Source organism: Dermacentor variabilis, chromosome 1, assembly GCF_050947875.1.
Source record: "Dermacentor variabilis isolate Ectoservices chromosome 1, ASM5094787v1, whole genome shotgun sequence".
NCBI lineage: Eukaryota > Metazoa > Arthropoda > Arachnida > Ixodida > Ixodidae > Dermacentor > Dermacentor variabilis.
In genome coordinates this window covers 51,945,390-52,014,453 of record NC_134568.1, presented here as the reverse complement: position 1 = coordinate 52,014,453, position 69,064 = coordinate 51,945,390, and the positions used below count along the sequence as shown (strand labels likewise).

At 45.8% G+C, this 69,064-nt stretch overlaps 1 protein-coding gene across 1 annotated transcript; it reads right to left on the bottom strand.

Annotated features, from left to right (window-relative positions):
• Positions 1-11,804: 11,804 nt before the first annotated feature.
• Gar1 (Gar1 ribonucleoprotein) lies at positions 11,805-41,700 on the bottom strand. Its single transcript, XM_075687333.1, has 6 exons — positions 41,576-41,700; positions 39,515-39,747; positions 30,245-30,393; positions 26,067-26,126; positions 20,621-20,711; positions 11,805-12,203 (listed from the first exon to the last, which is right to left on the bottom strand). Exons 2-6 carry the CDS (start codon positions 39,741-39,743, stop codon positions 11,950-11,952), a joined length of 783 nt encoding a protein of 260 aa, XP_075543448.1. The 5' UTR covers positions 39,744-39,747; positions 41,576-41,700; the 3' UTR covers positions 11,805-11,949.
• Positions 41,701-69,064: the final 27,364 nt, after the last annotated feature.

Below are 69,064 nucleotides of genomic sequence, written 5' to 3'. Positions count from 1 at the left end.
AAAGCGTTTGATTCAGTCGAAACCTCAGCAGTCATGGAGGCATTACGGAATCAGGGTGTAGATGAGCCATATGTAAAAATACTGGAAGATATCTATAGCGGCTCCACAGCCACCGTAGTCCTCCATAAAGCAAGCAACAAAATCTCAATAAAGAAAGGCGTCAGGCAGGGAGATACGATATCTCCAATGCTATTCACAGCGTGTTTACAGGAGGTATTCAGAGACCTGGATTGGGAAGAATTGGGGATAAAAGTTAATGGAGAATACCTTAGTAACTTGCGATTCGCTGATGATATTGCCTTGCTTAGTAACTCAGGGGACCAATTGCAATGCATGCTCACTGACTTGGAGAGGCAAAGCAGAAAAGTGGGTCTAAAGATTAATATGCAGAAAACTAAAGTAATGCTTAACAGTCTCGGGAGAGAACAGCAATTTACAATAGGCAGCGAGGCACTGGAAGTGGTAAGGGAATACATCTACTTAGGGCAGGTAGTGACGGCGGATCCGGATCATGAGACGGAAATAATCAGAAGAATAAGAATGGGCTGGAGTGCATTTGGCAGGCATTCCCAAATCATGAACAGCAGGTTGCCGTTATCCCTCAAGAGAAAAGTATATAATAGCTGTGTCTTACCAGTACTCACTTACGGGGCAGAAACCTGGAGGCTTACGAAAAGGGTTCTACTCAAATTGAGGACGACACAACGAGCTATGGAAAGAAGAATGATAGGTGTAACGTTAAGGGATAAGAAAAGAGCAGATTGGGTGAGGGAACAAACGCGAGTTAATGACATCTTAGTTGAAATCAAGAAAAAGAAATGGGCATGGGCAGGACATGTAATGAGGAGGGAAGATAACCGATGGTCATTAAGGGTTACGGACTGGATCCCAAGGGAAGGGAAGCGTAGCAGGGGGCGGCAGAAAGTCAGGTGGGCGGATGAGATTAAGAAGTTTGCAGGGACGGCATGGCCACAATTAGTACATGACCGGGGTTGTTGAAGTATGGGAGAGGCCTTTGCCCTGCAGTGGGCGTAACCAGGCTGATGATGATGATGATGAAGCTGTATCTTCGCATTTCTAATGTAGTACAAAGGCGAGTCAAGTGAACGTGAGCCAACCCACCCTGCACACTAAGGGTTTGGTTCATTATCTGTGAGGCATGCACGTAGCACATAGGCATTTCGTTTACAAAAGTGACATGCAGGTATGAGGATAAATGTCCTTTAATGCTCTCATACACTGGTATGAACATGGTTGCGTGACATAATGGTCATAACACCGTGGTGTCGTGAGGTTTTTGACTGCTGAAGATGTTTCCCAAAAAGAAATTATTTGCCGTATGGCTGCCGGGTACGTTGAACATTGAATTTCATTGGCCACTGTGACATGTTGGAGGAAACGGTTCAAAGGACGTAGAAGTTGCAAATACGATCCAAGACTGGGCCAAAGCCACCGTGCAATCACCCCAACACAATTGCAAAGGATGATTAGACAAGCACGGAGGATAAGCATCGATGAATTGGCAGGGTGTATGAACATCCGTCACAGTTCGGATCACATCATAATTCATGAACATTTCGGTTATTGGCTCTTGTGTCCTCAATGGATGCCCAAGATTTTGAACCACCGCCAGAAGACAGAGAGGTTCGGCGCTGCCTTGACTGATATGATCCACTATCACAATGAGGGTGACTACTTCTTGTCTGCAATTATCAGTAGGGACGAACCATGGTGCCACTATTAGAGCCTGAAACACGATGGCAATGCTTACAGTGGAAACATTCGAATTCACCACCCCCAAAGAAACCAAAGGCCGTCATTCCTGCCGGAAAGGTGGTGTTGACTTTTTTTTCTTTTTTTTTTTCCGATCGTCAGGGGCTATTACTGATAGAATTTGCTAAACCCGGAGAGAGTACCAGTCGTTTCCTATATTGTGATACGCCGGATCGGCTGCATGTCGCAGTCAAGAACAAACAACGCGGAAAATTGAGGAATGGGGTCATCTTGCTCCACGACAATGCCCATCCTCACATTGCTGATGTGGTTAATACAAAACTGGCAAATGTCAAGTGGGAAACGCTGCAACATCCGCCACACAGCCCAGACCTGTTGCCTTGCGACTTCCACATTTTGGAGCATTTGAAGAAACAGCTCAAAGGAACCAGATTCGTTTTAGACAATGACATGAAAGAGTCGGCAGACTTTTTAAAGCAGCAACCCAAGGAGTTTTATCAGACGGGAATCACGCGACTCATCAGTCAGTGGGACAAATGTCTAAATGCTCATGGAGACTACTTTTAAATAAAGTACCCCATTTGCATGTATTCGCATTGGCTCACTTTCATTTGACTCGCCCTCGTGTATTTTGCAGAACTGCTTTTTATATGTGCTCTCTGTTGCGACTATAATTTCGGTGCAATTACGGTACACGACCAGTGACAGCTGCTCCTGCAGAAAACAATGTAACAAAGCACGGCTTCGTTGAGATTTTTCCCTGGTCGTTGCATATGTACAAAAATGTAAATAAGGTTCTTGAATGACAGAGAGAGAGTGAGAGATGCAAATGAGAAAAAGGCAGGGAGGTTAACAAAGTTGCATTAAAATATTTGTCCTCAACTTGTTCATTTCATGGCCTTCACATTTTTCATATCAGCGGCATGCACTGATTTGCTGGTTTCAAACTGATATAGTTCTAAAGTTCATGTGATAATTTCTTATTAAATAGAAAGAAAACATGTATTGATATCGGTTATTTTGGGCCCAATTTTTGAGACATACTAGTATATTCTTTTATGAAAAAATACATATTTTACTTGTCTTGACAGTGCGTAGCATTCAAGAATTCGTTTGCAGCATCTTTGGCAACGGCAATGCAGTTATTATTAATGTATTTGATTCCTCGACAAATTCTATAAGGAGGAGGCAGAGCTGCAATGTGAGACCCCCCCCCCGAACGAAATTTCTGGCTACGCCACTGAATACTGAGCCTATATAAAAAGAAATTTTCGTACAATTGTGGTTAGAAAACACTGAACTATTTCTAAGTGCAAATACAGCCATTGCAAAAAGTCTCTCCAGCTTCCACAGCATTACACCTGATGTATGAAATGGAGTACTATAGGTAATGGGTTAGCCTTTGTTCATGGAAAACTTGTATTCAAATAAATGTGGTGTGAAGAGAAAGTCTAATGGCTTCATCAATAATCCCTCTCTTTGGAATTAGGCCAGAGTAGATCTTTGTTGATGGATTTCATACTTCTGCCACTTCTCACATTCTCATCACCCTGTTGCCATCACTTCCATTTCTTACATGATGCTTCGTTGTCAGGAAATCCTGAACAAGTTTTTTTGCACTTCTTCACCTCTCTGCTTATTAGGGTATGAAGAAAAATTGGGTTTTAAATAAAAACATACTGTTGGAAAGTAACCCTTGAGTGATGTTGCTCAATCACCTAAGAATTTTTTCGTTGTGATACTGTTGTTTTCATAAGCATAGTGTGGACCGTGGATACATTCCGCAAAAAGCAGTTACTAAGCAGATTGTGGGTCTATTTGGTTCACACACAGTTCGTTGCACAGTAGCCCTAAATTGTCCAAGTAATCCTGCCCCAGTCCTAAATGTTGGTGCGGGTGCAGTGCTGCTGTGGTGAAGAATTCAGAACTCGGTTGTGCAGCCTCGGTGCACTGTATCTTGCAGACAACACTTGCCGAGGCAATCTTTTTCTTCACGGCAGGTGTTTCCAAAGCATGCGAGAAGCTTCCCAAACTCTTCAACGATGTCTCCACATGGCTGAAATCTCCATTGCAAAACTTTGTACTAATTTCATTGTCAGTGTTAAATGCTGGTCTATCTTTCACTATGCCTTGAATTTATTTTATGTTGATATCTTGAAGCTACACAAAGCACTAACTGGAAAGCTGTTGCTGTACCTAAAATGTGGCCACAAGTACCAGGTAACCCAGCAGTTACACGAAGCAGACATGGTCTTCACTTCAATGCTTGATTAAAAGGCACATGCCGCATGCTGTGCTGGCATCCTCGCCACTGCATTTGACTTCAGGCACCAGTGTCCTGAACCATGCGTAAATCGGATATGCTTCTAGAATATAGAAACAGCTGGTAGAGCACATATTATGCAGTTAATATGTGCCCACTTAAGTGATTCTGGTTCAAATACAGTTGCACACCTTGTCGCCATTGAACTTAATGTATTCGCTGTTCACTTAAGCCGTAGTCGCTTACCGCATATCAGGCAGTTAGTGCATAGAATTGGCTTCATTTTTCGGCGCATACAAGTCTGGAATCAAGGGAAATGTTGTGCACGCCATAGTGAAATTGCGGCATACAGACTTTTCATGGACAGCAGTAACCACCAATAATGACGTCAAAACATGATGGTCATGACATGTTTCTCCTGCTCCCATAGCTTTTGGTACTTCCACGTTGTTCCAGATGATGACGTGGAAGTGCCTGATGCCCCTTCCATCTCCGCTGTGGAACATGCATTTACCATCACGAGGGTGTTCACAGAGAAGCGGGGCGTGATGGAGAAACTGGTTTGCGGCCTTGCCGAGTTTAAGGACGTAGTCGTCGTTCCAAGGCCGCCATGGCAGCAAGTGAAAATCGCAGATTTTTTTTCTGCCTGCTTGCAAATAAAAGTTGTTTTCGTGTGTTTGAGTGAGAATTAAGACAGTTCTTTTCTCGCCGTTAAGTCTATAGCAGCTCATCTGCATTAGTCGGTTAATTAATACATTGCTGAATACACCTAATCCACATTCCCCTGCAGACTGTGTATTAACGAGGTTTCACTGTAGTAATAGTTTGGTATATTGTGATGTGCTGCAAGGCCAAGAATTTTGTATACACTGAAGATTTCCAATATACATGTCAAATGGTTTTAATCAAGTGCTTTACACAAGCATTAGGAAATGCATGCAGCCCGTAAAAGTTTACTTCAGAAAACAGCAACCAATCTTTCTTTGCAACTTCAAGCTTTATATGGTCAAGCCTTAGCATTTTTCTGTTTTGTTTCTCATTTAGCTTTTCTGCCCTACAACAAAAATGGAGCTTTGGTCAATAATTAAGCTAGATGGCAGAATTTTCTATTCGCACAACAAATCATATCCAAAAAAAAAAAAAAGTGGAAAGACAGACAGTCACAAAAAGCAAGGACAAGAAAAGCACTGCTTGGATATTTAAGTGTTCAGCTTTGCTCTACTTTTTGTTCACTGAGAGCGTGTCTGCATTGTGTGACGCAGCTTGTATACCTCATGCTTATGGAAGCTTAATATCTTTGTTTTGATGTGCTGTATGATATCAGTGACATGCCTGGTGTGAATTAGGTAGTTGTTCTTTCACAGAATCTAAATCTTGGTCTGGAGTCTGTCCCCAATCTACCCTCACAAGTACATGCAAAATATATGGACTACAGGTGCTACAAATAATAACTGTGTGGTGATGGATAAACAGTGCAAAGCAAGACACATACTTTGAATAGAAATGGGACGTGACAAGTGCCAACTTCGAACCGTAGAATTGCACAGTGCAGGCGCAAATTTTAGATTGAACTTAATTTTGGCACAACACTATGGTTTATTACGTTTCTTTTCTTTTTTTTTTTAGCTTTCATCATTTTTAGTTCTTTTTGCTCACATGAGATCGCTGGAATAAAATGAATATATTACTCGTGTGCTTTCTGAATAAACCTTGGTTTGAAGCCGGCAGGTGTCGCATCCCTTTTTTTTTTTTTTTTTTTTCTATGGCAGCAATTTTTTGGCAATGCCTTCCACTACATTATCCTCCACAATTCATTGCCGACTGATAACATGGGCAACGCATCACTCCAGCAAAAGACAAAATGAATAGACAAAAATGACAAAAATGAATAAGCATTGGAAAAGGCAATGCTACAAAATCGCAGCCCAAGTTTACATCTTGCTTCATGCTGTTTTATCCGTCGCCATGCAACTGGATAACTGTACCATGAAAGAGCGTATGCTTGGGAATGTTGGTAATCCGAATGAAGTAGCAACTTTTTTTTAGCACACAAAAAAAAAGCACAGGACAGGAAAGGAATGACAAGGACACAGCATTCTTCCAGTGTTTGGTTTACTTCTATTGATCATAACTTCAGTAGGAGACGAAATGGACATGTCCTCTAGGTGGACACTTAACAGAATACCCCCGCAGGTATGCTAAACAATGAGAAAGTTGAAAAGTAGCTTTTATTGTTAAGAACTGGCCAAAATTTGCACAACATTAGGCCAAAACTATGAATTGTAAGTGGAGTGCAGGAATGAGAAACAATTTGCTACTAATGTCAAACAAGTGAGATGTGAAATCGGTGCTCACAAGAATTCTTATATAAAGAATTTTTGTTTTAAAGAAAGGGGTCAGGCAAGGAGACAATCTCTCTAGTGCTATTAACTCCATGCTAGGAAGAAGTACTAAAGCTATTAAACTGGGAAGGCTTAGGAGCGAGGAGCAACCGCACATATCTCGGCAACCTTCGGTTTGCAGATGACATTGTCCTGTCCAGCAACACTGGGGACTAATTGCAACAAATGACTGAAGACCTTAAAGGCATAATTTTTGTAGGAAACTCTATGCTTAAAGGGACCCTGAAACGATTTTGTACAAACATACCGAGTCATTAAGGTAGGTCCTTCAGATCATTGACGCATCTAAGTGCTCTGCCTAAAGCCTGCAATTTATTACAAGGTTTTAAGTACATCGCTACCAATCGCAGCACGTCGCTCAGTTGAATTTTCAGCCTCCCTAATGAAGCTAGTAGGGCGCATCATCGATAATTTTTCCAACTTTATAGTGAACAAATGTTTGTGATAGTTGGCATGTTAATTTGTTTCTATAAAAAGTAACAGAAAAAGAATGCACAAGGACAATTTCTCACTACACTTAAGCACTCCCAGCACAAACCAAGTGTCATCTGCTTATGTTACAACATGCTCAGTGTTGACGAGAGCTCCGCGGTCAGTTGATCTCAATCTTTATTTTCACAAGCACCATGGTTCGTTCTTGTTACATTGTGGGCCGCAAATGCAGCAACAGGCAACATGTCATGCTGCGAAATCACATCCCTCTGCAAGGCAGCAGGCAAGGGGAGTGGCTGCAGCGCATCAGACTGTCGTTATCCGATCGGCACCAGAAATTGCGCATTTGCGGCCGTCACTTTACGCCAGAGGATTACTACCACAATGGTGTTTCGTGTGTCCAGTATTGGAGTAAATGCAAGTGAAAGTAGACTGGGCCTGGCTGTTTGACCATGTTTCATGGTATGAGCAGCAGCGCAAACATGAATGGTCTGCATGGTGCAGCGACGTGGTGGCACAGAGCTTCCAAACAGAGTAGCAGTAATAAAGTGTATTCTTTGCTGTTGGTGTAAATTTTTCACAGGGGCATAATCATGATCTCATTGCTGTCGTGTCTCTGTCGCGTCCCTGTCTTTTTGAATTGCTGGAAGCAGACGACACAATCTACCATCATGACGCAGAGCCAGTGAAGGTGGAGCTTAGCCCCGATACTCGGCAAACGAGTAGAGGGGAAAATGCATGGCTATGGAGGAGGGCAACTTGTAGTAATCATTCGTAGCTCTCTTAATATAAGACGCTTCACACAAATTGCGGTGCGAATGATTAACTTTAGCTGTACCCTACGCGTCTACAAAATTTGTCTGAACAATTCCAGGGGCCCTTTAACAGGGAAAGTGGAAGAGTGGTGTTCAAGATTAATATGCAGGAGACAAAGATAATGCTTAATAGCCTGGCCAGGGAACAAGAGTACACAATCGCCAGTCAGCCTCTAGAGTCTGTGAAGGAGTACGTTTACTTAGGTCACTTACTCACAGGGGACCCTGATCACGAGAAGGAAATTTACAGGATAAAAATGAGTTGGAGTGCATACAGCAGAGATTGCCAGATTCTGACTGGAAGCTTACCACTAACATTGAAAATAAAGATGTAAAATCAATGCATTATACCGGTGCTAAATATGGGGCAGAAACTTGTTGACAAAGAAGCTTGAGAACAAGTTAAGAACTGTACAAAGAGCGATTGAATGATTTTAGAATGTTAGGCGTAGCATTAAGAGACAGAAAGAGAGTGGGGTGGATCAGAGAGCAAACAGGGATAGCCGATATTCTAATTGACATTAAGAGAAAAAAATGGAGCTGGGCAGGTCATGTAATGCGTATGTTAGATAACCGGTGGATCATTAGGGTCACAGAAGGGGTGCCAAGAGAAGGGAAGTGCAGTCAAGGAAGGCAGAAAACTAGGTGGGGTGATGAAATTAGGAAATTTGCAGGCTCAAGTTGGAATCAGTTGGCGCAGGACAGGGGTAATTGGAGATCGCAGGGAGAAGCCTTCGTCCTGCAGTGGACATAAAATAGGGTGATGAGGATGATGACAAGAATTCTTGTTTTGAAAAAAAAAAAAAAGCAGTTTTTTAGATGCCATAGAGGAATGTTTTCTGCCAGTTTGAAAACTGCCTCTAACTTTCAGGTAATACATTTCAGTAAAGCACTTCTTTAGTACATGGGTGTACTTCATATGCGAGTAGAAATATTGCAAGTTTTGTCAAACTGAAATTACTGATATGCACGTTCCGTCATATTCTTTACGAACTCCACACAATGACCAATGCTTTCAGTCAGCACTGTCATGCCAGAGCAAAGCAATATTGTAGATTAGTAAAATAGTAGCATGTAGCAGTACTTGTGGGAGAACGAATGATACCTCCAAAGCAAAACCCAACCCCAAACTTAAACAAAAATCCGACAGAATAAAATTAAAGTGATGATACTTCTCAAACTGCGCATAAGGTTGTTGTAGTGGTTTGTGATGTATGGAAAAGGAGCAGAGGATGCCACTTTTATCGACAAATGTAGGCTGCCGTAAGTCGGCTGCTTTGTGGTTTGGTCTGGCACATAACCTTTTCTTTCTTACGCAGAATGTCATAAAGTCAGGAATAAGACACTGTTCTGAAGCCAAGCCTGAAGGCTTAGAAGAGTGAAGTTTGTGTCACAGGGAAAGTATTGACATACAATTGTGTTATTAGTTACACATGCCAGTAGTAAAGTACAGTGAAATCCCAATAATTCGAAATCTCTTAATTCAAAGTGACGGACAATTCGAGCTGCTCTGTTGGTCCTGGCAAAGTCCCATGTATTTGAATAGAGAAAATTCCCGCAAATTCGAACTCCAAAAATCACTCGATGGTTATTTCGAACCAAATTTCTCACTCCCATGCACCGCTTTTCAGACTAACCCGAGCCAAAGGCGAAGGTTTGATGCGTTGCTAGCTACCATGTCGCATGCTGCAACAATGACAAGGAAACACATGCGGGAAGCCAAGAGTGAACTGGAGCAAGCAAAACAATGCACATTTGATCACAATGCCATGCACTCACTGACCCTCTCACTCTTGGCGAGCACTTGATCATATCTCCAATACTGGACACGTGGGAGTACAGCATGCCTCAAGCCACCATCCCTTGGGTCTCCCTCGCATGTTTTCCCTCAGACCCACAGCAAACAGTGCGCAATCTTATTGCACTTGAACTTAATATGGAACTTGGGCGTCTCCCGGCACATGTCATGCGCTGATGGAGGTAAGAAGTTTTCAATGCGAGCCCAAAGACTGTTTTGGTTTGCACGCTGCACCGCACCATTTAACAGGCACTTCATTAAAAGGGGTTCTCCTTTGCTATCACTCCGCTTTATATAAAAAAAATTTCCAGTGTCTTCGGAGTTCAAATTAACAGGATTCTATCGTAATACATGTATTTGTGATGTGATGCAAGATCTCTGGCTCTGATCATATGGCCAGCAGTAGCAGCAGGCTGTTAATGTCCTCCTTGGGTGTTAGTTGTACTTATTAATTGAATTAAAATGCTAAATTAATGGAAATAGAAGTGGATGAAAAGAACCACTGGCCGCAGGTGGCATACGAACCATCTTTGCATTACACATGCGATGCTCTTACCAATTCAGCTACCGCGTCACCATTTTCCCATCCACTTTCTGCAGTTTCAGCCTGCGCCACCACTCACAAGCCTTGGCGATTGATGTGGAACTGCTTTCTGCTGCAGGCATCATGTGTACATGAACTTTTTTTGGGTGAAGGCAACTGGTTAATAAAGCCACACATGCTACCCGATGGCACCAATGCTGCCAGATTCATTCCATTACTTTATAATTTCTTTAATTCAATTAATAAGTACAAGTAATTCCCCTATGCTGTCCTTGGTGTCTTTGTTTACTGGCTTCTTATGATATGACTAACAAAAATCGAACCCCTCGATATCCTTTCTTCTCCTTGGTTGTAGACACACTAGATACCTGTGCCTTTTCAACATTTGCAAATCAACCCCAAGTACAACTACATACTGTGTAACCCCCCCTGTTAATGATTAAGCAGGTCCTGGTTGCTTGTTTCTTGGGGTAACATGGAGCAAATGTCCATGTTCCATGGAGCAGGAGTCGCAGGTCTGTCTTGCCTCCGCCAAGCCCTTTGCAGCTTGGCACTAATAAGGAATACATACTGTCATGTAGTAGTGCAAGTACACATGTCAATACCAAAGCTGGACAAAATGCAATACTAGACTCGAAACCCGCGGTAACGAAATTCTCCTGACAGCAAAATATTTTCTTATCCCAGGCAAACACCCACAGGATTGAATGCATTTTGTACCTCTCGACACAAAAACACAAAATGTCGCTGTACTACAATCCTACATCAACGAAATTGCCAGCAACGTAACCCCGCATATTACCTACTCTCACAAGGCTAGCAGGCTCCAAATTGTGCACAGATGCAATTGCTTTGCACTAAAATTCAATAAAATACCACCCATTTACACTTGCGTGGGCGTCACCATTTTTGCTTGCAAAAACAACCAATTGCCGGAAGCAATTGCATGCCCTGGAAACAGGCCATGGCTGCCATCTTGTTTGTTGATCGCCCGTTTGAAGTGGCACGCATGTTGCTACCAACACGTGACGACGGTTTTCGCACACCTAGTGCAGTGCATAATGTGCGCCTCGGTGAGAAAAATGCAGCAAAAGCAAGGACATGCACGGACAATGCGGAATTGTTTATGAAGCTTGAGACGGCGGTCACAGCATGGAGTGGCATGCATCGAGCCGCGATTGAGCAATCATCCGAGAATACGCATCTCTTGCTTCAAGAACGCTAGTTTTGGCGCCACCCTACAGGCATCACATGCAGATTTGGCACCGAACATTTATTTGCACGAAGCAGCCGTAATCTCGATTGACTGCCTTCGGGTATACGAGATACGATCACTTTCGCGCTCAGCACTGGATGCATTGGCAGCTATGGGCAACAGCGTGCATTGGAGAAATGCTGCTGCATACGTGGAGCACTGTTGCTCTGCGTCTAGTGCAGAGTTAACGCAAAATCTCGCAAAAGTGATCACATCTTCGAAAGCAAATGGCTGAGAATACTGCTCCACGGCAGTGCTGCCACTGCTGATTGACGCATGCGGTGCACTTTGTATTGTCAGCAGTGCGGTTCTATATCCTCGAGCTGAGCTTGCCAAAGTAGGCTGACGTAATTTTAACAGCAAGGTTTCGTTCTGCAACGCAGCATTACCTATCTGTGCTGTCCCATTTCGCAACAACGAAATTCTCACAAAACCGAGTTTTTTCGTGTTCCGCGCCGATTTTGTAGTTGCAAGGTTGAACTGTATTGGGACACTGGGACCATGCCCTTAAAAGCAGGACAGCTGGTCAGACTAAGTAATGACAGAAACAGTTGACAGGAATCCTCGTGATAAAATTTGTGGTTGTGGTGGCGGGTCACCTTTATTCATAGGTGCACTCGTTTGAAAAATAAAATGACACAATTTGGAAAGAAGTGTTCCTATACAATGCCAAGTGTTGCTTTGGCTTGAAGCAACAGTTGTTAGGTTATGACCTGGAGAATCCCCTGCTTCCAAAGCCACCTCTTCCTCTAAATCCACCACCGCCTCCTCTGTCCCCAAATCCACCCCCTCCACGGCCTCTAAATCCACCGCCTCCCCGGCCTCCAAATCCGCCGCCTCCCCGGCCTCCAAATCCGCCACCTCCCCGGCCTCCAAAACCTCCACCTCCCCGGCCTCCAAATCCTCCGCCTCCCCGGCCTCCAAATCCACCACGTCCACGGGGTGCACCACGGCCTCCACCTAGGCAACAGAAGAGCAAAGCATTAGTGGCCTATGAGCACAGGCACACACTTTTATTTAAGGCGAAACTCTCCTCGAAACAATATTTTTTTTATTACTTGTAGGGGTGTGCGAATATTGAAATTTTCGAATACGAATCTAATAGGAATAAGGCAAAAAACTGTCTTCGAATATCGAATATGTACATAGTATTAAAATGTTGCAAAATGTGGTAACAATAGCTTTATAATCCTTGTTAAAAATAATATTACATTTTACAAGGCTGTTGCAGGTTAAAAAGACACTCATTACAGATAATGCGCTCAGGTAATGAGAGGTAATGCTCTCAAGTCAAGTAATGCACTTTTTAGTGATTATCATATAGAAAACTAACTGCTCAACATGTTCAGAAAGTAAACGTGCTGTATGCACTGTGACAACATTTCAAACGGTAGAAAAGACTTTCACTTGGAACTGAGGTGGCAGCGATGGCGAAGTACTTCTGGGCGAGTGTACTTAAAAGCGGGTACGTGAAGCAGCCAATGGACTGCCACCACTCACAAGGATCCTTGCCCCTTTCAAGAAGATGCTTTTCCGTATAGTCTGTAACTTCCCTCTCAGAGGCAGATACCAAATGTGTGTTCTCCTTGTTCATCACTAGACCGTCAAATGCTTTCCTTACAGTGGATACCACCAGCGGACACGAACTCGACGTTGCCATGGCAGTGTCCTCACTGGGTTCTACGCCAGCTGCGTGCAGCTACCTTTTTACAATGTCTTTTAGCCACTTCACTTTGTCTTCACTTTGCAGAGTTAAAGGTATCTAAGCTTGTGTCTGAAAGGGTGAGCTCAAGTCTGATGGACTCTTAGAGTTCAAGGAGCCTTGAGAGGATGAGGTACTGACTGTTCCATCTTGTGTCAACATCCTGCACAACATAGAGCACGTCTTTGTTCAGCTATTTCTGCAGATCGTTCCCTCTTTTGTGTGCACTAGGGCTACGCTTGTAGTGCCCTACAATCACTTTCGCCTTCTTGCAGAGTCTGTTGACTGCCGGAGTACACAAAATTTCATTGCCGATCACTAGGTGCAGAGAGTGCGCAAAGCAGGCTCGCTGGAACCAAGGCAGTCTCTTGGCAGCCGCTCGGATATTGCAGTCGCTCGGATATTGCAGTCGCTCGGATATTGCAGCCGCTCGGATATTGCGGCCGCTGTTCGTCACGATGTACTTCACGCAGTTGATTGGTATCTCCCAGTCAGTGCATAGCTGCTCCAATGACGCAGCTATGTTCACAGCCATGTGACTCTCTGGCACATGTCGCGTGTTCAACGTGAACTTTTTCATGTCGAACTTCACCGCAGGAAAATGACGCGTGAGGCTTACAAAACCCTCGTTGGCACACGACGTCCAGATATCACTCGTAATAGCGAGAGTGCTTGTTCCGTGTTCAAGTACTTTTTGCAGCTCGTGTCGTACCTTTGCTCTTGTGTCGTTGTACATGCGCGGGACGAGCACACGCGACAATTTTGTTCGAGATGCCTGACTGTAGCACGACTGTACGGCTGCTTCGACCAGTGCTTTGAACTGACGTGGCAGAAATGGTGAAGAAATGAATGGCTGCCACATTCTGGTGAAGTGCGTTTTTTTTCTCCTGAGACAATGACTGCTGTCTCTGCTGAAGTATATCATCCGGTGTCAGTTGATTCTTCAACGGAGGGTTTGCGGTGGCCTCTTTTTTGTACTCTTCCATCAACAAAGGGTGTTGTTTCATGTGATTTTGAATAGTAGTGGTCATTCCCGTTGGCATTTTAAGAGCACGTTCGCACGACTTGCACCGAGCTGTCGATGGCAAGAGCTTTGTGTAGTGCCGCCAAAGGAGACTTCTTCCGGCTTTCTTTTCTTGCTTGCACGGTGGCTCGTCATCCGCAGTTTATGCCATTCTTGGAGAACACGCCTGATCGAGGTCTGTATCAGCACCGAGATAGTTGCAAATAGCGCAGTGGCGAAGTTAGCGTGTTTTGAGTTTGTCTCAAGGAGAAGCAGCGCAGCAGGTAGCAAAGAGCCGGCGATTACATGAGAAAAGCGGGAACACAAGGTGGGAGTTGTCGATGGCGATGCAACGTTCTCCTCGACATAATTTTTTCTTTTTAATTTCCAAACATCTAAAGATTGTCCAGGTAACACTTTTGGGATACATATTTCATCGCATATAGTTACAGAGCCCTAAAGGACATCATTTATGGTTCTGAAAGAGCCATAGAATAAAGCTTGGTAAAAAGAAACTGAAACTGATCCTGTCTCACGGGTGTGGATGCAGATAGACTGAAACAGAGCATACAAATAATAAGCAGGTCATGCGAAGTTCTCAGGGAATAACCATGTTCTTAGGAGAATGCGGAGCAAGCATATAATTCGTTACTTTCTCAATTATTCCGTCTGTCAGAATATTCGCCGTTTCTACCGTTATTCGGCCCTCTTCGAATATTCGGGAATTTCCGAATATGCATTTCTCGAATCGAATACGCTTCGAATAAGGAAAATATTCTATCCGTATTCGAAATGTTGAATATTCGCACACCCATAATTACTTGTACTAGAGCTTTCAGAATTCAGCCATTTATAGAGTTTTCTATGCAGATATCAAATATGTGATTACTTTTTGTGTCGCTGTTATAGTTTTTGAGTTATGCGATACACAATGGCAAACTATAGTCATCTTTGTGGGCACCTATTTATGTACTAAATTTTCACAAAAAGCCTCGTGCTGTAGCTTTTAGCTATTTGTAGATCACAAAGTGCTGATATCTAGCCCAACAGTGCGTACAATTGCTGGAACTATGCAAAAAGATTATTAGAGCATTTCAGCTAAATTTTTTTCTCGATTGCCTGAAATATAACCTTGTACTTTTGCAACTACTGCTGGAAGATATTGCAATTTCAAGTAGGTATCAGCACTGTACATATATTATGTACAAGGTTATTTTTATCAAAAAATTAGTTGAACTGTCCTAATTTTTTTTCTTAGTTGCAGTAATTGTAGATGCTGTTTAAATAGATATCGGCACTTAGCGGTCTACAAAGAGCTAAATAAGCTACAACACAATGGTTTTTGCAAAAATTTATTACACAATAAAGTGGCCACAAAATCGCTCTATTTTGCCATTTTTTAGGTCATAACTCGAGAACTATAGTGACTACACAGACACTAATGACATATTTGAAATATGCTTGTAATGCTCCATAAGTGGTTGGATTTTCAAATCTCTAGTACAAATATTTAAAAATGTTTTTTCAAGGAGCGTCTACCCTTAATGTTATGATAACAGAAACATCTTAAGCAGTGTTGTTGATGGTGCACTATCGGTCAAAGTGCTCAGGGGGAACAATGTTCGAATTTCTTACATTAACACGCAGTCTGGAGAGTGGCAAAAGTGGCGTTCAGTAGGATATTTTGCAGTTTGACGACACCATCTACCATCACTAATCTGAAGCCATGAATGCCATAACTGAGAGATGCTTCAGTATGAATGTGCAGTGGGCAAAGGCTAGGTGCATTCATCAAGCTCAGCTAAGCAATGAAACAGACATGCCTCTTCAGAATTATTAACTCACTAATGAAAACATAGTTATCAGCTCTTATAACTGCACAGTAATGAAAAGGTTCCCCCTTTAATGCAGAATTATCACATAAATATCTTTACACTTCTGGTTACATTTGTGGATGTTACTGCGACACTATTTAACAAGGCCAATTAAACTTTACCACAGTTCTGGTGCGAATTGAACCATGCATCATAGGTTAACAGGCTAATACTCAGAGCCACATCCTGAAGTGCTACTTATAGATCAAGAGCAAAACCCTGTGCCCAGCTCGCTCCTCCACCACCCATTCTTTGGAATTAGTTAAACCTCAATATAATGAACTTCAATATAACGAAGTAGTTAGCTTTTAATAACCTCTTGTCCATGGAACACCATGTATCTAGAACTTCAATATAACGAAGTGTGTTTGTATGCAATTTCAACATAATAAAATTTCACTTCCGCTGCAAAGGAATGCAGAGACAATAGACAGTCTCAGTTGGGCGCCCACAGCAGCTCTGCGTACGCAGGAAACTCGCAGAGGTGACACTGCGCATGCAAGTAAGCAGGAGCATACACTGACTCTTGCGTGCACTCACAGCTGGGACGTTCTCGCGTGTTCTTGCGTGTCGAAGAGAGAGCATTTTTCGATATGGCTCTTGTCGAAGATACCTATGACTCCGGCTTGTGGTTTGACTTTGTCGTGGCTGATATTGGCTACACAGTTTCAAAAGCTGGCATATGGCAATGCTGAGTAGCACACTTCCAGCTCCAACGCGTGCAAATCAGCAATCCCCTTCTCAACTTTTTCATCCGACCAACCACTGCTATTTTGTGCGGCCGCACGCTTTGCTACTTACACACGACCTCGTGCTGTGTATGTGGGTGGTTGCGGACATCCAACTAAAACTGTCCAATAAATGGGAAGTTCCGCGGACACAGACAGGCAAATGATTGAATTACAAGCGGCTCCTTGCAAATACACCTCTCAAATCGCACACAGAGCGACAACAGCGACCGCTGAAGTGGAGCCGCATCATGTTCCGTATAAAGTACAAGTGTGATAAGATCCTATCGCACTGTGTGCTTTAGGTGCGAGTGAAAGTGTGCGAGGGTGAGACAAGAAAGATGGTGGCTTCATGAGTGCTGCCTTCCCACACGAGCAAAGGGAAAGGGGAGGGGAGCGAGCTCACAGTAACACGATCAAGCGTGACGCAAGGGGGGTGGAGTTGGGGGTAAGTTGGCGCGGGTCACGGCCGTGGCTGCGCATAGTTGTAAGTGTGGCAGAGTGCATACGCAACCGTGCACCCTGCTTTAGAGGTAATCTGCCGGGTGTGCAAAGAGTGGGTGTGTCAAGACGGCATTGCACCACGTAAGCTGCCTTACCACACATTTCGTATTGGAGGTTGCATGATCTCGAGTTTCGGTGACCTGTTGGAGCAAGAGGCAGACGAAGCATTCACTCTCTGCTGCTGGCACTTTTCCTCACAGCGTCATTCCAGTGCGGGCAATGCTGTCAGCAGTGGGGGCTGAGAGCATGCATTCCTGAATTCGCTGAATTCGTACCGCCGAGAAGATACCATCGACGCGCGTGGCATAAAACCGTATCATTCGTTGCCGACTCCCAAATTTATCAAAATTAATTGTTTTCTCTTTAAATTTGCTTTTTTCGATTGCTCGATAATTCGGAAAATTCTGTGGCCCCTTTGCATGCAAGAAAAATCGATCGGCAACAGCACTTATTTGCATAAAAGGTCGAATTTCAATACAATGAAATTTCGATACAACGAAGCAAATTGCCGACTTTACCGACTTGGTTATACAGAAGTTTGACTGTAGAGAGAGAGAGAGTGTGTGTGTGTGTGCGTGTGTGTGTGCATGTGTGTGTGTGTGCCACATAAGATACCTCACACAGTATGTGTTTAGTCATACTGAACCACTGTGAGGTGTGCCCCCCTGGCGATTTAGGCCCAGCTGCTTCGAGGTGTTATGCGAGCAGCAATTAGCTGTGGCCTTTTTCACGCAACAGAGCAGTTCTTGCCTACGGTGCATACCCCTACACTAGGTGTTTTTTTTTTCTTTTTTTAGGTTATACAGAATTTCTCATGGCAGATTTCACAATTCTAGTCCTTACACTGGTTGCTTGATGAGGTGGACATTACTTGCACAATAAACTTAAATGCCCAGTCGACTAATTAACAAAAGTCCAATAATTAAGCTTAAACTAAATATTACAGGACACATTGCAATTCACTAATTGCAGCCAATGAGTTAGCAAGGCATATCCACAACAACATGCCATTTCATGCATTGAAGCAGAAAAGTAACCAGAACACCAATGTATTTCACCACACACTTTGGGAATGAATAGTATCTCTAAACTGGTGTCATCAGAATTCTTTCCAAGTGGATACGCCTTGTGAACTCATTGCCTACCATTCGTAAATTTCAATGGTATGTGCTGCAAAGTAATTAGTTATAAACTTTATTAGTGAAGATTTGTTAATTAGCCATGTACTTCGATTTCTCATGCAAGTGATGTACACTTCTTTCAGTAATCCAGCTCAAGGGCTAGAATTTTACTGCTACAGGCGATTTTTGAAAATTCCGTGTAGCCTAAAGTAGAAAAACACCTAGTACAGTACTTTGCAAAGGCAGAAAACTGTGTGCTATCCAGCCCTCAATCACCAGCTTTTCAACAACATAGTGACTGGTCAGTAATTTAAGCCTCTGTTGAAAACCTGTGCAAACATTAAGCATACATTTTTAGTGTTAAATGTGCAGTACATGTTGCATTTCATTTGTTTTACCACCTGCATTGGGGGGGGGGGGGGTGCTAACCAACTCCGGCCCACAAATTAAGTGGGTGTGCACTGGCTGCAGCTTGTACACAAAAAACAAATGCAGCCACTTGGTGACAACTTGCTGCTGCTGTGTCATGCCAGCGTTACTTTGGTGTTGCGATGATTTGACAGCGTGCTGGTTTGTCCATGCTGTTCTGCTCCCTATTGTTTTGTTTTTTCCTCCCCCCCCAAACAGTGCAGAGGAACCCTATACAATGCTCAAAAACTAGGTTAAACGAAATGCAAATTACTCTGGCAAAATCAAGAGAAGCAATACACTGTTTTCTATGAAATCAGACTAAGGGAATCTATTATTTTTTGTATCAAAACAAGGTTCAGCTCTATTAAACCTTTCTTTCCCCAGAGTGATTAGGAGAGAAATTGCCAAATTAAGCAATTTGAATAGGTCGGTGCTCTAGCACGTCAGGTTGGACAAATGGCACTAAGCAAGCAAGTACTCAATGCCTATACAAATTTTTTACACACATCGAACTTGACTTGAAGTCCTGGGAAGAGCACTACACATCAATTCGGCAACAAGCTACTATAAGCAATCCGTATACACTATCATTTATTTATTTATTTATTTATTTTAAATACTTTCAAGGCCCGTAGGCGCTACAGAAAGGAGTGGTACATATACATAGAAAAAAAATGCAGATGAATGAATAAAACATTTGTTAGATGGCATGGAAAACAGCAGTCTTGAACCCCGATGAGTCTATAATAGTAGCGACCGATGCAGGGAGGTGGTTCCAGTCATTGCAGGTGCGAGGTAAAAAAGAGTAATAGTACGCGTTCGTGCAACAAGATGGCACGAAAACTTTATGAAGGTGATCGCTGCGGGATGAAAAGTAGGAAGGACGAGTAAGAAGTTTTGCCTACTCTGCAGGTGCTGAAAATTTGTGGTCAGGGTTGTGCTTGAGAAGGCAAAGGAAGGCAGTACAGCTACATTCAAAAAGCATTCATAACGTTAACAAGGAGGCCAACTAGCTAATCAGAAACTGCATTAGGCAAAGAGAGCTGACCTACCAGCCCAGGGTATAGGTGGTTACACTGACTGCCACAGTGTGCACACACATGGCTATGGCAGGAAAAGCAGTAGTTTCACAGGCTTCCCGTGGACTGCTTTTCAGAACCAAAGAGACACTGGAAAGTCTGCGGTACTGTGTACAGCTCCCCAGGCGGTGCTAGTATCTGTACCTCACCCAGTGTAGGACCATTGTCCACCCTCCCTATCCCATTAGTTTAGCATGCTTGCTCATCACAGGACCTCCCATGCAGAAAAAGTTTACTTCTGTATGCAAGGATTCCTCAGCATCCTTAAGAAATTACAGGTTTTTATGTCCCAAAGCCACACTCTAGCTTTGAAAGGTGCAGTAATAGGGGCTCTGGATCCATTTTGACTGCCAGTTTTGACATGCTTGTAAACACAAGTCTAAGAGCACTAGTGTGTTTGCCTCCTGTTCCCACTCGAGCAGAAGAGAAAAGCATTAGTTGGCCATAAGCACAGGCACACACTTTTATTTAAGGGGAGACGCTCCTTGAAACAACTTTTCTTTTTATTACTTCTACTAGAGGTTTTAGAATTCAGCCATTTAAAGAGTTTTCTATGCACACTTCAAATATGTCATCACGGTGGCTTGCCACAGCCAGGGATCGAACCCGTGGCACCGTGTTCAGGAGAATGCCATAACAGCCGAGTCACCATGGTGGGTCCCAACGTCATTGAATGACACTGAAGGTATGCAAGGTGCCGCATAGCCACTACAAAGGTATTATAGCATGTTACTGAAAGTGAAGAGCATACCATTTCTTACTAGAGCTACATGAGAGAAAAAACCAGCATGCACAAATCTTTTGGCCCTGGCCACACGCCACATTCCAGTGTAGTTAATGTGACCCCAGCAGATTGCCACACAGACATCACAAGCAATGTGGACACAGAAGCTTGAAACTAAAGCTGCACAGGAATCAGGTTTGAAGGGAAAAAAAACATTGGCAGTGCTCTTACCTCTTCCCCCACCACCTCTTCCGCCACGGTTCTGCTGGGAGCCAGGTAGATATCTTGCTAGTGGTGTCAGCTTGCGAGGGTCTATGTAGAACTGAAGAGTGTAGGATGGGAACGAAATCAGAACAAAACATGATGCAAGCAATAATCACAATTGCTCATGCACAAAGTTTATATGGTTCAGCCATGCTGGGTGAACTTCACACCAATTTAGTGAGTTAACCGCAAGAAAGTAAGCAACAAAGCATGAATAAGGACAGAGAAGCATAATTAAAGGCAGGCATTAAAAGTGCACCAACAAATACAGGATATGTGCAAGCACACAACCAACCAATATGTGCATGTCCCATCTTCTTCACGGTCATGTTGTCTCCATTTGTGCACTTTTAATAGCTTATGTATAACTAGACGGGTGTACCTTAGACACATACGAGGGGTCACCCACAAAGATCCAGAGAAATTAGAAAAAATATATGTATTATAATTTAGGACAAAAAGGACTCAGTTCCCTTCAAAATATTCTCCAATTGAGTCAATATACTAGTAACAACCTTTTCTTACACTCTGGAGCTCCTCCTCAAGCTTCATGCAGTTGAGTCGCCCCAGCCAAGTCATCTTCACCCCATGTACAGTGAGAAATCCGCTTTTTTATTGAATTATATTGTTTAAAAATACAGAAAAAAACTGTGCGTAGTGTGGTTCGATAAATAGGGTGCGTAGGGAAAGCCAGCCAATCCCTTTTGAGTCACTTTCAATGTGATTTTTTTTTCAAATCCTGGCACAAAATCGATGAAGTTTTCTCTGTTGCTTTTTGTCCTCTGTGAGCATTAGGGGAACAAACACCGTGACAATGCATCTCATGCATAAATTCCCACTCAAAATCCAAAATCCAGTCACGAGCTTCAGCTCATGCCAGCATCTTTCGAAATCTTGTCGGATGTGTAGCAATGACTCTCACTGACTTTTCATCAAAAATTTTTCACAATCTAAAAAGTATGATTGGTTAAAGGTCGGCCAAAATGAGAATGGTTTTTAATGCTTGTTTCTCCTCTCGGAATCCCCCAAAACACTCAAAAACTCGCGTACGGCTCAGTGCCTCTTCCATAAATGTAGTGTGGAGCATTTCAATTGTTTCTTTGGCCGTGCATTTTCTTTTTCAAGGACGAATCCAAATCTCAAGGAAGTTTGTTGTCCATTAGAGAAAGACATCATGATTTTGCAAGAGTAGTGTGACAACAGTTGATACAATTGACATGAACAAACCAGTAAGACATTTTACGGTGATGTCAGTTTGGGTAGTGACTTGCAAAGTGTCTACTTACCTAGCGATACAATTACCCACCTACCCACATACCCACCTAGCGATACAATTACGAAGAGCTCCATTAAGCTAGTGAAGTTTTTGTGGGGCCGTACACAAAATTTCGTTGTCTTGGTCTTGTGTAGTGTTAATGACCACAAAATGCATCAGTGCACCACCTAACATTGTACATGCTACCAAGATGTGTACTTTGCACCTAAACATCCTTTCTTTATTGCAGATATTCAGCAAATTTTTATGAAGTGTGCTCCCATCACTGCAAATGAAGGCAAATCTGGCACCTTGTGAGCTGCAAAATCGTGAACCAGATAACGCCCTCACTCATCCTTGGCCTCCAATTAAGGCTTGAGAAGAGTTGTGGACTAATGCTTTGCACATGCCAAAGGCAAGTCGAGTGAGTCCAGCTGAAGTGAATGAAAGTGCCATGTCTGCGTAATAAAAATGCACAACTCTGGACAGCATTAACAGCAGATGTTCCATGTTAGGTGGCACAGAGCCACAACTTGGTTAGTTTTCACCTGTTCCAAGTCAACCAATTTTATTGGTTATCTCGAAGCACTCTCAAGGCCTGCACACATCTGGAAATTGAAGGGACCATCATCTGATTTTAACAGATGACGCAATGGTAACTTATTGTGGTGTATCTTTGCATCATGGCTGCATTTTCTGCCATTAATAGGCTTGCTTCCACCAGAAAGAATAAGCCAACAGATTTATTTCACCACGGTCAAAGCACATGCAAAGAAGGTGTGCCAGCAACGTGATGACAGTAGTACTCACCACTTTCCTACTGTACTTGGGTTGAAGGCAACATTGAGGGGAATGCCGAGAAAAATGCCACAGTGGATTTTTTCAGTGAATATTAGGAAAAAGTGGGGGGGGGGGGGGGGGGAATGGTGCGTCTCCTCAACAACACTCCCATTGTAGTACCTTTTTATTCTCACCTCCCTGCCTCTTGATTTCTAGGGATAAGTGGGCTTGTCATGGTAGAAACACAACATACTTGTTACCATAGTTGCCCTTCAGACCACCAAGAGCTACTTACTACTGCCAGCATGCTTTGCAGCAGTGGTACTTGTTGTGAAGTCCATCTATTAGTAGCTGTTTCAATACCTCAGCCAGATGACAGCAGTAGCAGTGCTGTTATGAAGCCTGCACTTTTATTGCCATAAGAGGGCAGACTCAGTAAACAGGATGCACTACTTTCCAATCCAAGTGCATGTAGCAACTCCTGCTGTGGTCTAGCACATATAATTTTGTTTCATCAGATCAGCATTCCCCATTGCAGTGCTTGCTCTTTCTTCCAGCATAACTTATGGAGTTCACTATTTTCCTGTTCACCATCTGCACCACCCCTCCCATGACTTCAAGAAGTGAATCTTCAGACTGCCTGCATTAATCTAAAATTGACTGTGCTGTGCAAGCTCAACCTGATATACTCGTGAAGCAGGAGAGTGAGCAATTGTAAAGACCAGCTCAGAGACGGAGATGTGTGATATGTAAACATAGTGTCATACAGGCATAAACGATGAAGGGCCATCTGACAAACAAGGTTTGTTTTTAACTTGAACAATTTTTTTTTGCTCTTAACAGTAAGTGATATAACATGAATGAGTAGGGATGCCAACTGATACACCACTCCTAATAACAGTGCAGCTCACTGTTTTCCTATGCTGTTACTCAAGTAATGCCAGGGAAACAGTGAGCTCCACTGGGAAGTGCCAAATTAGCAACTTTGCATGGACGATGGTATATATGCAATGGCATTAGTGCCTGTGCCATCTGATAAACTCTCTCACGACCTTTCCCTTTCCTTGATAACTCCTTTGATATCTGTGTATTCATTCTGCAGATTCACCATGCCATAGAGTTTCTTACAATAATATCCAGAGGTCCCCTCTGGGTAGTATTGTAAGAAACTTTTAAACTTCTTTTTAAACTTCTCTTAAAGCACACTTCGAAGAGTATTTAAACTTTTCTTTAAATTTCATTGGGACACCACTGGAATGCTGGGGTAGGGAAGTCTTCGTCTATCTTGAAGGTGGCTTGGCCTAAAACATGATCTTGACTGTGCAAATAAAGCCTCCTTTAAATTAAAACCTTCATAACAGGTCTTGATTCCCCAATACTAATATATCTTGCATGTATGTTAGCTCACCCATAAGCAAAAAAAGAAATCTATGTGCAATTGAAACTGGTATCACTGAGTAGAGAGAGACCTCGTGTTTCCTCCTAATTCAGCAATATGCAGTGCTCCTGTTCACATTTGATGTAGCTATACGTCCAAGTGCAAAGACTTAAGTTTTTCTAGTATGGGCTACACCACTGTGATGGAAGAAACACCGGTACCCAAATGAGCCATTGAGGCATCATGGCGCACTGAGAAGCATGCCAATCCAAAGCCCCATCCTCATTTCCAGGCATTCCCACATATACAGTAAAACCTCATTATACTGTACCCGCTTAAACAGTAGTTTCGTTTTAAAAGTAGTAAAGTCAAATCCCCGACTCCGCGGCCATTGAACATAATGTGTTTTGTATCCGCATAAACCGTGCCAGATTATTGCATACGTATCGGTTAGCACGTAGTGTTTCCACTTTTCGTGTGTGTCGGTGCGTTGTCTCTATCGGGTGGGCCGGCAGAACAACAAGCCTCAGAGATCGGAACGGTCTCCAAGCGCCCTGTCCATTTGTGCGCGAAGCCACATCAACATCAACATCATTTCGGCGGCATGCCAGAGAGCGTTGCGGCATCGCACAAGCGAGGACTCGCGTCATGCCGAAGCTCGAATAAAAAAGACGCCAGATGCTCAGCATAGAAGAAAAATTAGACATCGTTCGTGCTATCGAACGTGACACGACGAAGTCGGCGCTGGCACGCGACAGGGATCTGCTGTTGACTACGGTGTGTGGCATTTGGAATGTGAAGAAGTTGCTCGGCAGCGCTGCTGCGACCGCAAAGGGATGTCGGCTATGAGGTTCGACTTTTCGCCATCGTTGTCTGTGTTCTTGCCGAAGTGTCGGCTAGCAATAGTGATCAGGGTGACACGGAAAGTGACAGCACGGGTGATTCAGGCCCGACAGTGGCAGAAGCTGCACATTACGTCAACCTCGTGAATGCAATCGTCGCGACAAGAACAGCTCCCCGCAACGAAAAGGCACCCCGCGACTTCTGCAGCGCTACCGTGTGCGTGCACGGAGAATACATAACGCCAACAAGGAATTTGCCATGCAAGTGTTTGCCGAGAAGAGGGGGGCTGGCTGAAAAGCTCCCTCGCAGCTTTAGTAGGTTTGAGGCAGCTGCCACCGCTGCTAGGCTGCCGTGGCATCAAACGAAAATAACACTTTTGTCACGCGAAGTGAATAAATACTGCATGTTTCTTTCCCCTTTTATCGCACTCTCTCTGAGTTCCGTTTTTGACAGGTAAGAGGTCTATCTCATGCTATTTTGGCTAAACAGTACTACCGTTTAGTACGTACTTTTTCCGAGCTCCGGCCAACTACGGCTTAACGAGGTTTCACTGTACAACAGCATCGTAGTGTTATAAGAAACATCATGCATCCCTCCACCTTAAACCAAGAAATATAAGGACCCTGAAATTGTCAATTTGGTGAAATTTAAGTTTTTTATGCATTGTGTTTTGCACATGTTAGGCATTATTGTTTAACCAGAGCAAAGGCTACCCATTAGTAGTGGCCTTTCCTACTGGTCAGTCAAGGTTCTGAGATATTAGAGTACATCAAGCATGAAAAATATGCAGTGTATTACAGGGCTGACTTTGTCCCATAACAATCTTTCTCAAATTATCTGATAGTGTTTTGCTATGCTAGTTAAGGGGGTTTACTGTATAACAAAAATGTCTGTTGGCATACTTGCTTGGCATACAGCGCAAGCAATGCAACACATTTAAGTTAGATGACAAACTTTGCAACAAACTTGACAAACTTTAGTAACTTTGCAGCAGGCAGTGGCTTTTGTCTGCATAGGTCTGATGCATGGTTGTGACAAACATTGACGCAACATGCCAATGAGTAAAAAAACAAAAGTACGAGGTAGAGCAAAGAAATCCAAGGTCAGTACTTTCGATACAATGAGAACCAACAAAGTCAGCACGATTGCTGCCTTACCTTCTGCTTCTTGCTGAAGGAGGTCGCCTTTACGTCCTCCTGAAGCTTGACTGAGACAAACTGTGACATTTGCAGTCAAGGGCAAAAAGTTACGAAATGCGAAAACACCCGTGTGCTTAGATTTAGGTGCACGTTAAAGAACGCCAGGTGGTCAAAATTTCCGGAGTCCTCCACTACAGCATGCCTCATAATCAGAAAGTGGTTTTGGCACGTAAAGCCCCATAATTTCTTTTAAGGGCAAAAAGTTAGCAACGAGACTACAACTGCAATGAAGGCAATGGTACAGTAAAACCTCGTTCATACGTTTTGGGAAAAAAGGCGAGAAAAAACATACTAACCAGGAAAATGTACAATCCAAAATAAAAAAACTTAACAGGCTCAACTATTGTTGACATTAATGTAATGCAAAACGTCGCGCAGATCGTTGCGCAATGAGGCACTGATGCGCGTCGAGCTGGTGGTGCTCCGGCAGCCTGAGACAAATTTTGTTGCTTTCCTATTGGGCGTTGTTTTAAGAAGGCGATGGGAAACAGAAACAAAATCGAGCTGGTGGTTGGTGCCGGACGCCGCCGAAACGAAACGTGATGCCCACATAGCACTGCCTGCAGCAGCGAATGGTGGCGCGCTTGGATTATCGCCTACTAAAAGTTTGCAGTATGCTACCAATGGCACTATGCACCATGTGCTGTGAAACAGATAGGTGAAGATGCTTATCGCAATAGGTTTGGCGGTGATAACTGTGAATGCGGCATGCAACGACCCAGGAGGTGAATTACTGGTACCATAATAAGGGACTGTACACACCGTCGTTTTCTCGTGAGACGGGCGGCTATATACCATTCTCGATCGCATGCACCTTCTTCACATGGGATCTATATCTAGCGGTCGCAAAACGTATACGATCGCAGTCTGCAGCAGGGAACGGTGGCGCGTTTCGGTTATCGCCTATTAAAAGCGCGCGCTACACTTCCGACGGCACCACGTGTTGTGAAACAGATAGGCGAAGATGCTTATCGCAATAGCATTGGCGGTAATGGTGGTGCACGCCGCGTGCAACGAGAACATTTGCTGGTACCAAAATGAGAAAATGAGTGTGCGCTGACGTTTTGACGCGAGATGGGCGGCCGAGCATGGTGAAGCTGCTGCGGCGGGCAGCTACCTATTTACTGTTCTCGATCGCGCGTGCCTCACGCATTTTCTTGTTTACATGGGATCTAACGGGCGGAAAACGTATCACACGATCGCAGTTTGGCGACGCACTGAACGTTGGTGCCGAACAATCGTGTCTTTCAGGAACGTATGAATCGGTAAAAAATGAGCGTAACTCTACTGGGCCATTTTTTTTTCGTTCTCGATTGCGAACATTGGCACCGGGAAAACATACGTAACAGGAACGTGTCAACGAGGTTCTAGTGTATTTCACTGACATAATCCCAGTTTGTGCAATTTGTTAGTTTACACACTCACAATGGAGAACATTGAATCAGTGATACGTAACTGGCTAACATTATGTTCCATTAGGTATGTTCAACATTTTGCCAACTATTAAGTGGGTGATGTCTGATGATTGACAGAAGACCTGCCAACATACAAGCGTGCCAAGCCACAATGCTCAAGCACAAAGAGCAGGTGCGAAGCAGCATTTACATTGTCATGGCAACATCTCTGCAGTGTTGTACATGCCCTAGCCATGCAGTAATGCCAGCATGCACTTACTTCCAGCAACTGCAACTTCCAGCAACCATAGCCATGTACATGATACGTTAGACCCTCTGCACATACCACTGTACACCGAGAATTATTGTGGCGGCTACTGCTGGTGACCGTGATTGTGCAACAACCTGACAACATTCAGACATCCTGCTTCAATTCGAATTTGCTCTTGCTACATGCTCTCCACCCTGACAGCAAGAAAGAAACTATAAAAGCAGCCCTTACTCAGTCCCACCTCACACTGTGGACAAAGCAGTAAGCATTTTTTGTCATTATTATTGAGATCAACTGTTTGTTTTGACATTTCTAGACCTACAGAGATGGTGCCAAGTGAGAAAAATTGTTTGATTTCCACTTAGCAGGTCGTGCCACAGAATTATTGTTGTTTATGCATTAGCGACTAAAAGCCAAATTCTTCACCACATCATTAATTTCATACTATACTCTAGCATAGTATGTGACAACTATGCGCTATAACATTTATCTCTGGGCATCTCTACCATGGTAAAGCATAGAGGTGGCACATTCTCAGTTGGTTTAACTTATCACGATAACGGCTATCGTGGGGTAGTGTACAGCCATTCGGGAAAATGGCGTCGGCTAATTCTCTTTAGGACTATGGGTCAAAATCCCCGAATTTTCCAAAGCACACAACGTTCTTAGTGCTGAATGTGTTTGCTGAGGCAAGAAAAGAATGTGGGAAGTGTGCTAGTAGTATGAATGCAGTTATCAAGAGAGATGCATTCCTCCCAAATGGGAGGGAGCGTTCATTGTACCAATGGGTTTCCGAACATAACAGAGATAGCAGGGTGATGAGCAAATGCCAACTATAGATGCCGAGCTAACAATAAGGCGCAGGTTAACATATTTAGAGGAATGTTTGCCCCTGCTGTAGGCTAAGGAGGCTGCAACTACTGAGAAATAGCATAGATAATGCTACACCCCATTTCCGCATTCATGTAAATGTGGCATATGGTTACATTGCTAATGTACTTGTTATATTAACACACCTGCTGATCTAGGGAGCATAGATTGAAAGAATAGCTTCAACAGCACTGCAAAGAACTACTGAGATAAGAGTATAGTACATAAATGTTTTTCTGATCTCTTTTTGCACAACAATAGTTAAAAATGAAAAGAAAACCAAAACAAGAAGTGCTTACATAAGCACTTTAATTGATAATAATTACTTAAGTATAGTAAAAGGGCATCACAAGGCATTCTATTCTAGCAGGAACACAAACACAAAAAACAAATACATACACAGGGCACTATGTGTGTCTTCCTGTTTCCATGTTACTGCTTGCACTACGAATACTTCGCAAGTCATATCAACAAGGCAACATTGCAATTCTCATTAATGACCAACAGTGACAAAATATCGCTTTGGCTAAATTTCTCATAAAGGAGTAGTATAAACTATTAAATCTAGGCAAAGCTACAGGGCTGGTAATTGCCTAATTTTCTAATTAACAGCCTTTAAATGGCACCTCAGCATGACATGTGCACTTGGTGGTTAGCAGATAACACAAAAATTCCGGCATGTAACTTCCAAGATTTTCAGCACTTCATGAGCCATAGGTCAGCAAACTCTCTCATAAGTCAACTCGCTCAGACTCAGACCGACCCAGTGAGCCTCGCGGAGTAGAATTTTGGCAAGTTTGAGTTCGAGTGAGCCCTAAGCAAAAAATATATTTTGTGAGCGAGTCTGAGTAAGTTCCGTTTAATTTGCAAACCTGTGTCATGAGCGCTGACTGATCTCGGAGGTCATGCCAAGGAGCCACACTAGTTCTCAACATTCATGCGTCAGTTCTGGTAAGTGATAAAAGTTTTTTTTTTTTTTTCAGTTTCGGTAACAAAAACATCTATTTCTGAGTAGAAAACTCTATTTCTGCTAGCGTTTTCCAATGCATTCCCTTATGTTTCAAATATAAAATTTTGCATGGAAGCTGCACTATATCTACGCTACCCTGAAACTAGGCTTGTTACGTGGTCAAAAATTTTGCTGGATTAGGCGTTAACATTCAAGGATTGAGCAAGGTAACCGAAGTCACAAATCCGTTTAGGTCCACCAGAGATCATAATATACTGTTCCACACAAAAGCGTGCAGAAAGAAACATGTACACAGACTAGACAGGAAAATGAAAGATTCACCCAAATTCTAAATGGCTCATTCCTTTTCTCATCTCAGAACAGCAAAAAATAGTGCCACAGTTTCATTCAGTTTTACAAAATACAAGTAGCTGAAATCAATGCTTAAGAATAATAATTGATTTAAAATGCACACATGCAGAATGCCCTCAGACCTTCAGCATATGTTTTTGTTTGTACCATTGTGCATGCTACTCGCATGTGTGACACTATCATTCAATGCAAGCAGACTTGTAGAGTTTCCAACAGCACACTAGAGAAACACTATGATGCAACATTTCTGAAACATGTGCTTCGGTCTAGTTAAGGATACGTAGTCCTTGATAGGTCCAAAGATCTCATCAACTTTGCCGATCTGCTGCTTGTTTTCCAAATAAAGTGGAGCATTGAAGAAAGGCACCCGCTCTTCAGTCACTTTAGCCACCAAGTCGTCCTGGCATGGGTGGCTCAGGTAAGCAAACTCTGTATGAAAAAAAAAAAAATGCAGCACAAGGCTCCACATTGAATGTATGGCAAACAAAGAAACCCAGTACAGTAAACTTGCGGCATACTCCTAGAAACCAAATATTTTTTACTCAATTATCCCAATTGCGGGTAATTATGGGAACAGGTATACACACATAACCGTGAGCAGGTGACCACACCACGTTTCATGATTGAAAGGAAGAGAAAGATGCACATGTACATCCAGGAACACACAATCAGGTCACTGGCACCTACTCTCTATGGCCCCTGTCAACATACGATGATAGACAATAAGATATCATGTTGGGCATTTTCAGTTTCCTGAGCTAAACTGCCCGGAAAGCTGGCACTTCGACATCCCAGACAGCTAGTCTTGGACACTAAGCCACTTGAAACAATAGCCACTATATAATTTGCACCATGTAGCCCACCAACTGTCTGCAAATATATTGCGATGAAGCTGTATATGACATCAAATCAGCATGTTACAAGGCATGTGCGAGAAAAAAAGTTTAACAAGGGAAAAAAATGCACACACACACGAAAAATGCATTAATGTGGTGAAAAGTTGGGTTGCTTGGTGGATCATGACTGTTGGTACAGTGCGAGGAAAACAAGACATACAGTAGCAGATGCACACAGCGTTAACTTTCAACACATTTTACAGTCAATGTCCGATTTTTCTGACTCTCTAAGGACCACAAAAAACTAAAAAAAATCGGGCAGTCCGAAAAAAAAAATGAATGCATGCCTCAAGGGCTCAAATCACCACAGCCACATCTGAAATAGCTTTGAATGTCTGCCAGTACAATTATTAGACTTCGCAGTGCTCATACCATGACAGGAGATGGCAGGAACAAGCATGAATAATTAAGGAACTAATTTCATGCCCTGTGACAGTGGCCCCTTAGCAGTCTTGGCACGCTTCACTACAATACATTATGTATGCTTGACTGCATAACAGTTGTATTGGGTATGCTTGACTGCATAGTAGTATTGCGGAGAAGCAGACTTTCGGGAACCATCCTTATGCAACAACGCTTTAGGTGTCTCAGTACTCATACTGTGACATGACACAGCAAAAGCATGCATGTATAATTAAGAAACACATTTTATGTCCTGTAACAATGACCTCCTCTGCATTTTTGGTATGTGTCACCGCAATACAATGCGTATGCTTGACCGCGTAACACCGCTGTACTGAAGCTGACTTTCGGAAACTGGCATTATGCAACACTTTAAAGTTTAGAACCTTGTCGTGCTTTCCGCACTTCGACCCCATCAGCAAGGATGACTAAGATGAAGTCGACGTTATTGCATACAGTGGCAAATCCTTTAAAGGGGCCCTGAACCACCCCTCGGGATACATGAAAGAACACAGTCTGCGGATATCACATGCTGTTGTGAACATCTCAACCAAATTTTGCAGTCGTGCACAGCGTGTGGATCTCGCAAGCAGAGCGTGAAGACACCTTTCTCTCAAAGACTTTCTTTTCAACAGAAGCCTCCTCCCTGCTTTTTTCTGGATGCTTTATTTCGTAATATAGTTGCAAACAGCTGACATTAATCAAAAATGGTGTTCGGATCAGTGCGCTTCTCTTACTGTCACTGTGTACATTTTTGATGCAGTTTAATAAACAGGCTGAAGTAAGGGAAAATACGCTTTCGAATTTCAATAATAATTATGCACTTCTGGAAGAAGTCGATTATCGTCTGCTCATGCTCAGCCACGGCCGCCCATGTAAGAATTAAACTTTGGCCATCTTATCGGTGTCGTAGCCACTAGGTCTCGCTAATTTCAACGAACTTTTAACACTCAACTAGCCTCAAACCAAGTGAAACTTCAGGTCAAACCACACGCACGCTGGCCAGTGCGCGCTCACTCCTGGCTGCGCCTGGTTAGACGCCTTGGCTGACTTCGCTTTTAGTAAAGCAATGAAGGGGGCTAGTTGGTGAACGTTCATGGTTATATTGCGCTCAGTTTTACAAACACGATACTAAGGAAGGACAGGACGTGGACGGACGAAGCGTCCGTCCACGTCCTGTCCTTCCTTAGTATCGTGTTTGTAAAACTGAGCGCAATATAACCATGACTTCGCTTTGCAATGATCGAGCTATTGATAGCACTTCAGAATGCGCAAGTTGTATGTGGCTACTATCCGGCGGTCAAGCTGGTGCAGGACAAAGCTGGTCTGCACCACACAGCACAGCCACACAGCAGCATATGAGTGCGAGCGCGCACTCTGGCCCTGTTGTGCACAAAGCAAATGCTGCTGTTGCATGTAGCTTGCAGCCTGCTAAGTAGCGTAGATAACGCGGCTGCTGTGACGAGCCCCCAGGTTGAGCGCACTGTGGCTCGCTGAGGACAACAGTGTTTCGCATGTTTGGTGCGTCATAGGCACTAAAATCGAAAATAGTGCTATCTACATGAACATTCAAAAACAAATTTGAACTGCGCGCCACAGTCACGTTCCATAGGCAGAGCGTTGTAGGCATGCCCCACTCCTCTGTAGCCTTTGCAGTACGTGGCATTGAAGAACGAGCGGAAGCACCGCGACGGGAGTGTTTGAGTGCCAATAATTCTGATTCTGCTGAGCCCATTCCAGTACTTTTCCCAGCAAAGTATTTAGCCTAATTTAACTTCAAATTATTTCTCCACTTCGATAAAAAGTGGTTCAGGGTCCCTTTAAGTAAAGAAACACAGCACTGAAAAGCTGGAAGCTCAATAGCAAACATCAAAACAACTATGTCTCATGACAGCACAAAACGACTACTACGGCTGGCTATGGCTGCCAGCAGATTGGGGTGCTAGAGCAGTAGTTTGAGGTTGTGAGATAATCAAAATGGCGGCGGTGGTAGGTTCAATGAACACCACTTAGAACCTGCTGTCACGGCAAAAAAGTCACAGAAGTCAAACGACGAAGGGTTTCAGCATCCAAAGTTTCAGACGTCCTTATACATTGGCTCTATGGGTACGTGGCAGTGCTGCGAAAGCGTCCGCATGATCAGGCATGTCCAAAAAACTAGTCATTGGCTGTATTTGTAAAAACAGTGCGTTTTGCTGTTCTTGATTTTTTAATGAAATGCCTGAGCCTAGTCATGCAGTCTAATGAATCCTTGCATAGTGTAGCACGATTATGACAGGCTGGTGTGATTACAAGCATATACAGTAGAACCTCGGCCATACGTTTTGGAAAAACTCGCAAGAAAACACATTAGCCGGGAAAACGTACGATCCGAAGTAACTGAAAAAATTTCACAGACTCAACCATTGTTGACATCTACGTAATGCGAAGCATCGCGCGGATCGTTGTGGTCCGAGACGCCGATGCGCGCCGAGCTCGGGGCACTTTGGCAGTCCGAGACGCCGATGCGCGTCGAGCTCGTGGCACTTTGGCAGTCCGAGACACATATTGTTGTTTTCCTATTGTGTGGTGTCTTAAGAGGGCGATGAGAAACTGAAACGAAATCGAGCAGGTGGGCGACGCTGGAGGCTGCCGAAGCGAAACGTGATGCCCACATGGCGCCGCCTGCAGCAGGGAACGGCGGCATGTTTGGATTATCGCTTAAGAGCGTGCAGTACACTACGAATGGCACTGCACACCACATGCTGTAAAACAGATAGGTGAAGATGCTTATCGCACTAGGTTTGGTGGCAACAGCTGTGAATGCGATGTGCAGTGACTGGGGAGATTTGCTGGTACCAGAATGAGAAACTGTACGTGCCGTCGTTTTCACGTGAGACAGGTGGCTATATACAGTCAAACCTTTATATATCAAACACGGTTATATATTGAATTATTGTGCGTATCGAACACTTTTTATATTACCTGGAAAATCACATGCATTTTTAATTTTTTATTTCGAACGGGGTCAAACGTAAAATGGATATATTGAACTCCGCCTCCCCAGACAAGGTGCGCTCTGTTGACAGGCGGTGAGTTTTCCCGCAACACCCTCGAAGATAGCGGTGAAGTGATGGGCGTTCCCGACAGCAGCGCACTATAGCTGCACATATCTATCACGCCGATGGCAACATTTGAACGTAGCAGAGTACGCACGCGGCAGCTTGGCTAGTCCGACAACGTCAACAACGCACTGCATTTGCCGTACTGAGTCCACCTCGGTGCCGCGCTCTGCACCTTGCGAGGACTGATGGTTTGAATCCACAATGACACGTGACAGCGTGCGCTCACTGGGATCACTCACAGACGCCTGGCAGGCGCCACTTAATACTTTGTTATTGACAGTGTTTCAAACTGCTTCGATTAACGGACGTGGAGGTCGCAGCAGAAGCAACGGCCAGACGAAGACGCTGCCAAGGTTGTTTCTGCAACTCTGATGTTGCCCCGCTCCCGAATTCTACTGAGGCTGTAGCTGCTTTGACCTTTCTACACCGTTACTGCGGCGCAATAGAAGGCACCAGCCTATTGCTTGCGGATCGCTTCGACTATGTAGAGGACTCCGTGTTTAAGCACACAGCTGCCAATAAGAAGCAGGCTACACTGCTGCAGTACTTTCAGCCAAATAAATAAATACTTTGTGTGAAGCTTCAAGTGAGTATTTACGTTCGGAACACACATTCGGTTGCGCCGTGCACAATCGGCCTAGGCCACGAAGACTTCACACGGCTGACAAAGTCAGCGCGGCCTAAGCCAACGCCTCCTATAATTAGAGGAGGCGTTGCCTAGGCTAATTGCGTATGGCGCAATATACCGCGCGCTCCCGGCTGACGAAGTTGGTGTGGCCTAGGCAACAGAATGCGCACTCTGAAGGACGATCCCCGATTGCACCCTTGGTTCAGTGATTGATTTGCAGAAGTTTTTTATGCGTTTTTTTACGTTATTTTCTATATCAAATTCTGCCTATATAGAACTTTTTCACGATCACCGCGCTGTTTGATATATCGAGGGTCGACTGTACCGTTCTCGATAGCATGCGCCTTGTGCCTTTTCTTGTTCAGTTGGAATCTAGAAGTCAGAAAACATACGATTGCAGTCTGGAGCAGGGAACGGCGGCACGTTTCGGTTATCGCCTATTAAAAGCGTGCGCTACACTTCCGACAGTACCATGCACTATGAAACAGATAGGCGAAGATGCTTATCACAATAGGATTGGCGGTGATAGCTGTCCATGCACCCAGCACCCCTGGAGAAGATTTGGTGGTACCAAAATGAGAAACTGAGTGCACGCTGGCATTCTCACATGAGACGGGCGGGCGGCGAGTATCGCGGTGAAGCTGCTGCGGCGAGCAGCTTTATACTGTTCTCAATCACGCACGCATCATACATTTTCTTGTTTACATGGGATCTAGCAACCAGAAAACATATCATAGGATCACAGTTTGGCAACGTACTGAATGCTGGTGTCTAAAAATTGTGTTTTGTGGAAATGTATAACCAATACAAATGGGCGTAACTATTGGGTCATGTTCTGTATTCTCAACTGCGAACGTTGGCAATGGGAAAATGTACGTCACGGGAACGTATCAACGAAGTTCTACTGTAGTATGCTATGCACTGTGTTTTCGAATGAAAATGTGTTGAAAGTCAGAGGTGTATGTGTCTACTCCTGTCCATCTTCCCACGCTGTATTTATACTTAAAGGGCCCCTGAAATGGTTCAGACAAATTTCGTAGAAGCTTAGGGTACAGCTACACTTAATCATTTGCACCACTATTTGTGTGAAGCGTCTCATATTAAGAGAGCTACGGACGATTACAAGTTACCCTCCTGGATAGCCATGCATTTTCTCAACTCATTTGCCAAGCAATCAGGGCTAAGCTCCACCTTCACTGGCTCTGCGTCATGATGGCATGTCGTGTTGTCTACTTCCGGTTGTCTAGGGGCAAGCTCACGAAGCCTCTTCAATCTCCGCCAGCCGCCTGGCAGTTGACCCCAAGCGAGAGCTATCAAAGCTGCATGCGTTGCTTTGATACAAACAAAGAGCTAATATTGCTCTAACAAAGTGTAAAACATTTTAAAATTTACAAAAATGCTCACGATTACAATGTGCTCACAAATGTGCTCACGATTACGCTCCTGTGAAAAATTTGCACCAACAGCAAAGATGAATACACTTCGTTACTGCTACTGTGTTTGGAAGCTTTGTGCCACCAGGTGGCTGCATCATGCAGACCATTCATGTTTGCGCCGCTGCTAATCCCGTGAAACGTCATGGTCAAACGGCCAGGCCCAGTCTGCTTTCACTTGCGTTTATTGCAATACTGGACACACAAAACACCATTGTGGTAGTAATTCTCTGGCATAAAGTGACGGCCACAAATGCATAAATCCTGGCGCCAATCGGATAATGACACTCTGATGCGCTGCAGCCACTCCGCTTGTCTGCTGCCTTGCAGAGGGACGTTATGTCGCAGCATGACATGTTGCCAGTCGCTAAGTTTGCGGCCCACAATGTAACAAGGACGAACCATGGTACTTATACAGCGGAGCTCTTGTCAACACGGAGCATGTTGTAACACAAGCAGACGACACTTTCCTTGTGCCGGAAGTGCTTAAGTATAATGAGAAAGTGTCCTTGTGCACTCCATTTCTGTTACTTACTTTTTATAGAAACAAATTAACTAACATGCCAACTACCACGAACATTTGTTCACCATAAAGTTGGAAAACTATCGATGACGCGCCCTGGGCAGCCAATCGGATAGCTTGCCATACTAGCGTCATTAGGGCAACTTGCATCAAATTGCCAGGGACGGCTGAAAATTCAACTGAGTGGCATGCTACAATCGGTAGCGATGTACGTTTTTAAAACCTTATAATAAATTGCAGGCTTTACGCGGAGCACTTAGATGCGTCAATTAATGATCAGAAGGACCTACCCTAAAGACTGAGTACGTTTGTACAAGATCGTCAAAATCATTTCAGGGTCCCTTTAAATATTTATGTACGCAAACTCAGCAACGTAGACAACAGTGAGCACCATGAAATAAAGCGGATAGTGGAGCTACGGCAGTGGCAATAAAGAAAATGTTATCCGTTGTTTCCCTGGTAGCAGAAGTAGGCCAATATAGAAACAATTAGCAACTGATAGCTCTTTAAATGTAGATAACAAATTTTTCACAGAAAAAAAATCATATTGCAACTTTCTGTTTATACCGCACACAGCAGCATAATTATAAAATGTGGGCACGTTTTTACTATTCGCACGCTTGGAATACCCTCTACACAGCCACCTTTGACCGCATTGTTCTATTCTGGGAAGACTGAAGGAAAGTCTAAAATAATGTTTAACTGACATGATTTAGGAAGACCATTTTACCCCGTTTGAATCTTCCCCATTTTCAACTCCAGAAGGAAGTCGATTGGCGACACTGTCACACTCAGTTCTTGGAGTGGAACAATGTTGTCAGTTGCACTGACAAAAACAAAATTAACTGTGGAAATATCAGTGTTCTGACATGAGGCTTCACCATAATTCCATTCTAGCTTTAACAGGCATATAGCATTCTAAAGTAAAAATGTAGATTGAGGGCAATTAGAGTGTGAGCTCAGTGGAATCAATGTAACACAACTTCAGCCTACAATTCTTTACCATACTTCTCTAGTTGTGTAGTATAGTAGTGGCCATGAGCACATGAGAACCCAAAGAGCAGGTTTCTGAATGCGCCCAAGTGTTGAACAGCTCGTTAAAATCTAACAAATGACTTCAAGGAGCACCCGGCTGTGCTAAAATTTAGTCCCTTACAGCACAGAAAAGTCTGCATCGCTGCAAAAGGCAGCAGAGAATGCCACAATAAGATTGGGGCACTGCAGGAGTTCGTGAAGTGTGCTCACTGGCAGAACTGAATAACTAAAAATGGATGCCTCAAGTTGTGAGGGCACTCTCTGTATGAGGCTAAGGCTGAAGGCAAGCTCTGTATCTAGCCACACACAGTCGTTCCGTGGTACTCCCCAACTCGTAGCACATGTAATCGCAGCTATGTTGGGTTCGGGCGAATAAGGCAACCAGTGGAGTCAACTCTAACAATGTTTACTGCCACAAGCAATAAGTAACACTTGCAGAGGGAAGTCCACACTGTGATAAGTAATAAATAGGCTTGCCTCGTTGCTTGTGATAGTCAGGCAAACAAGGTCACTCATGGGTTGCAGCAGATATCCCTATCCGGCAGGTTCGAGGTTGGGGTGCCAGAGGGGATCTCCTCCAGTTTTTAATTAAATGCCTGAGTGTAGTCATGCGGCCTAATGAATCCATGGCGAGAGCGGGGGAGAACAAGGAGAGTGCATAGTTTGCCTTACACATGTCTACGCCGGATCCTGACGCGTCCACTACAGGCAAACACGACAATGTGAGTACGCAGGAGAAGATGGGTGCATGTGCTCCCCACAATGTACACAATATAATGGCAAAAATCTGTGCTAAAACAACAGATGCACAGTGATCAGCGATTCGGTTGCAATACTCAAACCACATGGCCGCCACTTGTTGCGCCACTGATGAGCACAGGGCAAGCTCTGAGGGGCCAATTGCAATCGTGCATCACAAATGCTCTCACTCTTATTTTATACCACAATGCATCAGCTTGATATTCCCAGCCCCCATGGGTGGCACAGCAAGCACCGGCAGCCATGTGCTCCGAGCATCACATTTGAATCTCTAGCACTGTACACTGCCATTGTATTTTAACATGAAACATTACATCTTAAAGTAATTATCCTACCATTTTAGGTAGATTTACACAATGTATGCATGAGTACACACTACCCAAGCATTTTTTTCAAGTGCTTCTCCCAGGAAACAAGCTTAGTTGGAAACCAAATCGTTTTTACAATTGCTATTATTCATATAGTTATAACACAACTCCCTTTTTCAGTGAATTTGAATGCATAAAATTGGTCTGTGTCTAACTTCAAGCCTTTCAGGCACCTTGGCTATGATATTTAGGTAATTCTATATAAATCATGTTTCTTTTCCTTCTTCTATATAGAATGAAGTGGTGCAGGTGACTACCTTTGATGATATTGGAATAAACTGGCCACAGATGATAAGAAGAGACTAGAATTTAAGAATGAGCACTGGTGTATCATGCCTGCCCTGAAACCCATTTCTACTTTCTCACTCTACTACATGAGGGAAACAACAAGCAGATACTTGCCAATAACCTCTTCAGGAGGTCCCTGGTCGAAGCCACTCCGAAAACCACCACCAAAGCCACCTCTGCCACCACGGCCTCCGCCACGACCACCAAATCCCCCCCGATCACCTCCCCGGCCTCCCCGGAAGCCACCGCCACTGCCCCCACGAAAGCCGCCGCCGCCGCTGCCACCACGGAAACCTCCATGGCCTCCGCGGAAGTTTCCGCCCCCACCGAAGCCTCTGCTCATGGCACTGCATAGGAAAGCACATAATTGCACGTGAAACAAACAAACAAAAGTGAAGACAACGGTCATCTCTATGTTATGAGTTCTTGGGCCAAAGGAGCATTGCGAATGTTGTCGGAGCTGCCTCAAAAACTGCAACCGAGTTTGTTCCTGAGCAAATTTCCTCCATGCAGCAGTCGTGGCTTCAAATCAGTAACCAAACGTAATCAGCAGTGACAACTTAGCAATCGTACGGTGTAAGGGTGACATGGTATTACATACATGCTGAATAGCAAACAAGCATTCAATTAGCAAAGCATACTTTGGTAACAGGAAAAAAAGTCAATAGACCAGTGCAATAGACCAAAAACCAGGTAGCCCTATTAAATCTGTCAGAAGATAATAGGAACTAGAAGACAAACAATAAATTGTCTTCTCAGCTTCTCTGTCATGTCTAAGCTAAACAGAGTAACAGCGCATGGAACAGGACAAACAGAATGAAACAGACAAAGCCCTGTCAGTGTCTTTCTGTTCATCCTGTAGCATGCACTGTTCTGTTTATCTACATGTACCAACCGGCCCAAGTTAGCACTCTTTTGCAGGTCGTGTCAAGAATTTCAGGTATCAACTTCTGTTGCAACAAACCTTATATTTAAAACCTGTATTTGTAGTGTAATGCAAACATGGCACATCAGGCCCTGAAGTGCATTCTGCCAGAAAATACACTAGAGTGCACACCAGAATTATATTAAACGTCACTGGAATAAACTTCAGATCAGAAAACATATGGTCAATTTTCTTGTAAGCAGGGACCCAGTAGGTTATGTACCTTGCTTATCTAAGCAACACTGCCAAGTCAGGAAATTTTAAGTAAAGCAACGGCAGACATAATGCCCTAACCGTTAAATGAAACATTCATATTTATTAAGAAAATATTTAATGGAACATTGTCGCCTGAACACACTACGCCTTTTTCTCCAGTTTTTTTTTTTTCTCTGGTGCTAAACTGAAAGGTCAACATAGCAGATATGCTGATAATCGTTACAATTTTCCCACTACCTGCTTCGCTACCACCAAACTCAAAAGGAAAAATTAGACCACCTTACAAATGCTAACACTAAGTTGTCACTCAGTTATGAGCTGGTAAAATGTCGCGCGAATCTATTCATATACTTATAAAAGGGCAAAATAACTGGCTATACTTATTCCTACCATGATACAACTGCATTACTTACGTTGCAACTACATTACACTACAACCAATGTGACAACAGACTGCGATTTAATGATCTTCAATGCTCCACGACGGAGTGATGCTTTCATACAAACATTTTGCTTAGGTTTGTTCCTAGAAATTGGCGTATTGCGCTGAAAAGGCCCCTTGTGGACGTGACATTTATCGCACATTGCACATAAGCCTGTTGGTATGACAAATGCAACCGAGGTTCCCACGTTTTCAATAACCGTGTACTGTCAGCGCGCCGCGATGTGCAAGCTTTTAACACATGAAGTTGGATGACACAGGAGAGGTGGCCTGGCCCGTCTGCGTCTTCAATGTTCCACTGTAATAAATAGCGATTTCTGAAATTGATCAAGACATTTCTTGACGATCGCAAAGCATTGCTGTCCTCCTTGCTGCCATCACACGGATAGTCTGCCTACAGAAAACAATTATGGGCTAGATAGAAGTTGACAATGCAATACAGCCTCTTCGAGAAACCGGTGTTTTTTTTTCTCTCACAACGGCTGTCACACTCAATTCGGGAAGCACTTTTCGAGTTCAGAATTGCTATCAAAGCTGCAATAGGTGTACCAGTACGACAAAAAAAGCAAGTCCGATCTCGTCATATACATTACCTTATCAAATGTTAACCCACAAAGCAGTTACAGCCGCGGCGGATGGTTAACACGTGCCAAAACACATGGAGAACGCAACGAAGGCAAGCGAGGCGCCTCGAACGTTGCCAGACTCTCTCCAGCTTTCTATGTTTCTTTGCTTTCGATGGCGAAGCTTCCTAGTAGAAAACTACACTAAAAGTGACATGTAATAAACTTAAATAGTGATATGTACGTTACTAATAAAGAAACAGTTCGAGCATGAAAAGTACTGTGGATTACCCGGATAGGACATTTTTTTTTTTTTTACTTACACTGGCTGAACGAGTGTAAGTAGTGTAACAATTCATTTATCTTTTTTTAATTATTGTAGAAAAGAAGTGTAGCTCTGCCACTCCGTGAGCTCTGCCCAGCTACACGAAGCCATTTTTGTAGCAGTACTGTAGCGTGAAAACTACATATTCCACACCGTAGTTTTGACTAGTGTAGGTAGCAGACGACTAACTGGCTGGCGTTGCCATAGAGGAAGGATGCCAAACTTTTTTCCTTCCTTCATGGGCGTTGAGGCATTGCAAGCGCTTGGCGCCATTTTGTCGGCGACTGTTGACGCTGATATCTCTTTGTCTATGCTGATATGGCAACGATAGTAAAGGTTCGTTGCAGGGACGGACAGCGAAGTGCTGGCGGGGCAGTATGTCACAAACAGTCACACAGTAATATGAGCTAATCGTCCAAGAAGACAAAATTAACTTACTCACGGATTTTCGTTCATGCGTTCTTCGATTCGAGAGTTGCGTACTGCTTCAGGAAGCACGATACACACTACGGGATTCATATATACCCGATAAATAATTTAATAAACGCATTATTATATCGAGCGATTTCGGTTTCGGTTTCTTGGCTCTGGGTGATGCTATGACGTCGTAGGAGAGGACACGCAGCACGGCTTGGTCACGTGGGTCACAAAAAATAGTGACGTAAAACTATGCTGCGTCGTCTGCTCGCGTATAAGCGTGCTCTGCCAGCAGCGACACGCGACTGCGCTATTCTGGACATTCCGCCATTTTCTTCGATGCGTGACGTAAGCGCGACGCAAACAAAATGGCGCTGGTGGCCCCGTTTTGCTTACGTAACGTGACGCCAACTTGACATTTCGCTAGGGTGGCTAGAATTCCAGCCACCCTAATTTCGCCTAGGAAACTGAAATGAAGGCACTGAATGTGGCGTTATCGGTAAAGCAAAACAGCTTTCCTCCGCTGTAAAAATAAAGCAGCTATCTTAAAGCGTATGATTATTCCGTCGAAAACGCTTCTCGCTTCCGTCGTCTGCTTCAATAGCTAGGATGCGTGTCCCCGGAAAAATGGAATGAGTCATCGCATGTTGGCGCCAACGCGCTTGTTTTCTTGCTTGAGACAATATACACGACCTATCAGTGGTGATGCGCGCACGTTCTAGGCCACGTTATCGCTATCTCATGAAACGCAAGTGACTCAGCCCGACTCGGCTGGCTGAGAAACGGCCGAATATCACCGATAGCGTTGCGCGCGCCAGAGATATCCACTAGCGCGACGCAAGCGCCGGCGCTGCCATTTCTTGTTCATTTCGCTGGTTACTCGCACCGCGGGAGGAAACTTTAAGGCGCCGTCTTGCGTACATTTCTTTTTATAAATTAGAAAGAGGCCGTTGTCATAACTTTTGACTGTGCGAAAAGGCATCAATCTTCATTACAATACAAACGCAGCAGTGAAAAGTGGACAACATTGCTGAAAGTTTGCTATGTTCAACCAATATTATTTCATATAAACGCGTTCTTTTAAAAAATGATGGCCCCAAACACAAATGCCAATACCACCCGAGAGCGATGCAAATACTATGAGCACGCGTTATGTACAAAAGATTTTCGTGGCGCCAAACGACGGGGAAAATGTGGCGATACGCATTCCTCTGGGCTGCCATTGCATATGGCTGCTCATTAGCATAATTCGCGCGGCTCGTCGCAGCTATAGTGTACTAGTACACTATAGTCGCAGCAAAAATTATGGCGTTAAATCTCAGCAATGGCGGCCCAGCGCAACGTCACGCTTCGTCAAAATGACGTTTACGAAGGAAGGAAGGAAATCAACTTTATTCAGGTCCTGCAGGCCACGAGAGCTTTGGGCTCTCATGGAGCGGGCGTCTCCCACGACGGACGTTTACGAAACAGCCCTTCCTGTGACGCCCCTCACGAGATATTCCTTCAGCCAATCAGCAAGCTGGCATGGCGCATATCTTGGATAGCCACCACATATTCGCGCAATTGCACATGCATTGCACTGGTAGTGCATGCTACCGCTCACATTCTTTTTGAAGCGCTAACATCGCAATATAGCTGCCAAGGACCAAAAAAATGTATTAGTCCATAAAATTTGCAGCTCCACGTCACGTTTCGTCATCTTGATGAAAACGCAAATTGACATTTCGCAAAACTTCCGTTTCCCGGCACAAATTTCAAGGCACGTGAGCTCTCCACAACCACTCAGAGAGTCAACATGGCGGATAATGGCGGCCGTGCAGCCGCTATGCGTGTCGAAAATAGCGCCCCTAGAGTGCATGCCGCCATAGAGTTTCCTACAAGAATTATTGTAGGAAACTCTATGCATGCCGCCATAGAGTTTCCTATGCATGCCGCAATTATTATGGGTGGATGGATGGATGGATGTTATGAGCGTTCCCTTTGGAACGGGGCGGTGGGTTGCGCCACCAAGCTCTTGCTATTATACTTCCTAATGTCCTACCTAAGTTAAACAATAAAAAATATAAAAAATAAACACTATGAACTCCCACACCCAAATTTTCTGATCCCCTATTGCTAACTGTGCTTTTGTACGTCTCCGTTTTTTCTCGTTTCCCTACTTTTCGTCCACCAATCCTCCAATCGCCTCTTACTAATGCCTATTGCGGACATGTTTACTTTTCCACTGCTCCCGCTGAACCCAATTCAAGGAGGCGGAGCCTAAATCGACTGCTGGGTAGGCGTCTTCACATTCTAATAAAACATGCTCCATAGTTTGCCTAGTTTTACCGCAGCAAGCACATGCTTCTTCTTCCTTCTTATATCTCGCTTTATAGGTGCGTGTTCTAAGGCATCCCGATCTCGCTCCGAAAAGTAATGAGCTTCCCTTTTAGTTATCATAAATTATTTCTTTCCTGATTTCGTTTTTTCCTCTTAAGTAGTTACTCATGGCAGGTTTCTTTTCCATTGCCGCCACCCATGAGATTATTTCAGCCTCTCTGACTTTCCGCTTGACCTTTGTTGCTGTGTTGCCCACCCTACAGGCCACATACTTATTGGTAAGCTTCCTCTAGTTCTTTTCCTCCACTGTGAATCAATGTTTTTTTCTGTACAGATACCTGAACACTCTCCCAGCCCATTTACTTTCTTCCATATTCCTCGGGCGTTCTTCATACTCAATTTTACTGCGAGCTTCCCTCACTTCAAAATAGATAGATAGATAGATAGATAGATAGATAGATAGATAGATAGATAGATAGATAGATAGATAGATAGATAGATAGATAGATCATCATCATCATCATCATCATCATGGTTACGCCCACTGCAGGGCAAAGGCCTCTCCCATACTTCTCCAACAACCCCGGTCGTGTACTAATTGTGGCAATGCCGTGCCTGCAAACTTCTTAATCTCATCCGCCCACCTACCTTTCTGCCGCCCCCTGCTACGCTTCCCTTCCCTTGGGATCCAGTCCGTAACCCTTAATGACCATCGGTTATCTTCCCTCCTCATTACATGTCCTGCCCATACCCATTTCTTTTTCTTGATTTCAACTAAGATGTCATTAACTCGCGTTTGTTCCCTCACCCAATCTGCTCTTTTCTTATCCCTTAACGTTACACCTATCATTCTTCTTTCCATAGCTCGTTGCGTTGTCCTCAATTTGAGTAGAACCCTTTTCGTAAGCCTCCAGGTTTCTGCCCCGTAGGTGAGTACTGGTAAGACACAGCTGTTATATACTTTTCTCTTGAGGGATAATGGCAACCTGCTGTTCATGATCTGAGAATGCCTGCCAAACGCACCCAAGCCCATTCTTATTCTTCTGATTATTTCCGTCTCATGATCCGGATCCGCCGTCACTACCTGCCCTAAGTAGATGTATTCCCTTACGACTTCCAGTGCCTCGCTGCCTATTGTAAATTGCTGTTCTCTTCCGAGACTGTTAAGCATTACTTTAGTTTTCTGCAGATTAGTTTTTAGACACACTCTTCTGCTTTGCCTCTCCAGGTCAGTGAGCATGCATTGCAATTGGTCCCCTGAGTTACTAAGCAAGGCAATATCATCAGCGAATCGCAAGTTACTAAGGTATTGTCCATTAACTTTTATCCCCAATTCTTCCCACTCCAGGCCTCTGAATACCTCCTGTAAACATGCTGTGAATAGCATTGGAGATATCGTATCTCCCTGTCTGACGCCTTTCTTTATAGGGATTTTGTTACTTTCTTTGTGGAGGACTACGGTGGCTGTGGAGCCGCTATATATATCTTTCAGTATTTTTACATATGGCTCATCTACACCCTGATTCCGTAATGCCTCCATGACTGCTGAGGTTTCGACATAATCAAACGCTTCCTCGTAATCAATGAAAGCTATATATAAGGGTTGGTTATATTCCGCACATTTCTCTATCACCTGATTGATAGTGTGAATATGATCTATTGTTGAGTAGCCTTTACGGAATCCTGCCTGGTCCTTTGCTTGACAGAAGTCTAGGGTGTTCCTGATTCTATTTGCGATTACCTTAGTAAATAGTTTGTAGGCAACGGACAGTAAGCTGATCGGTCTATAATTTTTCAAGTCTTTGGCGTCCCCTTTCTTATGGATTAGGATTATGTTAGCGTTCTTCCAAGATTCCGGTACGCTCGAGGTCATGAGGCATTGCGTATACAGGGTGGCCAGTTTCTCTAGAACAATCTGTCCACCATCCTTCAAGAAATCTGCTGTTACCTGATCCTCCCCAGCTGCCTTCCCCCTTTGCATATCTCCCAAGGCTTTCTTTACTTCTTCCGGCGTTACCTTTGGAATTTCGAACTCCTCTAGACTATTTTCTCTTCCATTATCGTCGTGGTGCCACTGGTACTGTATAAATCTCTATAGAACTCCTCAGCCACTTGAACTATCTCATCCATATTAGTAATGATATTGCCGGCTTTGTCTCTTAACGGATACATCTGATTTTTGCCAATTCCTAGTTTCTTCTTCACTGTTTTTAGGCTTCCTCCTTTCCTGAGAGCATGTTCAATTCTATCCATATTATACTTCCTTATGTCAGCTGTCTTACGCTTGTTGATGAACTTCGAAAGTTCTGCCAGTTCTATTCTAGCTGCAGGGTTAGGTGCTTTCATACATTGTCGTTTCTTGATCAGATCTTTAGTCTCCTGCGATAGTTTGCTGGTATATCCTGCCTAACGGAGTTACCACCGACTTCCATTGCACACTCCTTAATGATGCCCACAAGATTGTCGTTCATTGCTTCAACACTAAGGTCCTCTTCCTGAGTTAAAGCCGAATACCTGTTCTGTAGCTTGATCTGGAATTCCTCTATTTTCCCTCTTACCGCTAACTCATTGATCGGCTTCTTATGTACCAGTTTCTTCCGTTCCCTCCTCAGGTCTAGGCTAATTCAAGTTCTTACCATCCTGTGGTCACTGCAGCGCACCTTGCCGAGCACGTCCACATCTTGTATGATGCCAGGGTTAGCGCAGAGTATGAAGTCTATTTCATTTCTGGTCTCGCCGTTCGGGCTCCTTCACGTCCATTTTCGGCTATCCCGCTTGCGGAAGAAGGTATTCATTATCCTCATATTATTCTGTTCTGCAAACTCTACTAATAACTCTCCCCTGCTATTCCTATTGCCTATGCCATATTCCCCCACTGCCTTGTCTCCAGCCTGCTTCTTGCCTACCTTGGCATTAAAGTCGCCCATTAGTATAGTGTATTTAGTTTTTACTCTACCCATCGCCGATTCTACGTCTTCATAGAAGCTTTCCACTTCCTGGTCATCATGACTGGATGCAGGGGCGTAGACCTGTACAATCTTCATTTTGTACCTCTTATTAAGTTTCACAACAAGACCTGCCACCCTCTCGTTAATGCTATAGAATTCCTGTATGTTACCAGCTATATTCTTATTAATCAGGAATCCGACTCTTAGTTCTCTTCTCTCCGCTAAGCCCCGGTAGCACAGGACGTGCCCACTTTTTAGCACTGTATATGCTTCTTTTGGCCTCCTAACTTCACTGAGCCCTATTATATCCCATTTACTGCCCTCTAATAGCACTGCTAAGCGGAGGGGCTTAGCGGAGAGACGAGAACTAGGAGTCGAATTCCTGATTAATAAGGAAATAGCTGGTAACATACAGGAATTCTATAGCATTAACGAGAGGGTGGCAGGTCTTGTTGTGAAACTTAATAAGAGGTACAAATTGAAGGTGGTACAAGTCTATGCCCCTACATGCAGTCATGATGACCAGGAAGTCGAAAGCTTTTATGAAGACGTGGAATCGGCGATGGGTAAAGTCAAAACAAAATACACTATACTGATGGGCGACTTCAATGCCAGGGTAGGCAAGAAGCAGGCTGGAGACAAGTCAGTGGGGGAATATGGCATAGGCTCTAGGAATAGCAGAGGAGAATTATTAGTAGAGTTTGCAGAACAGAATAATATGCGGATAATGAACACCTTTTTCCGCAAGCGGGTTAGTCGAAAGTGGACGTGGAGGAGCCCGAATGGTGAGACTAGAAATGAAATCGACTTCATACTCTGCGCGAACCCTGGCATCATACAAGATGTAGACGTGCTCGGCAAGGTACGCTGCAGTGACCATAGGATGGTAAGAACTCGAATTAGCCTAGACTTGAGGAGGGAACGGAAGAAACTGGTACACAAGAAGCCAATCAATGAGTTAGCGGTAAGAGGGAAACTAGAGGAATTCCGGATCAAGCTACAGAACAGGTATTCGGCTTTAACTCAGGAAGAGGACCTTAGTGTTGAAGCAATGAACGACTATCTCATGGGAACCATTAAGGAGTGCGCAATAGAAGTCGGTGGTAACTCCGTTAGACAGGAAACCAGTAAGCTATCGCAGGAGACGAAAGATCTGATCAAGAAACGCCAATGTATGAAAGCCTCTAACCCTACAGCTACAATAGAACTGGCAGAACTTTCTAAGTTAATCAACAAGCGTAAGACAGCGGACATCAGGAACTATAATATGGATAGAATTGAACAGGCTCTCAGGAACGGAGGAAGCCTAAAAACAGTGAAGAAGAAACTAGGAATAGGCAAGAATCAGATGTGTGCGTTAAGAGACAAAGCCGGCAATATCGTTACTAATATGGATGAGATAGTTCAAGTGGCTGAGGATTTCTATAGAGAAATATACAGTACCAGTGGCACCCACGACGATAGTGGAAGAGAGAATAGCCTAGAGGAATTCGAAATCCCACAGGTAACGCCAGAAGAAGTAAAGAAAGCCTTAGGAGCTATGCAAAGGGGGAAGGCAGCTGGGGAGGATCAGGTAACAGCAGATTTGTTGAAGGATGGTGGTCAGATTGTTCTAGAGAAACTGGCCACCCTGTATACGCAATGCCTCATAACCTCGAGCGTACCGGAATCTTGGAGGAACGCTAACATAATCCTAATCCATAAGAAAGGGGACGCCAAAGACTTGAAACATTATAGACCGATCAGCTTACTGTCCGTTGCCTACAAAGTATTTACTAAGGTAATCGCAAATAGAATCAGGAACACCTTAGACTTCTGTCAACCAAAGGACCAGGCAGGATTCCGTAAAGGCTACTCAACAATAGACCATATTCACACTATCAATCAAGTGATAGAGAAATGTGCCGAATATAAACAACCCTTATATATAGCTTTCATTGATTACGAGAAAGCGTTTGATTCAGTCGAAACCTCAGCAGTCATGGAGGCATTACGGAATCAGGGTGTAGATGAGCCATATGTAAAGATACTGGAAGATATATATAGCGGCTCCACAGCCACCGTAGTCCTCCACAAAGAAAGCAACAAAATCCCTATAAAGAAAGGCGTCAGACAGGGAGATAAGATATCTCCAATGCTATTCACAGCATGTTTACAGGAGGTATTCAGAGGCCTGGAGTGGGAAGAATTGGGGATAAAAGTTGATGGAGAATACCTTAGCAACTTGCGATTCGCTGATGATATTGCCTTGCTTAGTAACTCAGGAGACCAATTGCAATGCATGCTCACTGACCTGGAGAGGCAAAGCAGAAGGGTGGGTCTGAAAATTAATCTGCAGAAAACTAAAGTAATGTTTAACAGGCTCGGAAGAGAACAGCAGTTTACGCTAGGTAGCGAAGCACTGGAAGGGGTAAGGGAATATATCTACTTAGGGCAGGTAGTGACCACGGATCCGGATCATGAGACTGAAATAACCAGAAGAATAAGAATGGGCTGGGGTGCGTTTGGCAGGCATTCTCAAATCATGAACAGCAGGTTGCCACTATCCCTCAAAAGGAAAGTGTATAACAGCTGTGTGTTACCAGTACTCACATATGGGGCAGAAACCTGGAGGCTTACGAAAAGGGTTCTGCTGAAATTGAGGACGACGCAACGAGCTATGGAAAGAAGAATGATGGGTGTGACGTTAAGGGATAAGAAAAGAGCAGATTGGGTGAGGCAACAAACGCGGGTAAACGACATCTTAGTTGAAATCAAGAAAAAGAAATGGGCATGGGCCGGACATGTAATGAGGAGGGAAGATAACCGATGGTCACTAAGGGTTACGGACTGGATTCCAAGGGAAGGGATGCGTAGCAGGGGGCGGCAGAAAGTTAGGTGGGCGGATGACATTAAGACGTTTGCAGGGACAACATGGCCACAATTAGTACATGACCGGGGTAGTTGGAGAAGTATGGGAGAGGCCTTTGCCCTGCAGTGGGCGTAACTAGGCTGATGATGATGATGATGAATAGCACTGCTAGACTCGCCTCACTAGATAACGTTCTAGCGTTAAACGTTGCCAGGTTCATATTCCAATGGCGGCCTGTCCGGAGCCAGTGATTCTTAGCACCCTCTGCTGCGTCGCAGGTCTGACAGCCGCCGTGGTCAGTTGCTTCGCAGCTGCTGGGGACTGAGGGCCGGGGTTTGATTGTTGTGTTCATACAGGAGGTTGTGGCCAAGTACTGCACCAGGGTGGCCAATCCTGCTCTGGTGAGGGAGTGCGTTACCGGTTCTGGTCACCGGGATCAGGCCACACTCCAGGCCTGTTTGTGCAATTTTATCAGCGGTGGAAAATTGCCGGCACCGGGATTCGAACCACGGACCTCTTGCACGCGAGGCGGGTGTTCTACCTCTACGCCACCGCTGCACCAGATAGATAGATAAACTTTATTAAAAGAATAATCAGAAAAACCACTAATGGTCGGGGCCCTTAGTCCAGGGCTCCGCTGGCTCTTGCCATCTTCTCAGCTCTCTTTATCAGCTTGAGCTGGTCGTCGAGGGCCGAGCTGGACAGCAGTGCCTCCCATTGTTTCCTCGTGGTGTTCGTGTCTGGGTGTTCTATGTTGTGTAGTGTGCACTCCCACGTTATGTGGTATAGGGTTGGTGTGGCCCCACATCATGGGCATTCGTCCCTGTAGGCTGTGGGGTGTATCCGATGTAATATGTGTAGGTTCGTGTAAGTGCCTGTCTGGAGCCTACGCCAGGCAGCGGCATCTTCTGTCTTTAGGTTTGGATGCGGTGGTGGATATCGCAAGCGACGCCCTCTGTGGTAGTTCACGATGGCTGAATACTCGAGGTCAACAGGGTCCAGGACTTCTGCAGCCGGCGTGATGAGCGCTCGGTTATGTACGAATCCTCGAGCTGCTCTGTCGGCTTGCAGGTTGCCCGTGATGCCAGTGTGGCCCGGTATCCAGATGATGGTTTGGGTGGTGAAGTCCTCAGAGTCCTCCTTGAGTATTCCGGCTAGGACTTGTGCAGCAGGTCTTCCAATTCTACCCTGTAGGAAGTTGCGGCAGGCCTGCTGGGAATCCGTGAGGATCGTCAGTGGTTGGTTTGCGTGTAGGCCCTCGCGGATGGCTAACGCGATGGCCAGCTCTTCGGCTTCCGTAATCATCGTGCAGGGGCGGGTCGATGCCGCGGAGGTAACATGGCCTCGGTGTCGCATGCAGATTTCTCGGGGGAGCATTGTAGACCCCGTTGGCTGACGTAATCTTGGATGAGATTTGCTGCAGTTCGCAGCCGTTCTTTTTCAACGAGGGACCCTGTTGTGGTCCAGAGTGTTATATCGTCTGCGTAGATTGCGTGCCGAAGACCTGCTACGTCCTGCAGTTTGCTTGCGAGACCGATCATGGCGACGTTGAACAGCGTGGGAGAGCTGACAGCATTTTGTGGTGTGCCCTTGTTGGCAGGGTGATACACTGGAGTCTGGATCTCTCCCATCTTCAGCTCCGCCGTGCGGTGGCTCAGGAAGCTCTGAACATACTTGTACGTTCGCTCGCCGCAGTTGGTGTTGGCCAGCACTTCTAGGATTCCTTGGTGGCTGACGTTGTCGAAAGCCCCTTTGATGTCGATTGCTAGGAGGACGTGCTCGCCGCTGCGGGAAACGTTACTGAGGACTTCTTCCTTGATTTGGAGTAGCACATCTTGTGTGGACAGGCCTGCGCGGAAACCGAACAAGTGTCCGGCAGGTGTTTCTTATCTTCCAAGTGTCTCTGTAGTCTCGTGTTTATAATTTTTTTCGTACACCTTGCCGAGGCAGGACGTGAGCGATATGGGTATGAGGTTTTCAATTGCCAATTTCTTGCCCGGTTTAGGGATCATGATTGTTCGTGCGTGTTTCCACATCGCCGGTACCGTACCTTGTTCCCAGTGTTGGTTGAGAAAGGCCGTCAGCGCGGAGATAGACTTGTCGCTCAGGTTTCTGATCATCGAATTCGTGATTTGGTCCGTGCCCGCCGCTGTGTTACGGGTGGTGGCTGCGATGACTGCGCTCAATTCGTTTTCGGTGATAGGTTCGTTCATTAGTGGGTTGGGTTGTCCTGTGTAGGGTGTTCTACATGGTTGTGTGGGAGTGGGATCTCCATAGCACTTGGTCTTGATGGCATCGATGAGGTCTTGTTGGCTGCCTGGGTAGGTGTGTAGTAACCGTTCCAGAGCCCTGTGTCCTTCTCCTTTGGTTTTGGTGGGGTCCAGGATGGCTTTGAGGATGTGCCACGTCTTGGCCGTGTCCAGCGTGCCACCGAAGGAGTCACAGAATCTATACCAGTTCGCTGAGGCGAGTTGCATGGCATATTCTTCTGCTTCCGCTGTTATTTGTGCTAGGCGCGTCTTCAGTTTCCTGTTATATATCTGTTTTTTCCAGCGGCCGGTAAGGCCCCGTTTGGCATCCGACAGGTGTAGCAAGTGGGGATCCACCTCTGGGGTCTCTTCCGTTCTGGCGATTTCCTTTGTGTGGCGTTGTTTATGTCGACGGAGGTTGTCGCACCAGTCTTCCAGGTTCGTGATTGTGTCGGCGTCCTGTTCTTGGGCTTCCCTGATTTTTCGCCAGTCAGTGAGTTTAGCTGTGCCGATCTGCCTGCGTAGGCGTCCAGTCTGTAGCGTTATGTTTAGTATGTAGTGATCGCTGCCTAGGTTTTCGAGTGTGTTGAGCCATTCGGTTTGCGTGGTTTGAGTGATGAAGGCGAGGTCAGGAGCGGTGTCGCGTGTTACGATGTTCCCTTCCCTCGTCGGTATGTTCGGGTCTTTGATGAGTGTGAGGTGACACTGTTCAATTAGTGTTTGTAGCTGGAGACCCTTCCAATCCTGCCTCTGGTACCCCCATAGCGTGTTCTGAGCGTTGAAGTCGCCTATGATTACCAGGGGACTGTCTTTAGCGAAGCGGAGGGTATCCCCAAAGACTTTTCCTATGTTTGCCCGCCTTTGGCTGGGGAGGGAGGGGGGGCAATAAATGTTGAGGATGAAGGCGCTCTGTTAAATTTCTGGTTGCCTTTGTACATTATTTCAAGAAGTACATGTAGTATGTCCACGTCGTCTATGGGTCTGTGTTGTATGGTTGTGATGTTTCTGTCTACTAGTGTGGCTACCTTCCACTTGTCGTCTTGACTTGTGTGGTATTCTTCGTAGCCATGTAGTGTTGGTCGGGTACCGGGCTCTTGTAGGGCTATGACCCCCGGTGGCTTTGAGGAATGGGCGATCAATTGTGTCAGCAGCCCTTTCTTCTTCCGGTACACACGGCAGTTCCATTGCCAAATTTTAAGTTTTCTTTGACTTGCCTGTATGGTCTAGGCATTGTTGGACGTTGTAGTCGGTGGAGTTACGATTTGGTTCGGTGCTGCTACAGGTGTGGCCTCTAGAGGTTGCAGGGGTGGCGTAGAGGTAGAACACCCGCCTCGCGTGCAAGAGGTCCGTGGTTCGAATCCCGGTGCCGGCAATTTTCCACCGGATTAAAAAAAAATCCGCGTGTTGATAAAATTGCACAAACAGGCCTGGAGTGTGGCCTGATCCCGGTGACCAGAACCGGTAATGCACTCCCTCACCAGAGCAGGATTGGCCACCCTGGTGCAGTACTTGGCCACAACCTCCTATGAACACAACAATCAAACCCGGCCCTCAGTCCCCAGCAGCTGCGAAGCAACTGACCACGGCGGCGGTCAGACCTGCGACGCAGCAGAGGGTGCTAAGAATCACTGGCTCCGGACAGACCGCCATTGGAATATGAACCTGGCAACGTTTAACGCTAGAACGTTATCTAGTGAGGCGAGTCTAGCAGTGCTATTGGAGGAATTAGAGGGCAGTAAATGGGATATAATAGGGCTCAGTGAAGTTAGGAGGCCGAAAGAAGCATATACAGTGCTAAATAGCGGGCACGTCCTGTGCTACCGGGGCTTAGAGGATAGAAGAGAACTAGGAGTCGGATTCCTGATTAATAAGAATATAGCTGGTAACATACAGGAATTCTATAGCATTAACGAGAGGGTGGCAGGTCTTGTTGTGAAACTTAATAAGAGGTACAAAATGAAGATTGTACAGGTCTACGCCCCTACATCCAGTCATGATAACCAGGAAATCGAAAGCTTCTATGAAGACGTGGAATCGGCGGTGGGGAGAGTGAAAACTAAATACACTATACTAATGGGCGACCTTAATGCCAAGGTAGGCAAGAAGCAGGCTGGAGACAAGGCAGTGGGGGAATATGGCATAGGCACTAGGAATAGCAGGGGAGAGTTATTAGTAGAGTTTGCGGAACAGAATAATATGAGGATAATGAATACCTTCTTCCGCAAGCGGGATAGCCGAAAGTGGACGTGGAGGAGCCCGAACGGCGAGACTAGAAATGAAATAGACCTCATACTCTGCGCTAACCCTGGCATCATACAAGATGTGGACGTGCTCGGCAAGGTGCGCTGCAGTGACCACAGGATGGTAAGAACTCGAATTAGCCTAGACCTGTGGAGGGAACGGAAGAAACTGGTACATAAGAAGCCGATCAATGAGTTAGCGATAAGAGGGAAAATAGAGGAATTCCAGATCAAGCTACAGAACAGGTATTCAGCTTTAACTCAGGAAGAGGACCTTAGTGTTGAAGCAATGAACGACAATCTTGTGGGCATCATTAAGGAGTGTGCAATGGAAGTCGGTGGTAACTCCGTTAGACAGGATACCAGCAAACTATCGCAGGAGACGAAAGATCTGATCAAGAAACGCCAATGTATGAAAGCATCTAACCCTACAGCTAGAACAGAACTGGCAGAACTTTCGAAGTTAATCAACAAGCGTAAGACAGCTGACATAAGGAAGTATAATATGGATAGAATTGAACATGCTCTCAGGAGCGGAAGAAGCCTAAAAACAGTGAAGAAGAAACTAGGAATTGGCAAGAATCAGATGTATGCGTTAAGAGACAAAGCCGGCAATATCATTACTAATATGGATGAGATAGTTCAAGTGGCTGAGGAGTTCTATAGAGATTTATACAGTACCAGTGGCACCCACGACGATAATGGAAGAGAAAATAGTCTAGAGGAATTCGAAATCCCGAAGGTAACGCCGGAAGAAGTAAAGAAAGCCTTAGGAGATATGCAAAGGGGGAAGGCAGCTGGGGAGGATCAGGTAACAGCAGATTTGTTGAAGGATGGTGGACAGATTGTTCTAGAGAAACTGGCCACCCTGTATACGCAATGCCTCATGACCTCGAGCGTACCGGAATCTTGGAAGAACGCTAACATAATCCTAATCCATAAGAAAGGGGACGCCAAAGACTTGAAAAATTATAGACCGATCAGCTTACTGTCCGTTGCCTACAAAGTATTTACTAAGGTAATTGCAAATAGAATCAGGAACACCTTAGACTTCTGTCAACCAAAGGACCAGGCAGGATTCCGTAAAGGCTACTCAACAATAGACCATATTCACACTATCAATCAAGTGATAGAGAAATGTGCAGAATATAACCAACCCTTATATATAGCTTTCATTGATTACGAGAAAGCGTTTGATTCAGTCGAAACCTCAGCAGTCATGGAGGCATTACGGAATCAGGGTGTGGATGAGCCATATGTAAAAATACTGGAAGATATCTATAGCGGCTCCACAGCCACCGTAGTCCTCCATAAAGCAAGCAACAAAATCTCAATAAAGAAAGGCGTCAGGCAGGGAGATACGATATCTCCAATGCTATTCACAGCGTGTTTACAGGAGGTATTCAGAGACCTGGATTGGGAAGAATTGGGGATAAAAGTTAATGGAGAATACCTTAGTAACTTGCGATTCGCTGATGATATTGCCTTGCTTAGTAACTCAGGGGACCAATTGCAATGCATGCTCACTGACCTGGAGAGGCAAAGCAGAAGAGTGGGTCTAAAAATTAATCTGCAGAAAACTAAAGTAATGCTTAACAGTCTCGGGAGAGAACAGCAATTTACAATAGGCAGCGAGGCACTGGAAGTCGTAAGGGAATACATCTACGTAGGGCAGGTAGTGACGGCGGATCCGGATCATGAGACGGAAATAATCAGAAGAATAAGAATGGGCTGGAGTGCGTTTGGCAGGCATTCCCAAATCATGAACAGCAGGTTGCCGTTATCCCTCAAGAGAAAAGTATATAATAGCTGTGTCTTACCAGTACTCGCCTACGGGGCAGAAACCTGGAGGCTTACGAAAAGGGTTCTACTCAAATTGAGGACGACACAACGAGCTATGGAAAGAAGAATGATAGGTGTAACGTTAAGGGATAAGAAAAGAGCAGATTGGGTGAGGGAACAAACGCGAGTTAATGACATCTTAGTTGAAATCAAGAAAAAGAAATGGGCATGGGCAGGACATGTAATGAGGAGGGAAGATAACCGATGGTCATTAAGGGTTACGGACTGGATCCCAAGGGAAGGGAAGCGTAGCAGGGGGCGGCAGAAAGTTAGGTGGGCGGATGAGATTAAGAAGTTTGCAGGGACGGCATGGCCACAATTAGTACATGACCGGGGTTGTTGGAGAAGTATGGGAGAGGCCTTTGCCCTGCAGTGGGCGTAACCAGGCTGATGATGATGATGATGATGATGATGATGATGATGATGATGTCCTTGTGTGGAGCCATCTCTTGTGGTATTTGTGTGAGCTGTATCACTTGTTGTTTGAGTTGTCTGTTTTCTTGTGTGAGTGTTTGTATCTGCGCGCGCATGGTGGCGAGTTCCTGTTCCAATTTAACAGATGGTGGCGTCTGTGGTTTTTTATACGAGGGGGAGGCTACTGCTGCCCAGCTTACCTCGTGTTCTTTGGTGGTAGTCCTCTTGAGTGAGGCTTCCTTGGTCTTTCGGTGGTGTTGCCGGGGCCCCTTGTCTTTGAGTGCCGCGGTGGCTGGTGCTGCCTGCTGTCCTTGTTTGGGCGTCGACCGAGATCGCCGTCTGGGCGACCGAAAGTGAGACCGGGGGCGAGAGCAGTAGCGGGACCTGGACCTTGGGTTGTAACCGGACCGGGATCCGTAGATGCTCGGAGATTCCGAGTAGTCGGAGTCTTCCCGCTCGGAGCTGAACCATCGCGGGCGAAGGTCAGCCGCCTTGGTCGACTGAGTGACCCGGCCGGGCTGTCGTTGGGTTTTGGGTGTGGTGGTGGAGGAAGGCTTCCATCTGGGTGGAATGCGCTTGAGCTTATTGTTGCACTCTGTTGCGGCCGTGAGATGGGCCCCTCCGCACAGGGCGCACTTCGGAACACAAGTGTGTCCGGCGTCTGGGTTAATGTGGTTGCAAACGTTGCACGCACGAACCATTGGGTTGGGGTAGAAGTCTGGTCGGTGTCCGGTGATTCTACAGATGGAGCAGAACTGCCTTGTCGGCTGGTAGTCTCGGCAAGGCATCTCCCCTCCGTAGTAATACACAAATCTAGGCACTTCGGGTCCCTCTAAGTGGAGTAGAGTTGTCTGGGATTGTCCGAGCATACGGGCCCGCACGATGCGCACTCCATGTGTGCGGACCCGAAGATTCGCCATAAGCTCTTCTTCGCCGGTGCCTGCGTCGATGCCGTGTACGACAACTTTAAGCAGGCCCTCGGGTGTTGATAAATATGCCTTCACAGGGTGTGATCGTCCGTGAAAGGTGAGGCTTATAATTTTCGTGAGGGTGGCCGCCGTGGGGCCTCGTGAGGGGTGCTCACGATGATGATGTTCGAGCCGTGTCGCAGGCGGACGATGAAATCATCCCCCTTGCAGGTCGGCGCACCTCCGGTGGATTGGACGATCGCCTTGGCCACCTGGTGGGTCTGTAGTTTTCGAACTATGAGGCCCGGGGTGGGGCGGATAATGATTTTCATGTCAGTGCGCGGGAGTGGAGGTGCGCGTCGGCGAGGCCTGCTCCTTGCAGCCGCGTCTTCAGAAATAGGTGTTCCGGCTCCGCGCTCTTCGCAGGTAGCTTGCGACGTGGCTTTCGCGGCGGCGGCTGACGCCTGGGTTAGAGCTAGCCATAACGGTGTGGCTTTCGATGGCGGGGTTTGCCCGACTGGGTCTTGCTCACCAGTGAATTGTTGTTTTTGAAGACGGCGTTTCCGATGAAGGGAAACGACCGTTTGCCACTGAGATTCTTGATTGTGGAGCTGCTCCGAGAGGACGGGAGACGGCCCAGGCAAGGCCTCGTCAGGCAGGGGTCTCGGGTGACTCTCGGATACAACTTCCATGGTTTCGGTGTCGGTGGGTTGGTGGGCAATTGTGCCATGGGTTTCCCGCGATCGTAGCGTTCCGGGCTGGGTCGCTCCCACAGCTCACCGTAGACACGGTGGCTGCTTGCGCGTCTCCGAGCTCCCGCGCGCCAGCGTTCGGCGTTAGGGCTAATTCTACCGTCGGCGTGGCCGTACGAATAGGGCTCTCGTTGGTCTTAAAACTGCGGCCCACCGAAGTTCGGTTCAGTAGGATCCCCTTGATGTTTAAAAATATATTCCGCTGATCCCAGTGGTACCAGGAGATTTTGGACGCTTGGAAAATTTGAAATCACGGAGCCGATGCAAAGCACGTCTGCACGCTTCGAGCTTCTTCTTCTTTCTCACTTCAAAACTAGTCCAGCCCATATCACCCTGCACAGCTTCATTTGTACTCTTCCCGTGAGTGCCCAATGCGAGGCGACCCACTGACCTTTGGTTCCCATCGAGTCCTGATTGTACCCCTGATTTAAAGCAAACAACCGCATTTCCAAAAGTAAGTCCTGGAACCATTACATTTTCCCACAAACCTCGGAGGACCTCGTACCTATTGTATCCCCATAGCGCTCTGTGTTTCCATTGTGGCTCCAGTTCTCTTCCCCTTCACTGTTATTGTTTTTTTCCTGTGTTTCCATATATCTATTGCCCTCGTTTATCCATATACCAAGGTATTTATATTCTGTTACCCGAGGTATTTCCTGGCCCTGTATCTCCACTGTCTGTTCACTGTTTTCATTGAATACCATAACACCTGATTTTCTAACACTGAATTTCAAACCTAAATTGTTGCCTTCCTGTCCACAGATATTAGCCAGACGTTGCAAATCACTTTGCTTGTTAGCTAGCAACACAATGTCGTCCGCATAAAATAAACCTGGGAGTTCCTGCTCTACTACTGTACCCGCCTGTTTGTATGAGAGATTAAACCCGATATTACATCCTTCTAGCGCCCTCTCCATCCTCACCATGTACATCATAAACAGCAGCGGGGATAAAGGGCGGCCCCTGTCTCAGTCCCTTGTTGATATGAACTTTCTCCTCGCTTCTCATCCCTTCCCATTCAACGCAAACGGTATTTTCTAGGTAAATCTCTCTCAAAAGCTGTAGACAATCGCCACCCTTCCCCTTTCAGAATATCCCACAAAATGTTGCGGTCTACGTTGTCATAGGCTCCTGTAATGTCTAAAAAGGCCACATATAACGGTCTGCTTTCTACTTTTGACATTTCAATACACTGAGTAAGAACAAATAAGTTATCATCTAAACGCCTACCTATTCTGAAGCCATTCTGAAGTTCTCCCAAAATGCCATTATTCTCTGCCCAAGCTTGAAGCTTTAATTTGATTGCCTGCATTGCTAGCCTGTATATTACCGATGCAATGGTCAACGGTCTATACTAGTGAATTATATCTTTCTCCCCCTTGCCTTTATAAATTAAATTCATTCTACTTTATCGCCAACTGTCTGGTATTCGTCTATCTTTTAAAGTTTCTTACACTGCTTTCACCATAGCTTCCTTACTTTTTGGTCCTAGTTCATTAATCAGCCTAACGGGAACCTCGTCTAGCCCAGTGGCTGTGCGCTTAGAAATTTTCTCTTCCGCTTTCTTCCAGTTGAAATTTGCCTAATAATTTTATGTGGTTCCAAAATATTCTAGGTGCGGCCTTCTTTCTGTCGCTTATTTCTGACAACCAACGTTCACTTTCACCTTTTAATTTTGCTTGCACCAGTATTTGAACCATAGACTTTTTCTCCCAGTATATTTCCCCTTTACTAGTTACTTCATCCTACGGCAACTGCGCCTTCTTTGCCTGCCTGTGCTCTCGAGATGCTTTCTGTCGTTCTGCGATCGCTTCTCGTATCTCCTTGTTCCACCAGCTTTTCGGTTTCTTTGTTCCTTTCCAACGAACATGTTGTTTCTCTTTCCGTATTTCTGTCGTTATTACACTTGGAAGCTCACCATATTCCCACTCTTTACTTGGCCATTTGCCAATTTCTTCCTCGACTCTAGTGACTATATTTGCTATTTGTTCAGCCTTCAAATTTGGACTGGCCATTGTTTGGATCTGACTGCTGGTACGATCTGTTGGGAACTCGGCGCTGACGCCCGTGGTTGTACCTGGGTCGCAAGCCCCAAGGGTAGCGTTGGCCTGGCGGCCTGGGGTACAACTGCAAGCATCCGAAGGTCCCGGCAAAGCATGAGTCGACAGGTAACAACGAAACAACTTGTTTATTTTAACATCGCAAAGAGTTGGTGGTCAGGTTTGACCGAAGTAGAGAGACGGGAGAGCACTTCACTCAACGGAAGAAATCGGAGCCCTCCCTGGCGTCCGGGGGCAGCTGTTTTTATACTCTCGCAGTTGAGGGCAAGAAGGAACCCCTCAAAAGACGAGCACGTGAATGTACAATGGGCTAATGGTGACGCACACTGTCGTAGCGATGCCGTAGCACCATGTCGTGGCGCTGCGCACGATCTCGTAGCACCTGGTCGTGGCGCTGCGCAGCACACTGTCGTGGCGCTGCGCAGCACACTGTCGTGGCGCTGCCGGTCGGACACAATGACTGTAACGAGAAGATGGTCCCTGCTTTGGCATCGCCTGTTTCGGGCACAATGACTGGAACGAGATCCCTGCTTTGGCATCGCCTGTTTCGGGCCCAATAACTGGAATGAGATCCCTGCTTTGGCATCGCCTGTTTCGGGCACAATGACTGGAACGAAATCCCTAGGCGGTCGCATCGCCGCAGACGCGCCTGGAAACACCTGGCGATGAGTGTTGCGGTGACGACGATCGGGCCAAAATGTCCGCCGCCCCGCCGCCGTTGCGCCGGCAAAACCACGTGTCGCAGGCGAAACGCAACAGACCGCCCCGCCGGGGAAAGGAGATCCCGATGGACAGGGGACTGCATCCGCTGTCCGGAGGGATGTCGCTCGATGATGCTCATAACCGAAGTCGGGCGTCCCTTGACGTTTCTTGAGCGCAGCGCACAGAGAAGGCCTCGTTCTCTCGTTCAGGTTCGCACGGGACACTGCAAAGTGACTTCGGGAGAGTTCACATTTTTGTTCTCGTTCCCGGCAAGCGTTAGAACTACGCTGAAAACTCAACCGCTCAGTCAGCAAGCACGGCACAACCCTCACTAAGCCCTGCCAGGCTCTTTCCCCTTTTTATACCACTGCCTAGTTCCTTACAGTAGTCTAGCATCACTCAGAACGCGTCCACAAATTGAAAAATTGCACTAGAAAGCATATCATCACTTTGAAACACTAAACAAAAGCAATATGTTAAAAAAAATCCTGCCTCAGGAAGAAAAACATCAGTAACAAACAATTTTGAGGCTGATTCCTACGTTAGGGGCTTCGACTTAAGCCATCGGCGTTACCGTTGAGACTCCCCTTTTTGTAACGCACCTCAAAGGAATATTGTTGTAAAGCGAGGCTCCAGCGCAGGAGGCGGCCATTTTTGGGAGAGATGGTCTGCAGCCATTGGAGAGGGCAGTGATCTGTCTCAATGATAAACCTCGAGCCGGCTAGATAGCATGACAATTTCTGAACGGCCCACACGAGACATGCACACTCTTTCTCGGTGGCGCTATACGCCTGCTCACGACTGGTCAGCTTACGACTAGCATACAGGACGGGGTGTTCTACTTCTCCATTTTCCCGTTGGCACAGTACAACGCCCATGCCTCGCTCACTAGCATCGCACTGAACAATGAACCCTTTTGTATAGTCTGGCGATCGTAGCACAGGCTGGCTTGTTAGGGCACTCTTTAGGGCGCTAAAAGCTCTTTCCTTTGTCTCGTCCCAGACGACTGTTTGAGGCTCTGTCTTTCTTAGAGCATCCGTCAGGGGAGCCGCGATATCAGAGTACCTAGGGATGTACCTCTGATAGTAGCCGGCGACACCTAAGAACGACCGAATATCGGTCTTTGTGCGCGGTTGCGGAAAGTCTCGCACAGCGGCCACTTTTATTTCAGAGGGGCGGCGACGACCCTGACCAATCACGTGACCGAGGTAGACAACCTCGGCCTGTGCTAACTGGCACTTAGGAGCCTTTACTGTCAAGCCTGCTTCGCGCAGGCGGGTTAGCACTGCCCGCAAGTGTGTCATATGCTCAGACCAGGATGCGGAGAATATCGCTACGTCGTCTAGATACGGTAAAGCGAATTCTTGCTGTCCCCGCAACACTTTATCCATGAGACTTGAAAAACAGTATGGCGCGTTCTTCAAACCAAAACTCAACACTTTAGGACGGAATGTTCCCATTGGTGAAATGAACGCCGCATACCTACTAGCCTCTTCTGTAAGTGGAACCTGCCAATAACCCCTGACAAGATCTAGGGTGGAAATAAACTGAGCGCTACTAACTTTCTCAAGGCGCTCCTCGATGTTAGGGATCGGATAAATTTGATCCTTAGTGATGGAATTAAGCCTGCGGTAGTCGACGCAAGGACGAGGTTCCTTGCCCGGTACCTCAACTAAAATCAAAGGGGAGGTATAATCACTCTCACCTGCCTCAATAACACCGAGCTGTAGCATTTTCTTTACCTCAGCCTCCATAATATCGCTCTGGCGGGGTGACACCCGATACGCCTTGGATCGTACTGGCTCTGTGGAGGTAAGTTCTATATCATGAGTAAGTACAGAAGTCCTACCAGGCCTCTCAGAGAACAGACCTTGAAACTCTTGTAATAGCTGGTGTAGTTCGGTTTTCTGCTCAGGCGACAGCGGTGCTTTACTGATAAGGTCACTAATGACTTGACCGGTGTCTTCCCTGTTCGTCACTGAGCCTAGTCCCGGAAGCTCGACCGGAAGCTCTTCAGGAACGTTTACCATCATGCACACCACTGCTTCCCTTTGTCTATAAGGTTTGAGCAGATTACAGTGGTAAACTTGCTGTGCTTTCCGCTTTCCTGGCAGACTTACCACGTAGTTAACGTCCGACAGTTTCTGAACAATTCGCGCTGGGCCCTCCCACTGCACGTCTAGTTTGTTGTTTAGCGATGTGCGCAATATCATGACCTCATCGCCAACCTCAAAACGACGGGCCCTGGCTGTCCGATCATAATAAACCTTGGCCCTCTGCTGGGCCTTTGTCATTGCTTCACCTGACAACTCCTGTGCCCTTCTTAAGCGTTCGAGGAGCTTAAGCACGTACTCCACCACGACTGGGTCGTCGCCCCTACCTTCCCATGATTCTCGAAGCATGCGAAGCGGAGATCGAAGCGAGCGACCGTACACCAGTTCAGCTGGCGAAAACCCCGTAGCCGCATGCGGCGCGGTCCTTAAAGCAAACATCACCCCAGGCAGACACAGCTCCCAGTCAGTTTGATGTTCAAAACACAAGGCTCTCAACACGCGCTTCATGACGGAGTGGAGCTTCTCAACGGAATTCGACTGTGGGTGGTACACTGAGCTGTGTAGCAGCTTTACCCCACACCTTTCGAGAAAAGTTGTCGTCAAAGCGCTAGTAAACACTGTGCCCTGATCTGATTGAATTTCTGCAGGAAAACCAACTCGCGCAAATATGGACAGTAGTGCATTAACTATCTCAACTGAGCTGAGTTCTTTAAGCGGCACTGCTTCAGGGAACTTTGTCGCTGGGCAGATCACAGTCAAAATGTGTCTGTACCCCGTGGCTGTTACCGGCAGAGGTCCCACTGTATCAATAACGAGCCGTCTAAAAGGCTCCGTAATGATAGGTACCAATTTCAACGGCGCCCTCGATTTGTCCCCTGGTTTGCCCACCCGCTGACAAGTGTCACATGTCCTCACGAAATGGTCTGCGTCCCGAAAACACCCTGGCCAATAGTACTCTTGCAAGAGACGGTCCTTAGTTTTCTTAACTCCTAGGTGTCCGGACCACGAACCCCCATGTGACAAGCGCAACAGATCCTGACGATAGCATTGAGGCACGACCAGCTGATCGAACTCCACTCCTCGGCGGTCTAGATACTTCCGGTACAGGACTCCACCTCTTTCCACAAAATGCGCAGTTTTCCTGGCGATACCTTCTTTGACATTGCAGCGCACGTTTTCCAGGCTGCCATCCTTTTTTTGCTCGGCTATCAAAGCCGTCCGGCTGACTTTTAGCAACCTATCAAGTCCGTCTGACGTAGGCGCGATGAGCAAATCAGTAGATAGCTCTTCTAACTTTCCCGCGTCGGGATTTTCCTCTCCAGTATCTGGCGCCTTCAACGCTACAGACTCAATTTTATTCTGTTCGGGCGTGCTCTGAATATCAGCTTGCTGCGCCTCTGACCCTTTTTCGTTGTTTGATAACGTCGGCCCCGCAACTACCGCCTTTGCAGCGAGCTCCCGAACCTTCGATCTGGTTAAGGCCTGAACACTAGCTTCACCAAACAAAAGCCCCTTCTCGCGCAGGAGGTGATCGGACCTGTTTGAAAATAGGTACGGGTACTGGGGTGGCAGCATAGATGACACTGCCGCCTCCGTCTCAAGCGCTCCGAAAGGTCCTTCAATAAGCACTTTTGCTACCGGCAGACACACGCTATGAGCTTCCACGGCTTGCTTGATCCACGCGCACTCGCCCGTGAACATATGGGGTTCTACGTAAGACGGGTGAACTACATCCATCGTAGCTGCGGAATCGCGAAGCACTCGGCACTCTTTCCCGTTTACGAGGAGGTCTCGCATGTAAGGCTCAAGAAGCTTCATGTTCTCGTCAGTGCTGCCTATTGAAAAAAACACAACTTTTGGTGTTGTTTCCGGACACTGCGCCGAAAAGTGACCCGGCTTCTGGCACGTATAACAAACGCCCGCTCGCCTCATCTCGAACCGCTTTCTGCGTTCGGCTTCGGCTGCCGTCTCTTTACGTTTGGTCGGATTGCTTTCACTCGCATCCTCACTACGCGTGTCCCCCTTAAATCTCATGGGCGTGAACCTTGGCCTCTCAGACTTGGAGCCAAATTCACCCTTTTGACCGTCCTTAGCTCCGCGAGCTCGACGCGTCACAAACTCCTCGGCTAGCTCAGCGGCTCTAGCCACCGTACTCACGTCTGGCCTATCCAAGACCCAGTATCGCACGTTCTCCGGTAACCGACTATAAAACTGTTCTAGCCCGAAACACTGCAGAACTTTATCGTGGTCACCAAACGCTTTCTCTTCTTTGAGCCACTCCTGCATGTTCGACATAAGCCTATACGCAAACTCTGTATATGACTCACTTTTGCCTTTCTCATTTTCCCGAAACTTCCGACGGAACGCTTCCGCAGACAGCCGGTACTTTTTTAGCAGACTCGATTTTACTTTGTCGAAATCCTCTGCTTCCTCTCTATCCAAGCGAGCGACTACGTCGGCCGCCTCGCCGGGTAACAAAGTGAGCAAGCGCTGTGGCCACGTTTCCCGAGAGAACCCCTGCTTCTCGCACGTTCGCTCAAAGTTAACCAGGAACAAACCAATGTCCTCTCCAAGCTTAAACGGCCGCATCAGGTCAGTCATTTTGAACAATACGCGTTCTCCTGCACCGTGTGCCTGACTTCCATTACGAGCGCGTTCCATCTCTACCTCGAGACGCTTCATTTCCAAAGCGTGTTCGCGCTCTTCTTTTTTCTCTTGTTGCTCTCGCTCTTTCTGTTCTTTACGTTCACGCTCTTCTTTTTCTGTCTCCCTCTCTTCAATAGTCTCAAGGCATTCCGACAGCTCGTCATCCTCAGCCTCTAACTCAAGAATAGCCTTTAGCAGTTCAGGTTTTCTTAGTTTGTCTGAGACATCCAGACCCAACTCTCTTGCAAGCTCCAACAATTTCGGTTTGCGCAACGACTTCAAATCCATGGCTGCTCTGAATGCTGCTTTCTCTACTGCTTACTATTGTCTTGCCGCAAACTAACCCGGCAGCAACGACAACCACAATTACCAGCTCTGTTTCTGACACTAACAAAAAGCCTGGCAACGCTCAGAAGAAGAAAGTCCCGCACTCACCAAACCTCGCAGGCAGGAATTCCGCGCAGTCGTTCCGCTGCAGGCAACCAGTCGTCACACAGGGCTCGTTGCACTGCTCCCGGATCGTCGTTGAGCTGCTCAGCATACTGTCAACTGCATCTCTTTGCTGCTGGCCTCCGTTGTCGTGATCTCGCCGCTGGCAGACAGTTGTTTGAAGTCGTAGGCGATCTCACCGCTGGCAACCAGATGTTTGGGATCCGACTGCTGGTACGATCTGTTGGGAACTCGGCGCTGACGCCCGTGGTTGTACCTGGGTCGCAAGCCCCAAGGGTAGCGTTGGCCTGGCGGCCTGGGGTACAACTGCAAGCATCCGAAGGTCCCGGCAAAGCATGAGTCGACAGGTAACAACGAAACAACTTGTTTATTTTAACATCGCAAAGAGTTGGTGGTCAGGTTTGACCGAAGTAGAGAGACGGGAGAGCACTTCACTCAACGGAAGAAATCGGAGCCCTCCCTGGCGTCCGGGGGCAGCTGTTTTTATACTCTCGCAGTTGAGGGCAAGAAGGAACCCCTCAAAAGACGAGCACGTGAATGTACAATGGGCTAATGGTGACGCACACTGTCGTAGCGATGCCGTAGCACCATGTCGTGGCGCTGCGCACGATCTCGTAGCACCTGGTCGTGGCGCTGCGCAGCACACTGTCGTGGCGCTGCGCAGCACACTGTCGTGGCGCTGCCGGTCGGACACAATGACTGTAACGAGAAGATGGTCCCTGCTTTGGCATCGCCTGTTTCGGGCACAATGACTGGAACGAGATCCCTGCTTTGGCATCGCCTGTTTCGGGCCCAATAACTGGAATGAGATCCCTGCTTTGGCATCGCCTGTTTCGGGCACAATGACTGGAACGAAATCCCTAGGCGGTCGCATCGCCGCAGACGCGCCTGGAAACACCTGGCGATGAGTGTTGCGGTGACGACGATCGGGCCAAAATGTCCGCCGCCCCGCCGCCGTTGCGCCGGCAAAACCACGTGTCGCAGGCGAAACGCAACACCATTTTGCGCTCCTTGCTCTCTTTCCCAACTACATATCCCATTTTTAAAATGATGCGTTTATGGTCACTTTCTATGCTGCTATACCCTTCCTCATCAATGACCATTTCCCTCAACTTATCATGAATTCCTTCTGTCATCAGACAGTAATCAATGGTCGATTGCTGGTTTCCCACTTCCCAAGTGATCTGCCCTTCACACTTAGGCCCTGTATTCACGATAACAAGGTTATGTTGCTCACAAAGATCTAGCATTGACTTCCCGTTGTTGTCGGTATAGCCATCTAAATCCTGTATGTGGGCATTCATGTCACCTAACAGGACAATTTCAGCACCATTCCCGAAACCCTTAATATCAGCGCTTATGCATTCCACTAACTCTTTATTCTTCTCTGTGCAATTATTTCCGGTCCACAAATACTTAACGCCCAGCCAAGTTTTTTTCCCACTCATTGTACCTGATAACCAAGATGCTCTTGACATTTTGAATTTACTCTTTTCCATTTGGCTCCCTGATGGATGAACATTCCGACTCCCTCTCCTTTTCTTTCCGACTTAGTTCTGTTGCACCCCTTCCCAAACATAATTCTCAATAACTGGCGGCTCTTCTGAGTCTCTAAGGTGCGTTCCTGTAACCGCATACACCCCTATTTGTTCTCTATTTAACTGCTCCTCAGTCTCTGCCCAGTTTTCCTTTCTTCTGCCGCCCTGCGTGTTTATGTAGCCTATTGCATGGCGAGCTCTCTTTCTTGCTTTCTTCCTTTTCTTACTATCGACGGCGATGCATTTCTGAGGTTCCCCTAGGGGACCTTCTTCATTACTATCTACTCTGGCCTCCTGAGCGCTTGCGGGCCCCCTAAAAAGCAACAGCGCGACCACCAATTCGCCAGCCCACTTCTTGTACCAGCCTGTAATTGAAGCGGATCCCGCCTCGTTTAAAACCACCACACCTTCTCACTTCCCCGTTTATTTCGACCACCTCGAAGCCTTTCTCTCGGCTCATTTTCCATATTGCCTCATTAGCAGCCATTACGGCTCTTTGTACATGACTGTCACATACAGGCACCTCCGGCACCGTGCACACTACGATCTGCACCTGAGGGGATAGCTCGCGCAAGTCGTCCACCCTCTTCGCCAAGCGCTGGGCTAGTCCTGTCCCTTTCCTGTTCAGGACGTCATTTAGCCCACCTGCTACTATGACAAGATTGCGCACGTGGGCATTTTCCGCGAGCTTTTCTTTTGCTTGCTCCACGACAGAGCCCAATGTCCGCCCTGGAAATGTCCCTACCGCCGCTCTTTTATCGCCTTTAACCCTCTCCACAATTCCTTTTGAGCAACTAGCCATGT

What these genes read in the sequence shown, in the direction of transcription:
- Gar1 (XM_075687333.1), bottom strand. Translation starts at nt 39,743, where the DNA reads ATGAGCAGAGGCTTCGGTGGGGGCGGAAACTTCCGCGGAGGCCATGGA. An exon ending in ACCTCCTGAAGAGGTTATTG is followed by an intron (nt 30,394 to 39,514) that starts GCAAGTATCTGC and finishes TTTTTCATACAG; the next exon opens with AGTTTGCTTACCTGAGCCAC. An exon ending in CCTTCAGCAAGAAGCAGAAG is followed by an intron (nt 20,712 to 26,066) that starts GTAAGGCAGCAA and finishes TACACTCTTCAG; the next exon opens with TTCTACATAGACCCTCGCAA.